This window comes from Bufo gargarizans, chromosome 5 (assembly GCF_014858855.1).
Source record: "Bufo gargarizans isolate SCDJY-AF-19 chromosome 5, ASM1485885v1, whole genome shotgun sequence".
NCBI lineage: Eukaryota > Metazoa > Chordata > Amphibia > Anura > Bufonidae > Bufo > Bufo gargarizans.
The window spans coordinates 488,294,934-488,367,022 of record NC_058084.1 but is presented as its reverse complement, the minus strand read 5'-3'; the positions used below and the strand labels follow the sequence as shown (position 1 = coordinate 488,367,022).

General features: G+C 43.7%; 1 protein-coding gene across 1 annotated transcript; it reads right to left on the bottom strand.

Annotated features, from left to right (window-relative positions):
• Window positions 1–25,141: 25,141 nt before the first annotated feature.
• Window positions 25,142–55,727, bottom strand: LOC122939570 (cytochrome P450 2W1-like). Its single transcript, XM_044295663.1, has 9 exons — window positions 55,509–55,727; window positions 53,142–53,304; window positions 45,574–45,723; window positions 45,141–45,298; window positions 44,635–44,808; window positions 40,255–40,402; window positions 32,815–32,999; window positions 28,309–28,450; window positions 25,142–26,782 (listed from the first exon to the last, which is right to left on the bottom strand). Exons 1-9 carry the CDS (start codon window positions 55,686–55,688, stop codon window positions 26,595–26,597), a joined length of 1,488 nt encoding a protein of 495 aa, XP_044151598.1. The 5' UTR covers window positions 55,689–55,727; the 3' UTR covers window positions 25,142–26,594.
• Window positions 55,728–72,089: the final 16,362 nt, after the last annotated feature.

Here is a 72,089-nt window from a genome sequence, read left to right as displayed (position 1 = left end):
TCCACTGGGCTTTTTATATTGAAGACCTAGCCTCAGGATAGGTCATCATTATCAGATCGGCGGGGGTCCTCGCCGATCAGCTGTATGAAGAGAAGGTGCGCGCAGTGTGCACCTGCTGTCTCCCATCTCTCTTCCTGCTCACTGCTGCTATGTCTATTGAAGTGAATGGGTCCAAATCTGACCTGCAAAAAATGACTGATTTTTCAAACGCAGCATGTTCTATATTCTGCGTTTTTCACGCAGCCCTGGCCCCATAGAAGTGAATGGGGCTTCCGTGAAAGGCCCCTTTCACACTGGCGAGTATTCCGCGCGGATGCGATGCGTGAGTTGAACGCATTGCACCCGCACTGAATCCGAACCCATTAATTTCTATGGGGCTGTTCACATGAGCGGTGATTTTCACGCATCACTTGTGCGTTGCGTGAAAATCGCAGCATGCTCTATTTTGTGCGTTTTTCACGTAACGCAGGCCCCATAGGAATGAATGGGGTTGCGTGAAAATCGCAAGCATCCGCAAGCAGATGCGATGCGATTTTCACGCACGGTTGCTAGGAGACGATTGGGATGGAGACCCGATCATTATTATTTTCCCTTATAAGGCTACTTTCACACTTGCGTTTGGAGCGGATCCGTCTGGTGTCTGTACAGACGGATCCGCTCCTATAATGCAAACGCTTGCATCCGTTCAGAACGGATCCGTTTGCATAACAGTTTTTTTCAGATCAGATTTTTCACTTTGTGAAAATTCAGATCCGACAGTATATTCTAACACAGAGGTGTTCCCATGGTGATGGGGACGCTTCAAGTTAGAATATACTAAAAGAACTGTGTACATGACTGCCTCCTGCTGCATGGCAGGTGCTGCCAGGCAGCAGTGGGCAAACCCCCCCCTGTTTTTAACTCATTGGTGGCCAGTGCGGCCGCCCCCCCCCCCCTCCCTCCCTGTTTTTAACTCATTGGTGGCCAGTGCGAGCGCCCCCCCCTCCCCACCCCCCTGTTTTTAACTCATTGGTGGCCAGTGCGGGCGGCCCCCCTCCCTCCCCCCCTGTTTTTAACTCATTGGTGGCCAGGGCGGCCGGCCCACCCTCCCTCCCTCTATTGTATTTATATCATTGGTGGCACAGTGTGCGGCCTCCCCTCCCCCCCCCGATCATTAGTGGGAGCGGAGAGTTCCGATCGGAGTCCCAGTTTAATCGCTGGGGCTCCGATCGGTAACCATGGCAACCAGGACGCTACTGCAGTCCTGGTTGCCATGGTTACTTAGCAATATTAGAAGCATCATACTTACCTGCTGCGCTGTCTGTGACCGGCCGGGCGCTCCTCCTACTGGTAAGTGACAGATCATTAAGCAATGCGCCACACAGACCTGTCACTTACCAGTAGGAGGAGCTCCCGGCCGGTCACAGACAGCGCAGCAGGTAAGTATGATGCTCTAATATTGCTAAGTAACCATGGCAACCAGGACTGCAGTAGCGTCCTGGTTGCCATGGTTACCGATCGGAGCCCCAGCGATTAAACTGGGACTCCGATCGGAACTCACCGCTCCCACCAATGATCGGGGGGGGGGGGGGGGGGGGGGAGGGGAGGCCGCACACTGTGCCACCATGGGGGGTCGGTTATTTTAATTAAGGGGGAGGGGGGGCCGGCCGCACTGGCCACCAATGAGTTAAAAACAGGGTGGGGAGGGAGGTGGGCCGCCCGCACTGGCCAACAATGAGTTAAAAACAGGGGGGGGAGGGAGGGGGGGCTGACCGCACTGGCCACCAATGAGTTAAAACAGGGGGGGGAGGTGGTCTGCCCCCCTGCTGCCTGGCAGCACCTGCCAGGCAGCAGGGGGCAGTCATGTACACAGTTCTTTTAGTATATTCTAACTTGAAGCGTCCCCATCACCATGGGAACGCCTCTGTGTTAGAATATACTGTCGGATCTGAGTTTCACGATCTAACTCAAATCCGATGGTATATTCTAACATAGAGGCGTTCCCATGGTGATGGGGACGCTTCAAGCTAAAATATGGTATATTAATAGGGACTCCTGACTTTACATTGAAAGTCAATGGGGGACGGATCCGTTTGCAATTGCACCATATTGTGTCAACGTCAAACGGATCTGTCCCCATTGACTTGCATTGTAAGTCTGGACGGATCCGTTTGGCTCCGCATGGCCAGGTGGACACCCAAACGCAGCAAGCTGCGTTCGGGTGTCCGCCTGCTGAGCGGAACGGAGGCCAAACGGTGCCAAACTGATGCATTCTGAGCGGATCCGCATCCACTCAGAATGCATTAGGGATAGACGGATCCGTTCGGGCCGCTTGTGAGAGATATATAATTTAACTCACCTTAATCCACTTGATCGCGCAGCCGGCATCTCTTCTGTCTTCTTTCTTTGTTGTGTGCAGGAGCAGGACCTGTGGTGACGTCACTCTGGTCATCACATGATCCATCACATGATCTTTTCATCACATGGACCATGTGATGACCGGAGTGACGTCACCACAGGTCCTGTTCCTGCACACAGCAAAGAAAGAAGACAGAAGAGATGCCGGCTGCGCGATCAAGTGGATTAAGGTGAGTTTAAAAAAAAAATGTAACCCCTCCAGCGCTATTGTACTATGCATTTTGTATTCAGAATGCTATTATTTTCCCTTATAACCATGTTATAAGGGAAAATAATACAATCTACACAACACCGATCCCAAGCCCGAACCTCAGTGAAGAAGTTCGGGTTTGGGTACCAAACATGCCGATTTTTCTCACGCGAGTGCAAAACGCATTACAATGCTTTGCACTCGCGTGGATAAATCGCGCATGTTTCCGCAACGCACCCGCACCTTTTCCCGCAACGCCCGTCTGAAAGAGGCCAAAAACAAGCTAGTGCGGATGCAATGCGTTTTTCACAGATTGTTGCTAAGAGATGTTGTTTGTAAACCTTCAGTTTTTTATCACGCGCTTGAAAAACGCATCAAAATGTATTGCACCCGTGTGGAAAAAACTGAACAACTGAACGCAATCACAGACAAAACTGACTGAACTTGCTTGCCAAATGGTGCGAGTTTCACTGAACGCATCCGGAGCCGATCCGTCACGCCCGTGTGAAAGAGGCCTTAGAATGGAAAGTCTTCCCAGGGTTTTGAAAATATTGTATAGAGACAGTATAGCATGGGCTCTAAACTTTTGTGAGGGTCTGCCGCACGAAAATCCTTGATGGCTCATCTGCAGCTAAGCAGTCATGTGTGACTCTTAATACCTATTCACATGACTGTGGGGCCCTTCCTGTGTTGTGGACCACAAACAGCGGGCCCTGGCCATGTGCACTCCGCATAGCGGTGCGGACCCTTGGACTTTGGGTCCGCAATCTGCAAGATGCAGCAAAAGATAGGACATGTTCTATCTTTCGCGGTGCAGAGGCACGAACCCAGAAGCCCATGGAATGGCTTTTTCACCGTCCTGCAGAGTGCACGCGGCCGGTGCTTGCGCGGGTCGCAACAGAGGCACGGCAGACCTACGGTCGTGGGAATGGGGCCTTAATATAACAATGTGGTATCATTGAGCTGAGAAAGGCTGAACGTGATGGACCTTTGTCTTTTTTCAACCTATGTAACAGTTTACTATTTATTATATACTGTTCCTATGTACCTTGGCTGTTCTAAACAAAAATATATTCTTGTTGTTAAAGAGGACCTTTCACTAGAATAAAACATCTTAGGGCTCTTTCACACTTGCGTTCTTTTGTTCCGGCATAGAGTTCCGTCGTCGGGGCTCTATGCCGGAAGAATCCTGATCAGTTTTATCCTAATGCATTCTGAATGGAGTGAAATCCGTTCAGGATGCATCAGGATGTCTTCAGTTCTGGACCGGAACGTTTTTGGGCCGGAGAAAATACCGCAGCATGCTGCGCTTTTTGCTCCGGCCAAAAATCCTGAACACTTGCCGCAAGGCCGGATCCGGAATTAATGCCCATTGAAAGGCATTAATCCGGATCCGGACTTAAGCTAAACGTTGTTTCGGCGCATTGCCGGATCCGACGTTTAGCTTTTTCTGAATGGTTACCATGGCTGCCGGGACGCTAAAGTCCTGTTTGCCATGGTAAAGTGTAGTGGGGAGCGGCGGAGCAGTATACTTACCGTCCGTGCGGCTCCCGGGGCGCTTCAGAGTAACGTCAGGGCGCCCCACGCGCATGGATGACGTCACTCTGGAGCGCCCTGGGAGCCGCACGGACGGTAAGTATACTGCTCCCCCGCTCCCCACTACTACTATGGCAACCAGGACTTTAATAGCGTCCTGGCTGCCATAGTAACACTGAACGCATTTTGAAGACGGATCCGTCTTCAAATGCTTTCAGTACACTTGCGTTTTTCCGGATCCGGCGTGTAATTCCGGCAAATGGAGTACACGACGGATCCGGACAACGCAAGTGTGAAAGAGGCCTTAAACTAACTATACAGACATGTAGAGCGGCGCCCAGGGATCTCCCTGCACTTACTGTTATCCCTGGGCGCTGCTCCGTTCTCCCGGTATAGGCTCCGGTATCTTCATAGTTAGGCTCCACCCAGTGGAACCTGCCGGCGTCTCCTTCTCTCATGCTGAAGCGCTGGCCAATCGCAGCGCTCAGCTCATAGCCTGAGAGAAAAAAAAACCTCTCAGGCTATGAGCTGAGCGCTGCGATTGGCCAGCGCTACAGCATGAGAGAAGGAGACGCCGGCAGGTTCCACTGGGTGGAGCCTAATTATGAAGATACCGGAGGCTATACCGGGAGAACGGAGCGGCGCCCAGGTATAACAGTAAGTGCAGGGAGATCCCTGAGCGCCGCTCTCCATGTCTGTATAGTTAGTTTAGATGTTTCTCCTGAACATAGAAGCCCAACGGCTTATGTAGGTTTAGCGTAGGACCCGCCTGACCTGAGACCACCTTGGCGCTTGGTATGTGTTTTGATCAAAATATATTGGCTAAGTGTCTCAGATATTATCATATCAGAGTGAGGACTTTGTCCATATATAGTGCTTGCATCTACTTTACTAAGTGCATTATTATCTAATTTCTGTGATTTTCTTCAATAATATGGCCAGGGACATCCGCACATTTGTGTATCATACCGTGCAGGATGTTTTTATCTTAGTTTTTTCTGTGATTTTTTTATTTTATTTTTTGGTCTATTTAGCAATTTAGTAACTTTAGCATTGTAAATATTTGCGCAGCTTACACATTAGCCAGACCTTGAGAAGGGCAGCAATAGTGTAATGCAGCGGGTGTGGACCCACTGTGTCACTAATCTGATTTTGCTTATGGCTACTCCTATAGGCATTATATATGTGGCCCCATGGTTTTCTCAAACCTATACTGGGATCTTGTCTACACTGCAGGGGAACCACCAGGCTGTTGCCTCTTGGAATAGTCTCCGTTCGGTGACACCTGACCGTGGCAGGTCAAGAGACACTGGTGCATGGCCCAAAGGGGACAGATAGAATCGTAAGCAGTGGACAAACTGAGGTGTACATGAGTGTAGCTGTCTTCTGTCTTGACATACCTATCGTCTATGGTTGAACATCTTTGGCACCCTTTTTACCTTATCAAATAAATGCATCTTCTTATTGTCTACTATTGATTGTTAAATGCATTCCAGATGTCAGCCACCCTACAGATATATGCAGGCGGGGTCATGACCGTTTAGCGCAATCGCCTAGATCACGACAGTGTGGACTACCTCACATTTCTAAAAATGAATGAGGCAGGGATGTCGGAGGAATTCAACACCTGTGATGACCACGTGTAATTGATTTTCCTCATGCCAGCCCACACACATCCGCCACCACCCAGAACAAAGAATGGTCCTTGTCTTATGTATATACAGCGGCATAAAAGGCTTTTTTCTGTAAGGTGAATGCCTAATTTTTGGGGCCTCTACTCCAGTGGCCTACATTAAAATTGTTATTCAGTGACCGCCTAATGTACCTTCAGCCACATAATCACTTGTTCTTTTCTGTCAGGTGAATGCCTAATTTTTGGGGCCTGTACTCCCGTGGCCTAAAATAAAAAAAATTCTAGGCTCCATCAGGGTACATTTTTGAAAGTTTCCCTTTAAGACACATAAAAATGGCCCCTGTTAAAAATACACATTTTTTGTGGGAATTTTTGCCATTGATCCCGCTCTGGTATGTCACTGTCCATGTTGTGGGACTATTTGTGCACTTCTAGTAAGTATTTGGTGGCTGAAAATATGACCTGAAGGGTTTTCAGGTTCGCCTGCCAAATGGGGCCCGCCGCGAACGCGCGGTTCGCAAACATTTGATCAACATCCAATATTGACCATCGGCCTTGTCCCTTGCGCACATGTATTTCTTGAGATTCTCAGATCTTTTGATGATATGATGTACTGTAGATGGTGGTATATTCAAAGTCTTTGCAATTTTACATTGAGGAACCTCTCAGATTGGTGGACCTCCCCCATTTTTTGCTTCTAAGAGTCTCTGCCTCTCAGACATGCCCTTTTTATAACCAGTCATGTCACTTAGTAGGAAATTGCTAATCCAGCTAGTTTTTATTAGTACTACTTACCCTTCCAGCTTTTTGTTGTCCCCTCCCAATTTTTTAAATGTGTTGTTGCCATCGAGTTAATTTTTTCATGAAATAGTAAAATGACTCATTTTTTCATGGAATAGTATTTTTTTATGAAATGGTAAAATGTCTCACTTTCAACATCTGAAATGTGTTCTATGATCTATTGTGAATAACATATGGGTCAAATAATTGCATTCTGTTTTTAGTTACCGGTATATTTAATTATGTTTTACACAGCATCCCAACTTTTTGGGGAAATGGTGTTGTATTATATCTAACATCATTCATCACAGAAAACATTCATGTCAGCACAATCAAAAAAGAGCAATGAAAGATTGACAAGCGATTTTTCCAGTCTGAACTCCTGAGTTTCCTTGGCCAATGCCATTGATTTAATTTTTTGCCCTGTGTTCCATATTGCTTGCCAGGTGTTTTGCTATCTACATAAGTAAAGAAATAAAAGGAGGAGAGGTTACGGTTACGACAGCCTAGTGTCAACTGAGGTAACTTTTAAAGGGGTTGTCCCATGAAAAATATTCTATAGTTTTCAAACCAGCACCTGGATCTAGATACTTTTGTAATTGCATTCAATAAAAAATGTGGCATAGCCACTGAGTTATTCAGTAAGATGGGTATCTGTGTAGCTCCACCTGCTGTTTTTTTTTTTTTTCTTATTTCTTAGTCCTGCTCACTGAGATGGTCGCACATGCTCAGTTTCATCCTTCAAATGCCTCCTGAGCTGTGATAGGGAGAGCATGGACACGCCCCCCCGAGCTGTGATAGGGAGAGCATGGACACGCCCCCTGAGCTGCAGCAGAATAGACACTCCCCCCGAGCTGTCGGCTTGTTATAAATCTAGCAGAGCAATGAATGGGGAGATCTCTGGATCCATGTGAGGTACAGGGCTGGTTCTAGCTTTGTTAGAAAGAGATTGCCATGTCCTATATGATGATTCTCATTCTCATTTTTAATCATGGAATATGCCCTTTAAGGCAAAGTTTACTTTTAAAGGGTGCTGTTGTAATGTATAAAGCTTTTATAACTAGTGTGTGGAGACTATAGACTATATCAATCAGATGTGCATCACTTTGATTTTCTGTTAGACATGCTTTATTGTACACCAGTACATATCTGTAAAACCTTTGTTGAATAGGAGCAGCACTACAGTAACTAGGCAGGTCAATATACTGTGTACACAGCTGCATAGTATCAATGCTGGAGATCTAAGCTTATCAAGAGAACAATACAACTGTCATACTGTTATCCCAATTCGGCACCTACTATTTTACTAACTGACATTTCCTCTTCACAGCAGCAGTAAACTAACAATGCATTCTCTATCTATGTATAAGTTTTATCTCTCCGTGCTGTAAGGCTGCAACGATTACTCGAATAAATTAAGTAACTCGACACAAAAAAAACCTCGATGCAAATTTTTTGCATCGAGGATTCGTTTGTATTATGTGACCACGGAGTGTGAGTGAAGCTCTTGCTATTACTCACGCTCCGCGGTCACCCGCTGTCCCGAACTGCGCTGCACTGGATCCTGACACATCATCAGGACATAGTGCACGTAAGCGCACACTATGACCTGGCGCTGTGTGACGTCAAGACGACAGTGCAGCTCGCGGAGAAGAAGAGGCTCAAAAGCTGTGGAGTGTCGGCGGCGCCCCTACAGGAGAGGTAAGTATTAAACTGGCACTGGGGACTGATGGCTGGAAGCGGAGGGCACGGAGGACTGATGTCATGGGGGGGGGGGGGGGTGATGGCACAGAGGATTGATGGCATGGGGGGAGCTGATAGTGCAGTGGCCAGGACTGGGTTGTTAATGTTCTTGACATAACTTGTATCCAAGCAGAATACAGCTTTGGTCTCTTGGTCCCAGCAGGTTTTAGCAATGATTGGCAGGAATGAATACTTCTGCTTTAAATTTGGAGCTTGCAGGATAAGTCGTCTGCTTGGTAGCTCTGTAATTGTGGCAGGAATTAATCTTCTGCACTTTTCTGTACCTTCTGCTGTATAGGGACAGACTAGCTGAGGAGGAATGGCTTCTTCTAGGTCTCTAGACTTAACTCACAGATAGATTCTTAGGGGATGCTTTCTTCCTGGAACTCTGGAGGTTGTAGTTTCTGCTTTCTTCATCCAACTGAGGATGAAGGTGCTCAGACTGGGAATATGACCAAGTCTCAGGCGAGACCAGGTCCTTGCTGACTTCCCTATGCAGGGGGTAACTAAATCTGGATCTAACTGTTTTTTCCACCTCTCTTCAGCAGGGGGCAGAATAGAACAGGATTGTTCAACTCTGAACTCCCATAACATTAAAACTATCCCTACCAATGATGCTGCCACCTGCTGGTGAATCTGGAAAATTACAAGAACAATGGTATTTAACATAAATTTATATGCACATTTGTGGAGACGTTGAGAACATAAGCAAAATCACATCAGATGACAGTGGGAAAGCTCTTAGTAGCGGGGTAGCGGCGTGTAGTAACACAACTCTGGGGTGTTACAATAGTTCAGAGGACTGATGGCATGGGGTTTGCTGATGGCACAGAGGACTGATGGCATGGGGGAGCTGATGTAAAAGAGGACTGATGACACTGGGGGGAGCTGATGGCAAGGGGGGATGATGGCGCTGAGGACTGATGGCAGGGGGGTCTGATGATGGCACGGGTGGGCTGATTAGTATTTATATCTTTATACAGAAAATGTTTCTTTTAATTTGTTTTTTCTTATTAGAGTACTCGATTAATCGTTGGATTAATCAATAGAATACTTGATTACTAAAATAATCGAGAGCTGCAGCCCTACCGTGCTGATCTCTACAGAAGGACAATATTTTTTATTTCATTTTTATTAGTAAAGTACTACCGAAATCAAAAAGAAAAACAGCCATTGATTCGGAAAAAAAAAAATCCTAGACTATTAAGTTTTTTTTAAAGTACCCCTTTCTATGGCAGAGTCTGGCTGCTGATGACGGCTGCTAGCTTGTAGTCTCTACTCTGTCTTGATGATCCACTGCGGCCCACATCTTCTCGAACCTGCTACAACTTGAGTGTAAACGACTCCTCTTGTTCCCCCCTAACCTTCGCCATCTCACTACATCACCAGGCACATATAGCGCAAAGACATGCACAGGCAGCTGAGTTGTTGCCTACTTTGGAACGCTTCTCTCTCTGCCTCTGTTATGGATTGAGCCTGTACCCTGGATCAGAAGCCTGCCTGAGGCAGCAGGTAAGAGTACTAGCCTACTCCGATTGTCACAGCTGCCAGCAAGAATCTCTAGCATGGTCCATCCTGCTCCCGCTGCTTGAATGACCATTTGCCTGCATGGTGCTGTGGGCCAGCAGAGGCTCTGATACTGGAGTCCCTGTCTAAGGCACATCTGGCACAAGGCTTCCAGTGGGAAATTTGGTGAGCATAGAAAGTACTTCTGGATAGGGATGAGTGAACCCGTGGAAGAGGGAGCAGAAGGAACCTAATATCTTTTGTGGTTTTCCAGGTGTCTACTCGACTGCAGCTTGTGCATTGCATTTAGATGCCTGGTCATGCAGGTGGTGCTCAGGTTTAGAACATTTACGCCTTGCTTCAGGCTCTGACTACTGCACAGCATGCAAATCACCCGTGTCCTGTTGTCAGCACACTGCCTAAAGAACTACCACGGCAGGAAACTCCTTTGAGCTGGCTTTGATGTGCTCTGTCCCTCAGTGCAGCTGGCAGCAGCAGGCGTACTGGTTAGGGGTCAGCCGCTGTGGTTTTGCACCCTGCTCTCTCTTGTCCTGTACGGTTGGTGCTGTCTGACCACCACCGCTTTCTCCAAACTGCATACGTCCTTCGGATGACCTTGATTCCATGTTGGGTTTAGGACCTCATCATCCTCCACATCATCTTCCACCTACTCTTCACCCCTGCCCTCCTTGCCAATCTGCACACTGCAGAAAGCCGCAGCAGTTGATGCCTGTGTTTCGTCATCATCATCAGAGACGTGCTGTGGTTGTCCTCCCACGTCCCCATCCTCAAACATAAGTGGTTGGACATCAGTGCACTCAATCTCTTCCACTTCTAGGGCAGAGCTAGGTGGATGGCCCACGAAAACCTTGCCAGCAGAGTCATCAAACAGCATAAGTGACTGCTGCATGACTTGGGGCTCAGACTGCTTGGCTGATGTGCAAGGGATTGAGGTGGAAGACAGATGCCCATGAGCTGCCGATGCCATCTTTGCACTCAGCAGAAGACCGAGTGGAAGACAATGTGACGGAACTAGAGGCACTGTCAGCCATCCAATCTAATACTGCCTCTACTTGTTCTGGCCTCACTATTCATACAGCTGTATTCAGGCCTACAAAGTGACACAGAATGTCCTGTCACCTGCATGCACCAGAGGAAGGTGTTTCATTTGGATGTGTAGCTGGCACAGATCGACAGCGTCCTCTCAATGGAGCAGGAGCTCCACCAACACCAGCAGCACCATGACCGTAGCCACTTCCATTATTTGATGCTCTCCTCATTCTTTGAGGGCACCCACAAAATTAGTAGACTGATTAACTATTCTATTTCTGTATCTCAGATGCAAAGGAGGTGTTTTGCGCCCCAAAAAATGGCTTTATGTTACCGACAGAATTAACAGACTGATTCAGTGTCGGACTGGGGTACCTAGGGACCACCAGTAAAATTTATTTTGGGGGCCCACCGTATGGATACATTCAAATATAATAAATAATCTAACAAGTTTTTTTATATGAACATAAGCTGGTTGAGGTGCTGTACATTGAATATATGTATGTAGTGTACTTAATCTAATGTGTTATGTGCCACTTGTGCAGGGGGTGGGGGACTAGGGGCCCACCTTGCTCAGGGGCCCATAGGGGATTCCCCTGTACCCCTGTGGGCCAGTCCGAGCCTGGACTGATTAACTATTGTATTTCTGAGTCAAGAATGCAAAGGAAGTGTATTGCACCCCCAAAAATGGCTATAGGTCACCCACAGAATTAATATTCCGAGTAAGTATTGTATTTCTGTGTCACTGGTGTAAAGGTGTTGTATTGCACCCACAAAATATGTCTACCGGTCACCCACAGACTAAGCAGCTACATTAAAAGCCTATCACTGTCCCTCACTGCAGCAGCGTCCTGTCCCTCCACTAGGTAGAGCAGAATGGAGGAGAAAATGTGATCTGCCAGCCAATCACAGCCATGCCAATACTAAGCATGACTGTGATGGCGTCAAAGTGCCCACAGCTTAAAAGCTTGTTGATTGGCTGTGCTGCAGCCTTTCAACAAGCTTTATTTATTATCCGAACTTGAACACGGACCTCTGCAGCAAAGTCCATGTTCAAGTTCAGGTGCCTGGACACCGTAATGTTTGGTACTTAACTAATTTTAAACCATACCTTATGAACTGCCGTTGTACATCAACCATCAAAGAATCAATTTTTAGATATTCGCCTACTTTGACTAGCCCTGTTCATGTGGTATGTTGGTTATATAGCACCGCTACAGCCAGCATCAACCACAGCATATTTCTTCCTCTCCATCTCCTTTTAATGGTTTATCCTATGAATTAATGGAAAGATTAAAATATAGTCTAACATAAAACTAGCTGTCAAAGTTATGGACCACCACACCATAAACGTAAGTCGTCCAAGGACTCCAGATGTTCGTAAACTTATGGTGACAGTGTTCTACCCAGCGGAAATTTCTTCCATTCTACAGATATATAGTATTTTATCTTTCCACATAAAAACGTGATGGGACTTTTAACCACATTAAGGGGATGAGAGCTTTGGACGCCGACACTAGATGTATGATTAGGGGTCTATGTGCAAGTGGGACCAACTGATAGCCCATACATTGGTGTACCATTTTGGGGGACAGAACAATCTTAACCTTATACCGTATGTCTTATAGATCTCACTTTCTATATCCTTCCAAAGAGATTGTATAGAAGGGCAGGTCCACCAAATATGAAGAAAAGTGCTAATCTCCATGGCATCCCCAGTAAATATTAATTGTGGCTAGACCCATGTGATAAAGTAGTTTGGGAATTGTATACCAATGTGACAGGAGTTTGTAGTGGTTCTCCTGCAATTTTTTACACCTAGAGTTACCATATAAGTGAAGCAGAATATACAGGTGAATCTCAATAAATTAGAATATCATCGAAAACTTTATATTTCAGTAATTCAGTTCAAAAAGTGATATAATCGTATATTATATTTGATTCATTACATACAGATTGATCTACTTCAAATGATTATTTATTTTAATGTTAACAATTATGGCTTACAGCTAATGAAAACCCTGATGTCAGTATCTCAGAAAACTAACATACTAAAAAGAAAAGTTCAATATTGTAGACTCATGGTGTCATGCCCTGTTCGTACGGTCTGCGGAGGTCTGTCAGATTGGCAGCACGTGTCTAATAATTTGTTTTGTTTTGGAATCGTGCTGGATCCGCCTTCCTTCATGTGCTCTGGGTGGGGTCATTGGCTTAAATTGCTTTCACTCCCAGAGGGCCGTGCGGGTTATAGAATTCAGTCTGGCCTTGGATTCAAGGAAGGAAGGATTTTCTGTTCCAGCTCAGATAAGTTTGGTTTCTGTTTTTGTTATTTGCGGTCTAGGCTGTTTGTGTGTCTTCTGCCCCTTCTCCCCTTTCATCATCTCAGGGATTCTAGGGTATTTGCAGTCCAGGCACGAGGACACATTATTCCTACCTTCAAGGTCTGAATGTGGGCTTAGCAGCGTAGGGAGAGAAGTCAGGGATTTGCTAGGAGGTGACCTTTCCCCAGCATTTCGCCTAGATACTTGTTTATTTGGTTGTCTGTGTATCTGAGATCCAGTCCGCCGTGACACATGGTGTCACACTCTAATCAGCTAATCAACACAAAACACCTGAAAAGGTTTCCTAAGCCTTTCAAAGGCCCCGCAGTCTGGTTCAGTACGCTCCACAATCAAGGGAAGACTGCTGATATCACAGTTGTCCAGAAGACAACACACAGGGTCATTGCTAAAGAAGCTGGCTATTCACAGAAAGCTGTATCCAAGCATATAAATGGAGTGGAAGGAAAAGGTGTGGTAAAAAATGTACACAAGCAACAGAGTTAACCGCAGCCTTGAAAGGATTGTCAAGAACAGGCCATTCAAGAATTTGGGGGAGATTCACAAGGAATGGACTGCAGCTGAAATCAGTGCTTCATGAGCCACCACACACAGATGTATGCAGGTCATGGGCTAAAACTGTTGTATTCCTTGTGTCAAGGCACTCATGACTAGTGTTGAGCGTGAATATTCGAATAGCGAATATTAATCGTGAATATCGCAACTTCGATAATTCGTGAATATACTGCTATATATTCGTTATATCGAATATTCGTCATTTTTTACATCTGAACAAATGATTCCTCCCTGCTTAAAATGCTTGTGGTCAATGAGTCATTGGCCCATAAGCAAGAAGCAGGGAGGAATCATGATTTTAGATGTTGAAAAAAGACGAATATTTTAAAAAACAAATATATAGCACTATAGCGAATATATTAGTTTTGAAACTTTTTTTGAATATTCGTCTTTTTTTTATTTCTCCAAACAGTACAGTTAAACCCCATTGGCATACTCCTCCCCACAAGCGTCCCCGTCAACATGGGAACGCCTGGTGGTTAGAATATACCATCGGATCTGAGTTAGATCGTGAAAACTCAAATCCGATGGTATATTCTAACACAAAGGCGTTCCCATGGTGATGGGGACGCTTGAAGTTAGAGTATACCAACAGGCGTATACATACTGGCCCCCTGCTGCCTGGCGGCACCCGACCTCTGACAGGGCACTGTGATCCACACAATTAACCCCTCAGGTGCCGCACCTGAGGGATTAATAGTGCGGATCACAGCACCCTGTCAGAGGTCAGGTGCCGCTGGGCAGCAGTGCGCCCCCCCACCCCCCCCCCCACTATTAAAATCATTCATGGGCAGTGCGCCCTAACCCCCCCTCACCAGTATTACAATCATTGGTGGCCAGTGCGGATCCCCCCCCTCCGTATTAAACATCATTGCTGGCAGTGCGCCGACAATCCCTCCCTCCCCAGTATTAATCATTGCTGGTAGTGCCCCCCCATCATTGGTGGCAGTGGCAGTTCCGATCGGAGTCCCAGCAGTGTAATGCTGGGGCTCCGATCGTTACCATGGCAACCAGGACGCTACTGAAGTCCTGGCTGCCATGGTCAGTTAGTCAGCATTGTACTTACCTGCGCTGGGGCCGCCGGGTGCTCCTTCTTCTCAAACTCACAGGTCTGTGCGGCGTATGCTTATAGCATTCAGTAGCATCCTGGTTGCCATGGTAACCGATCGGAGCCCCAGCATTACACTGTCAGAGGTCAGGTGCCGCCAGGCAGCAGGGGGCCAGTATGTATGCGCCTGTTGGAATACTGTAACTTCAAGCGTCCCCATCACCATGGGAACGCCTTTGTGTTAGAATATACCATCGGATATGAGTTTTCACGATCTAACTCAGATCCAATGGTATATTCTAACCACCAGGAGTACCCATGGTGACGGGGACGCTTGTGGGGAGGAGTATGCCAAAGGGTACTATTTGGAGGAAAAAAAAAAGACGAATATTCTAAAAAATATCAAAACTAATATATTCTCTATAGTGCTATATATTCGTTTTTTAGACTATTCGTCATGATTCCTCCCTGCTTCTTGCTTGTGGACCAATGACTTATTGACCCACAAGCATTTTAAGCAGGGAGGACTCATTTGTTCAGATGGAAAAAATGACGAATATTCTAAAAACAAATATATAGCAGTATATTCTGTAGTGCTATATACTCGTTTTTGACGAACACCTTTTTTCGCATAAAAATTCGCATTATGCGATTTTTATTACAGATTTTTCGCAATACAATGAATATCTCAAATACGAATATTCGCGAATATATGACGAATATTCTACCATATATTCGCTAAATATCACGAATTTGAATATTGCCTCTGCCGCTCATCAGTCATTACTACTCATGACCCAGACACAATGTCATAAGCGTCTTACCTGGGCTAAGGAGAAAGAGGACTGGACTGCTGCTCAGTGGTCCAAAATCCTGTTTTGCATTTTATTTGGTGATCAAGGACCCAGAGTCTGAAGAAAGAATGGAGGCACACAATCCAAGTTGCTTGAGGTCCAATTTAAAGTTTCCACAGACAATGATGGTGTGGGGATCCATGTCTTCTGCTGGTGTTGGTCCACTGTGTTATATCAAGTTCACAGCCAGTACAGCCATCTACCAGTAAATTTTAGAGCACTTCATGCTTCCTTCTGTCTACTGACAAGCGTTATGGAGATGCTAATTTCATTTTCCAGCAGAACCTAGCACCTGCCCACATTGCCAAAAGTACCATTACCTGGTTTAATAACCACTGTATCACTGTGCTTGATTGGCCAGCGAACTCAACTGACCTAAACCCCATAGAGAATCTATGAGGTATTGTCAAGAGAAAGATGAGAGACACGACCCAACAATGGAGATGAGCTGAAGGCCTCTATCATAGCAACCTGGACTTCCATAACACATCAGCTGATTGCCTCCATGCCACTCCCCATTGATTCAGTAATTCATGCAAAAGGAGCCCGGAAGAAGTATTGTGTGATATACTGTAGATGCTTTTCAGTAGACCAACAATTCTGTATTAAAAATCATTTTTTTAATTGGTTTTATATCATCTAATTTAGGAGATACTGACTTTTGGGTTGTCATTAGCTGAAATCCATAATCATCAACATTAAATGAAATAAATACTTGAAATAGATCACTCTGTGTGTAACTAATCTATAGAATATATGCGTTTAACTTTTTGAATTTAATTACTGAAAAAATTAACTTTTTGATTCTAATTTATTGAGATGCACCAGTACTTAGAATTCTGTTCCAAAATCTGAACACCCAATTCTTGTTCCCACAGGAGATCCTTTCCTATGTATTCCTTCATGTGCTCTTCCTATCTCCATGCATCTTAGCCTTGGAGGCGAGCTGGCTGATAAGCGTTAAATCTCAAAAGGAATCATTTTGGGAGTTCACTGGACACATGCAGTTAATTGATACAAATTGTTTCATGGTTTTGACTGCGAATTTAACCATTGCAACATGGATTTGATGCACACAACCGTGGAATAATTCCAGGATACACAAAAATCTTGACCCTGTTTTGAAGGATACTTGAAGCTGAACATGATCTCAGCATTAAAGCTGATGATCAAGGCGGCCAATTGTGAAGTTCCTTAACTTTGCCATGGGTTTTAAGCAGCTGCAAAGCCTGTTATTTTACACCACATATAGCAGTATATTTTTTTGTACACTCCCAAGGGGTTTGAGTGCTTATCTTTTCAAAAATTAGACAAGCATTGTTGTTAGGGTCCATTCACACGTCCGGACACCGGCATTTTGCGGACCGCACATGCCCGGCACTCTCATAGAAAATGCCTTTTCTTGTCCACAATTGCATCTACGGATGCAAATGAAATGAATGGGTTCGCACCTGTTCCGCAAAATTGCAGTATGGATGCGGACTCATTTTGCGGACGTGTGAATGGACCCTTACTCACCTGTTTCTGCCTTGATTCTTGTCCATGAATCAATTTTTTTATCCAGGTTCATGTATGATGACTACGATTAAGACTATTGAGGGCTGCAGTTATTTGGATGCCCTTTTGTGATTTTTGTGATTACTTAAAACATGCTTATACTTTCAGATGACTTTTCAGAATAAGAATAAGACTAATAACACTATCTCCAACCATTATATCTCTCGTATCTGTAATGGTTTTCCCATCTGCAGGTTCTATCTCTTATTCTCAGTTGTCTGTGAGCTGGTGGGTGAAGACTCTCTGCCATGATGGCTTCTATACAGAGTACACAGAAAATAGAAGACATTTTGCTCCCCTATCCCTATTTTTCACATGCAGAGAAGCAGAAGAATGTGGGAGACATTTTAGAGAAGTACTGAGCTGTATAGATATGAATAAAGCACTGAAGGTCATCTATAACATTAATAACTACTGAAGCATGGCTATGTAATGCTCCCTTCCCCAAAGTCCACCACTGGATGCAGGAGAAGTTTGACAAAAAGGATAAACAGCAGAGAGGCCACAGGCAGCACACGCACAGAGCACATGGTGACTGACCAGTCATACTGCTAGATTATTCAGTTAAAGCCTCAGGTCCGACTGTAGGTGTTGTTTCTTTACCTTGTTAAGTGTTTTATTTTTTAATTTGTATTCTTCCGTTACACAGTTATGCAGGTTGCAAAAAGACACCAGGTCATGAAGTTCAACCTTTCTCAACCGGCTATGCAACATTCATTTTAATTTTTGTAATGGTGAACTGATTTGTCTCTTGAATTCTCCACTGTGCCGCGTATCCTGCTGTTTTCCACGGTATCACAAATACCCTAGCTTTGCAGGTACTCTTTAAATTTGAACTTTTTAAACTGCTAAAAAAATAATTACCCACTATAAAAAAAAAATCTTTGATCTCTTATCACATTGGCCTGGAGCATCACGGACCACCACAATATCTTCTTTAGATCTGTCCACAATGTTGTGTAACTGTCAATAAATATCATGACAGAGCATGAAAAGCAATCTGATATGAGTTTGTTTTGCGTTTGTTTTTCGTTAAAGTTAGTATTGGCAGTAATACAGGAATAAAACAAATAATGTGGGACCGAACCAGAGATTTGATGTGATGGTTATCTGATACATTTCTACTGTAATCTGTTTGTGGGAGTTTGCCAGAAAAGCAGATTAAGTGATAATTAACCCTTTAGTAGACTAAAGGGTGTATTAAACAACCCAATTACACAGACGATTGCTTCCCTCCCGGCAATCGTCTGCTAGCTTGCTGAGGAGACCATTGCTTTTACATGCAGAAACATCAGGAGGAGTGATCACTCTGCCATTGCTCATCCCCATGCTCTACAGTAGTTTGCTGGCGGCAGATCGTAATCAGACAGCACGATCTGCTGCCGGCAAATAGAAACATAGAATGTGTCGGCAGATAAGAACCATTTGGCCCATCTAGTCTGCCCAATATACTGAATACTATTAATAGCCGCTGGCCCTATCTTATATGAAGGATGGCCTAATGCCTATCCCATGCATGCTTAAACTCCTTCACTGTATTTGCAGCTACCACTTCTGCAGGAAGGCTATTCCATGCATCCACTACTCTCTCAGTAAAGTAATACTTCCTGATATTACTTTTAAACATTTGCCCCTCTAATTTAAAACTATGTCCTCTTGTAGCAGTTTTTCTTCTTTTCAATATTCTCTCCTCTTTTACCTTGTTGATTCCCTTTATGTATTTAAAAGTTTCTATCATATCCCCTCGGTCTCTTCTTTCTTCCAAGCTATACATGTTAAGGTCCTTTAATCTTTCCTGGTAAGTTTTATCCTGCAATCTATGTACTAGTTTAGTAGCTCTTCTCTGAACTCTCTCCAAAGTATCAATATCCTTCTGGAGATATGGTCTCCAGTACTGCGCACAATACTCCAAATGAGGTCTCACTAGTGCTCTGTAGAGCGGCATGAGCACCTCCCTCTGTCTACTGGTAATTCCTCTCCCTATACACCCAAGCATTCTGCTAGCATTTCCTGCTGCTCTATGACATTGTCTGCCTACCTTTAAGTCTTCTGAAATAATGACCCCTAAATCCCTTGCCTCAGATACTGAGGTTAGGACTGTATCACTCATTTTATATTCTGCTCTTGGGTTTTTACGCCCCAGGTGCATTATCTTACACTTATCAACATTAAATTTTAGTTGCCAGATTTTTTACCATTCCTCTAGTTTTCCTAAATCCTTTTCCATTTGGTGCATCCCTCTAGGAACATCAACCCTGTTACAAATCTTTGTGTCATCAGCAAAAAGACACACCTTATCATCGAGGCCTTCTGCAATTTCGCTGATAAAGATATAAAACAATATTGGTCCCAGAACAGATCCCTGAGGTACCCCACTGGTAACAATACCATGGTCTGAATATACTCCATTGACTACAACCCTCTGTTGTCTGTCCCTCATCAACTGCCTAATCCGTTCAACAATATGGGAGTCCATGCTCAATGACTGCAGTTTATTGATAAGCGTTCTATGTGGGACAGTGTCAAAAGCCTTACTAAAGTCTAGATGAGCGATGTCTACTGCACCTCCGCCATCTATTGTTTTAGTCACCCAATCAAAATAATCAATGAGATTAGTTTGACATGATCTCCCTGAAGTAAACCCATGCTGTTTTTCATCTTTCAATCCATGGTATTTTAGATGTTCCACAATCCTCTCCTTAAGTATGGTTTCCATTAATTTCCCCACTATTGAGGTCAGGCTTACTGGCCTATAGTTGCCCGATTCCTCCCTACTACCTTTCTTGTGAATAGGTACATTTGCTAATTTCCAATCTTTTGGGATGACTCATGTTACCAGTGATTGGTTAAATAAATCTGTTAATTGTTTTGCTAGTTCACTGCTGAGCTCTTTTAATAGCTTTGGGTGTATCCCATCAGGCCCCTGTGACTTATTTGTATTAATTTTAGACAACTGACTAAGAACCTCTTCCTCTGTAAAGACACATGCATCAAAAGATTCATTAGTCTTCTTTCCTAACTGAAGTCCTTTTCCTTTGTAAAAACTGAACAGAAGTATTCATTGAGGCAGTCAGCTAGTTCTTTATCTTCTTATACCATATACCTTCCTTCTTTTGTTTTTAATTTTGTAATACCGTGTTTTAGTTTCCTTTTTTCATTTATGACTGGGCTAATTTCTCTTCTGCCTGTGCTTTAGAAGCTCTTATAACTTGTTTGGCCTCTCTCTGCCTAATCTTATAAATTTGCCTGTCACCCTCGTTTTTATTTTTTTATTTTTTATAATTACTTAATGCTATCTTTTTGTTTTTAATGATTTTGGCCACTTTTGCTGAGTACCACAGTGGTCTCTTCCTTTTTTTTGCTTTTACTGACAAGCCTAATGCAATTATCTGTTGCCTTTAATAGTGCCACTTTTAAGTAGTCCCATTTCTCCTGGACTCCAATGAAACTGTTCCAATCTGATAGGGGCTCGTATACCACTAATCTAATTTTAGAAAAGTACGTTTTTCTAAAATCTAAAACTTTTGTTTTTGTGTGGTGTGACTGAGTCACTGTACTTATAGTAAACCACACTGATTGGTGATCACTAGATCCCAAGCTTTCCCCTACAGTAATATCGAATACCAAATTCCCATTTGTGAATACTAAATCTAAAATGGCCTTCTTCCGCGTTGGCGCCTCAACTACTTGCTGTAGAGATAATCCCAGTAGGGAATTTAGAATATCTGTACTCCTGGCAGAACTAGCTATTTTGGTTTTCCAGTTTACATCAGGAAGATTAAAGTCTCTCATAATGATAACTTCCCCTTTCAATGTCATTTTAGATATTTCCTCAACTAGTAGATCATCTACTTCTTTGACTTGGGTAGGTGGTCTGCTCACGTTCTCCTTTGTGTCTTTGGCTGCAGTCTTGCATATTTTAGGCATAGGAGATGATTGTTCCTCACCCACTGTGCCTGAGCCATCCTCCATGTTGCTCTTGCACTCTGAAAGTTCTGCAAATGAATTATGGAGAGCCACAGACTGTGGGACATGTCTTCTATCCACAACTCTAAGTCTACCAGAACCTGCAGTAACCCACCTTCCATTTCTAGAGGGCCTCTGTGGCAGTGGCATTGCAACATTCTCAGCCTGAGTTTGTTTAACAGTTAATTTACAAATCCTGATCTTTCAGCATGCTTAAAGATCTGGATTGTCTGATGAACAAGCTTGTTCATCGTGCAATCGGTGGCAGCATTACACTGCAAGATGAACGCTAATAAGCGTTACTACGAACGCTCGTTAACGATCATTGGGCAGAAAATCTGCCAGTCTAATATACCGGTAAAGTGTGATTGTGTAACGGGGTGCCTAAGGCGCACTCGGTCTCCCATCAGCCGCAGACCTGCTGCTTAGCTTCGGGAGCGAGGATCTGTGTTTGGCCTCGTTCCCAGGGCGGCTTTGCTAGCTGGGAGGCTCCCTGCTCCTAGGTCTGCCTTGAGCGCCGAGCTGATCACTGGGTGCTCGACTGGTCGGTCTGTCGGTCATGTGACGCTGGCCACGTCACATGACCCTCACTCCCCACTATAAATACAGGCAGCCTGCTGGCCACAGGTTGCCTGTTAATTTCTAGGTTCCTGGCTATTTGTTGGACTACTGAATACTCACCTGATCCTGTTCCCTGACGATCCTTTGCCTGCTCCTCCTGTACTGCGCATCCGTCCTGGTATTGTGACCTCGGCTCCCACCTGACTACTCTTTGCGGACTCCTCTGGTACTTCTCGACTCTCCTGGTATTTGACCCCGGCTTCTCCTGACCATTCTTTGCTTAACCCTTTGTACTGCATAGCTCTCTTGGTTCTGACCCGGTCCGTTCCGTATTTTGTCTTGTCTGTCTTCCCTGCACATATCCTAAGTAAGAGACTGTCGTCCAGTTATACCCTGTCATCAGGACTCGTGAGGCAAGTAGGCAGGGCCAGTGGTGAGGGTGGAGCGCAGTGGTCACTATCCTTCCCCCTGTGTGTGTGTGGACGTGACCGTTACAGATTGTCATTTTGTCATAAAAAAAAATCTATTTTAGCATATGTTACTGCTGCTGCAGCATTATACATAAAGCAGTCTTTAGTTTCTTCACATACATCTGTTTTCATTGTGGTTTTCCCTTAGTTACGGCTGTTTTAAGCCTGACAATAGGAGGATCTTCTCAAGATGGCTCCTCTGACAGTTCTCTCTGAGGCCAAAACTGCTTTCCCCCACTTCCCATACACACTTGCTGTAGCCAGCAGCTCCCTGCCAGCCAATCAGATTGGATTACTGAGAGACACGCCTTCTCACTCTGAAGCCTAATGCAGGCATGCAGTGTGAATGACCGCTGCTCCGTATTCTGTTTATACTAAAGGGAAGACAGACAAGCCCTAGTAACGGTCTTTTAAGGGACCAGTGGAAAAATTACAGATTATGGAAATTACATAATCTGTAACAGATTATGGAATAACCTCTTTTGGCAATCATTGACAGACTAACTCATGTATACATGCCTATCTCTAATAAACTAGCAAATAAAAAAATATATAACAGTTACACTTTAAGAGTACAGTCCCATTTACCAGTAGCTGGATACAGACAAAAAGTCAAGCAGTTTGGGTTTCTAATGATGCCGCTTGATTTTTTCTTAGTAATACAATGTCGTTGTGGTTGTGGTTTTTACAGTGCATGTAGCTGCCACTACATAGGACTGTACCTTGAAGTTAGCAATAGATAGCATAATTACTCTTTTTATTACAACCAGATTATTAAGATTTTCCACTATGGGGCTATGCTGCTTATTGAAAGGACCATTCTATAATCTCCTTACTGCCGTTACATATTGTTGTTGGGCAGGGATCTGGAGGGGAAATGGACATCTAGTCCCAATATTCAGATTGCATAATGCTGATCAGTAGGGGTCTGATTTCCGGGACCCCACCAATCCCAAGAATTCGGGTCCCATGTCCCTATCCTGATGGAGTGACATGCCGAGCATACGCACTAGTACTCTATTCATTCTCTACAGGACTGCCAGAAATATCCAAGTACGCTCCCATTCTCGGGACCACTGGGATTCACAACAATCATTTAGCTTTGCACACCCTCGTGTCTGCCATTCATGATTGACTTATATCCGACAACCACTTAAAAATAATCCATCCACTGGGACTGAACCAGGATTATCATGGCGACTACATATGGGAAGTAAAGATTTACTGTATCTACAAAACAATAAAAAAATATAAAAACGCACATACAAGTAGCTTCAGCTTGATGCTTTATTGAATTAGAAGTATCCATACCATTATAGCCGTCATTTACATGACATTACTATACATCTTATCTATTTCGTCTACAGCTATAAACATTCACCTCTTAACAAATTTGTTTCTACAAATATACATGTTTTTTTTTATTAGTTTACGATCAATAGCCAGGATTGTTCTAATACAAAATCCGTAATAAAGACCCCCCTTCATTTCCCATTTCGAACACTGGTGTCTTCTTCTGTGGCAGAGCCGCCTTGGACCCCTTCAGACAACATGGCCAGGATGCAGGAGCAAACTGTGAACTTAAAGTGGCCCTGGAAAAAATACTAAAAGAGGCCCCGTTTTGTAGTCGGGTCCAGATTGATGGAAGGCAGGGCCAGCAATACCATATTGGGGCACATTATACCACCCCGACAGAGCCAAATACCACAGTCCATCACAAAACACTGCCCCAACAGCACAAAACGCATCCCCAAAAACTTCCTCTGGCCGGCTGTGAGGAGGGCCCAGGCGGCCCCCAGGGCATTGGCCAACCGGGAAATTTCCCTGTAAGTTCTATGGCCAATCCGCCCCTGCCAGGATGCATCTTCTACCTCCGTTGTTGTAAACATCTCACTGAGTACAGGGTGTCCTATTCCCACCCATGTCGACACCCATTTCCTTCAATTATGAACGCAATGATAATGGCTTAAAATAGTTTTGTTCATTTCATGATATCTTCGATCCTTCCCTAGAGAAAGCTTTGTGCAAATTGTGGGTTAGAATATTAGTGTCCGAAGCGGCATGGCATTTAAATCTGTTAAATTTATACCGACGGATGTTAGAAACACTTACCTATTAACCCTTATCATTTTAAAAATGTGTGTATTGTGGCACACTTTTTAATGAATCCATATTTTTGCATGAATTTCTTACTATATGTTATTTAGAAGTCATTTCCATTATATACTTGTCAATTATAATTTAACCTTAGACTTTTCTGGCATGGTTCATGGTTATGTGTCATTGGGTTATGTGCCCCTGTCAGAACCAGATCTGTTCACACTGATATAATGACATGTGCGGGGCACTTTCCCTGTCAAAGTCAAAACATTCATCACTTGCTGTTATGATCGTTCAAAAGACTTGAAGACGCTGTGTTGCTCAGACTCCAGCCTAGAGCAATAAGAAGAAGGCATTCTAATCTTGGAGCTACAGTATCTTCCTAATAAAGTCTAAATACCTAATATATAATGACATCATTGAACGCATGAACATTACTCCATTGGTGACAGAAATGACATTTTCATGCTTTATTTTTCCGTTTAATGTAGATCTGTATTAAAATATATAATGCATTTTAAGGTGGTAAGTCTACTTTCACACTAGCGGCATGGACCTCCGGCAGAGTGTTCCGGCAGGTGAACAGCCTGTCGGAACCGTCCTGCCGCTAGTGACCGTGTGCCCCCGGACTGACACACTGTCCCCATTGACTATAAAGGGGGCGGGGGCAGAGTTCCGGTGGAGGCACGGCAAGAGGCTGCCGGAATAAAACTACGACATGTCCGACATTTATTACAGCAGCCTCTCGCGGTGCGCTGCCGTGCCTCTGCCGGAACTCCGCCCCGCCCCCATTATAGTCAATGGGGACAGCGCAGCAGTCCGGGGGCACACGTTCACTAGCGGCAGGACGGATCCGACAGGCTGTTCACCTGACGGAACAGCCTGCCGGAGGTCATTGCCGCTAGTGTGAAAGTAGCCTAAGACATAGAGGTGCTCTTACTTTTTGTATACAAAGAAGGAGCTTCTTTTTAAAAGCAATTATTGTAAGTGTTAGTTGAGTAAGTGCCCGGTGGTGGAGCACTGAGGTCTATGTGGTCTTCACACCTACTACTGAATTGGAAGGGGAGCAAATCGAGCTTTAGATCCAAGATGCGAAGTCGATTTGTTCCTAAAGTCGATTTGTTCCTAAACTTTGTTTTAATGCTGTACGGAGACTTGTCTCCCTACAGCATTAAAATGTATCTGCTGCGGCAGGGGCAAAATTTGTTAAATCGGAAGCTTGTACCTCGGTACCGAAGCCTACTTCAGATTTCTGTTTTAAAATGTTTTTAAAGTTGTAGAATCGAAGCCTTAAGTTATTCACCAAAGTCTTCGGACTTAACGAATTTTGCCTCGCCACAGCACATAGATTTTAACGCTACAAAAAGAGGCCAATCGACAAATAGGGTCAAACACCAAATACTTGGATTCAATGGAGGTAGATAAATCTCCAACGTCATCACGTAAAACATATCATGACCATATGAGGCTCTAGTGATCACCGAAACGCGCATCGTGGCTGGAGCCATCCTGGAGGAGACAGGGCATGGGTAACTGACTTTGGCATTTAGATTTATTATGGATGTTGTCTTTAGCTGCCATGAATTACTCCCATCGTGTCTCCTTTCCAGTGATGTCGCCATTTTCCCTGCATTGTATTAACTATTTAAAAGATGTTGTTCAATAAAGTAGAAATAAAAAGTTTAGTCTCCAATTGCTATTCCTACTATGAGCGCAGCCGGTCTCCGGCGTAGTGAGTCCAATTCGCACCAAGGTCAAATTAATAATCATAAAGACATATGCATATGCCCCTGACGAAGTGAAGACGAAATCCGGGTCGGGCTGGTGACGGGAGACCTGGTTTTAATTTTTTTATGCTCATGTTTTATGCAATCTTGTAAGTACATTAAATGCTGGTTTGGTATCAAGTACTAGCAGTACTTCACTATATTTGGCCATTCTGTCCTTTCTAATATAGGAGGTGTTGACGAGTCATTGCGGAGTCCATGCTTGACATAACAGTGATTGACTATATCAAGAAAGTTGTCCATCTGCCACAATTTGGTCGGATCTGTATCTATCTGGAGCGGAGCGGTCTTTATGATTATTAATTGTTCAATAAAGTGTCTAATTAAGTATATGGGGTCTGGCAATTTTCTATAGGTACTTACATTTTAATGCTTTATGGAGACAGGTCTCCGTACAACATTAAGATGAAGTTTAGGAACTAATCGAATTCGCATCTTGGATCCTAAGCTCGGTTCGCTCCGCTCACCCCTGATCTTCAAGGCACAAATCCAAATGGAATATGTTGACAGTGTTTAATCTGCCTAGTTCCTGGGAGTTGCACAGACGTGGTAGTCCTTGGTTCTCATGGTGAAGACTACTTCTGGAGTGAGGTCCAAGTCCTCTTTACTCACTCCCGGAGGGGGTGTGAATGTGAACTTCTGCAGCAATCCAGTGATGAAAAGAAATAGCTCCATTCTGGCAAGGCTCTCTCCAGCGCAGACTCTGCGCCCTGCGTACACATAAAGTAGTCAGTATCCAGGGTTTGCAAATCATTGGTGAAAATACAACATAACTGGTTCCACCACTAGGGGAGCTGTCTGCATTCTGTGTTATTAGGGTGCATTCACATCACTGTTTAGCTTTAGGTTCTTCTGATCCATCAGAAGAAGAGAGAGAGAGAGAAAAAAAAAAGGATCCTGTAAAAAAAAAAAAAAAAAAGGATCCTGTTGCATCAGTTGTCATCCGTTTGAACCATTTCTGTCTGAGATCATTTTTTTAGAAAACAAAAAATTTACTGCATGCAGGACTTTTTTCTGTCTAAAAATTTGATCTCAGACGGAAATGGCTGAAACTGATGACAACCGATGCAACAGGATCCTGTTTTTTCCCCCCCTCTCTTCTTCTGACGGATCAAAAAATCTTCAACTCTAGTGTGAAATGTCCCTACTCCTTCGTTGTGTGCCTGCGCGGCACCGCACACCTCCTTCCAAAGCTGGGAACACCATGTCCGGTGCGGCCGCGTCACAACAGAAAGTGACAAGGGTAGAAAAATTTCACGGGTAGGGAAATTTTACAGAACACCGGCATTAAAATTGCCGCATTGACGGATCCGTTCTTCCGGTCTGCGCATGCACAGACCTTTAAATCTGTGAAAAAATAAATACCGGAGAGACGGATCCGCTATTTCAATGCATTTGTCAGACGGATCCGCATCCGTTTGCGTCTGGAACTGCCTGCCAGAATCTTCTGACGCAAGTGTGAAAGTAGCCCTAGGGTGCATTCACATCACTGTTTAGCTTTCCGTTCTTTTAATCTATCAAAAGAAGGCAGAGACAGAAAAAAACAGGATCCTGTAAATAAACGGATCCTGTTGCATCAGTTGTCATCTGTTTGAGCCATTTCCGTCTGAGATCTGCATGCAATACTTTTGTTTTCATCTAAAAAACGGATCTCAGACGGAAATGGCTCAAACAGATGACAACTGATGCAACAGGATCCATATATTTTATTTTTTTTACAGGATACTGTATTTTTTTTCTCTCTCTCTTGTTCTGACGGATCAGAAGAACGGAAAGCTAAACGGTGATGTGAATGCACCCTCACAGAGCTCAATGTGATATTATGCAGCAGGCTCCTGAGCTCCCCCTGGTGGCGGCTACAGCTACCCACAAATTATATCATTTACCTTGATGTCTATGCAAAGGATTTGGAGCTCTGTATATCGGACTGCTATAAGATATATTCAATAAAAATTTTGGACCCAAACGTGACAGTGTCATAGGCATAATCATCGATTGAATTCAACTGAACAGGACAAGTAGATAAGAAATACTTGAGACTTAGTGTTCCTTTATCTGAACAAAATCTAGGAACAAAATACTGGGTGCAAGAGCTTTCCTTGGGAACAATGGCGCTCTATCTGACTTATCATGGGAAAGCCATATCTTGTATGAATGATAACATTTTTAATCAACTGTAAAATTCTCATCAAGTTCAGTGGTACCTAATATAAGTTACTGCAGAGGATCTACTCACCTTTGGAGAATGGAAAAAATGCATCTTTCTTCAAGAACTTTCCATCAGCATCCAAGAAATGATTGGGGTTAAATTGGTTGGGGGTCTCCCACTGGGTTTCGTCACAGAGAATTGATGTGAAAAGAGGGATCACTGTAGTTCCCTAATACATAATGACAGATTTGTAACATGTTCCATAACTTTATAGATCTTCCAAATATAATAATACATCTCCAGTGGGATGTCGGCCATCGCTATAGCTTTTACCACCAAAGCTTGTGTCCTTCCCCATCTAACCCACCTCAATATTAGACATAATGACCACCATATTCAAGGTCACTCTCTTTACAAACAGGAGAAATCCAGTTCTCGGCAGTATACAGTCACCGTTTATGGTCGTCTGGATATGAATGCTGTGAGCAGAGCATGAGGTGCTTTAAAAGTCATGTGAGAGTGAAACTCTGTTCAGTGCAGGCTGCCCTAAAGAGTTCCTTCCGTATTTTATTTATGGCATTTGGAGCCTAGCCATGGAAATGTAAACTCCTCATTCCTGCCCCCTTTACTTTCCTCTCCATAAGGGCTCTTGCACACAAACGTATTTTTCTTCTGTTTCCATTCTGTTTTTTTGCAGCACCTTATACGAAACCATTAGTTTCAACGGGGCTTGAAAGAAAACGGAAATTACTCTGTGTGCATTCTGTGTCCGTATGTCTGCATGTCTGTCCCCCACCCCTTAGCACTACCCCCTCTTTAAAATAGGACCTCCACAGCAGCCCACCCCCTTAACTTTGAACTTCACAGCAGCCCGCCCCTTTAACAGTGAGTTCCACAGCATCCCACCCCCTTTACAGTGACCTCCACAGGGGTCTGCCCCTTTAACAGTGACCTCTACAGCACCCTGCCCCTTGACAGTGACCTATACAGGGGTCTGCCCCTTTAACAGTGACCTCTACAGAACCCTGCCCCTTTAACAGTGACCTCTACAGCACCCTGCCCCTTAACACTGACCTCCATAGCAGACCGTCCTTTTAACTGTAAACTCCACCGTTCCCTGCCCCTTTAACAGTGACTGCTATAGTACCCTGCTGCCTTAACAGTGACCTCCACAGCAGCTGCCCCTGTAATAGTGGCCTCCGCAGTCCCCTGCTCCCATCCACAGCGAACGCCCCTTTAACAGTGACCTCCACAGCAGCTGCCCCTTTAATATTAATCTCCACAATCCCCCGCTCTCTTAACAGTAACCTCCACAGCGCTCGCCCCTTTAACAGTAACCTCCACAGCACCCGCCCCTTTAACAGTGACCTCCACAGCGGCCCGCCCTTTATTTGTGACCTCTACAGTACCCCCATCTCATTAACAGTGATTTCCATAATAAGGCTACACTAGCGTTTTTGCTGGATCCAGCAGGGTTCAGCCAAAACACTTCCATTACTGATAATACAACCTTCTGCATCCGGTTGAATTATCTTTAACATAGCCAAAACGGATCCGTCATGAACTCCATTGAAAGTCAGTGGGGGACGGATCCATTTTCTATTGTGTCAGAGAAAACGGATCCGTCCCCATTGACTTGCATTTTAGGTCATGACGGATCCGTTTTGCTCTGCATTCCAGGACGGAAAGCAAACCTCAGCATGCTGTAGCAAAATAGAAGCTGAGCTGTTATTGGTTGCTATATGCAACCTGATGAATTTCTAGTCTAACTGCCACAACAGCCAGCAGACAATGGCTCCTGTAGTTTGGCGGTTAGGTTACTAAGCGTATTTTTTGGCAACTAATTGGAAAGCACGGGGTGAATAGAACATGTATTAACATTGGTTATCAAACCACAATGATAACTAATGTTAACATATGTCTTATTGTGTTACCTTACTGCATACACACAAGTATTAAACCCACATGTGATTTTGAAACAGGTGGCTTGATGCTGGAGGGATGATTTTGTTCTTACCTCCCACCCCCACTTCCTGTAGGAGTGCAGTGTTTGGGGGATCTTTAAATTTTCTCATTTGTAAAAAGGTGAGCTGGATATGTAACGTTTTGGCAGATGAGGTTGAACACTGACAAATGTAAGGTTATGCACACTGGAAGGAATAATGCAAGTCACCCGTACATACTAAATGGTAAAACACTGGGTAACACTGACATGGAAAAGGACTTAGGCATTTTAGTGGACAGCAAACTAAACTGTAGAAACCAGTGTCAGGCAGCTGCTGCCAAGGCCAATAAGATAATGGGTTGTGTTGAGCAAATCGAAGTTGCCGAAGTAGGATTCTATTCGAATTTCAGGAAAAATGCGACATATGTAAAAAAATTCGACATATCTGGGCATAACTACTGTGAGGGGGCGCATATCTTGGCATCGCTACTCTGAGGGGGCACATATATGGCATAACTACTGTGAGGGTGGCACATATCTGGGCATAATCTGTGAAGGGGGCACAATGTGGGCATAACTACTGTGTGGCGACATAAATGGAAATAATTACAATGTGGGGGCATTTAGGGACTGGGTGGTATTAGTTGTATAGTTATGCTTTAGGTCGATTTAGAGGGGTGGCTGTGGTGTGCTTTGCCCGTCGTAAGTAGTGTCCCTATTCCTTTTTTTCAAAACTTGGGAGGTACGCTGCCCTGTCTCCTCCATTTTACTGTGTACTTAATGCATGGAGAGACGTGACAGGCTCTAGGGACAGTGATTAGGAAATACTTTATTTGCAAGATATTACTATTCAGCAGTTCAGGGACAGACTATTCATAGTGTAGGGATATAATAGGGAGACTTCATCCGCACTATAGTGAAAATGCAGGGGCCAATAGAACAGTGTACAGCCTGGGTAATAGGAGCTATTCTATTACACTTGCTGCACTAATTGGGGTTAAAAAGCTTTTTAATACTACAGATTTTAGGTTGTTCACATTCTTTTATACATAAGCATATCCGTTACTCTTTTTTTCTGTAATTGGGTTGAAATTGCTGTCTGATACTACTGATTTTGGGGTGAACAGGTTCTATAGCAATCTATATGAATCAGCAGACGGTGTAAAAGAAGAGAGCTCCTTCACTCTATAATACAATTTTGGGCCACTGCCCGGTTAAATCCTGTTCTGCCCAGCAGGGTTAGAGAACCATTACAGATCCCGCCTGCCTCAGTCTTTGTATTTCTGAAGTGTTTAGTGTGGTTATAGCACCATCTAGCGGTGTTAAGTTGTATTACACTTTGTGTTTCCTGTTACAAATAGGGCAATTACATAGACAGCCAAACATTGTGCTCCTTCTTTATACATCTTTGCAGTGTCTGAAATAGTTTTTGTATTCTTCTCCCTATTAGGTGATGTAAATGTCACAGAACTAATACCTACAACATTTTTGAGGGGGGACCCCTCCTTTTATCCTCTTCTAGTGTATCTTATTTTATTGTATTGTATTTAGGGGTGTGTTTATGTATTAATGATTTTAAATATACTAATAAATTTGTTACATTTTGACCTTCTGCGTGACCTCAGATTTAGAGTGCCGGTCTCTGTAGTAATACTTTTTGTACAATTTTTCTGACTGGGTGGATCAGATACGACTTAGAGCACCTTACTCCAGTCACTAAACAGGTGAGCCACTACACATTTTTTGCTAATAGTATTAGTCCACATGAAATCTGTATAGTCACCATGCGGTGTTTATAATATGGCCATCAGTTCAATATAAAACACTGCAGGGTGGATTCTTAATGTTACTTGCAGAGTAAATGTGATGCTACCACAAGGTGGCACGTAGTAAGTCCTGTATCTCAGCCCGCTCGGAATATCTTCAAATTGAACACATATAGCCACATGTAGCCACAAGTAAGTTCCATCAATTAAGTTCCATCAATTATCTCCGTATGTTCAACAACTTTAGTTCTGGTCAATGATAAATTATGCTTAGTCCGGGTTAATAATACAGTATCGCTGCTCTGTTCAATGCACTAATCAGAATCCCCCAATACTGCCGACCAGACAGGGAGAAATAATCTCAGCATATATTTTGCAATACTCCCACTGCTGAGTCCATTTGGCAGGCTGACCGATGTTTGACAGTGGCGTCCCACTGTACACGGATGCACTGGCCTCTCTGGGCGGACGCCGGGACAGGTAAGTGGCCAGTGAATACTTCAGGAACAGATTGCAGCACAACGGCTAGTTGCGCTGCTATTTGCGACTTCTACTTACTCACACTAGGTCTAGAAAAGTGGGCATGGGGTGGGCAAGGAATGGGCCGACAGGCCTGTCTTATTTACCTTCTTCTAGGCCTCTTTCAGGCAGGCAGAGGATCCACCGAAGTCATGAAGAGGCCAGCGTCTCTTCATATTTTTGGTGGAACCACCGCCAACTTAGAGGTTTATTAAGATCATCGTCTAGAACGCCAGTCTTAATAAATGTGCCCCTATGTTACGCACAGTTTCGACCCAAAAAGTCAATAATTGCTTATGATCTAGGTCACTAGAACACGTTTTTATGACATTTTGAAGAATTTACTGCCAGAGAAAAAATTACCTTTGGTATAAAATAGTCTTTGAAATGGACGTCTGTGGCTGTGGTATGTGGAAAATACTGTAAGATGTTGGCAACGCGCTGAACTTCATGGGCTAAAGCCAAGCAGTACGGAAGGACTTTCTGGTCATCCCATCTAGGAGGACGCTCAAGACCTATCACATTTTCTATTTCATCTTGGGCTTTTTCTGAAATAAATACAAAATGAAATATTATTTTCATCCACTGACTTATCCTGAAATATCCATGTAAAGCAGAAAATATCCCGCTGGAAAATGATGGGATGTTTGACCTGCTCTGGTCATTAGTGATGATCACATAGGTGCACAGCTTATACCAGTTACAATATGATTATTAAAGCTGTTTTGCTCCTTCCCGACATTCGCTATCTATGCATACAGGGGTCCCTCAAGTTACAATATTAATTGGTTCCAGACGACCATTGTATGTTGAAACCATTGTAACTTGAGTAATCGGTTTCAAAGCCCCAAAATGTCATCGAAGATAAGAGAAAATTAAGAATCAAGAAAAATAAGCAGATAACTAGGACAAGTCCTTACATATAACAGTCAAGAAAAGCTGCTAACTAACAACTAATCCAGCTATTGTACTAGAGAAGTGGCCTTGACTGGTTGGATCTGAGACATTGTATGTTGAGTCTAGTTTCTACTTACGATGGGTCAGAAAAGACCATTGTATGTTAAAAATATTGTATCCTGAGGCCATTGTATCTTGAGGGATCACTGTATTATGTTGCTATAATTAACAAGTTATAGTTGGTACACCTTTCTGAATAAGAGTTTCAATAGGGTACAGGGCGAAACTAGTACAACATGTATCAAACAACAAGAACCAAGTGGGTATTGTGGGGTGTCGGCACAATGTCTGCTGGATCTGAAACCAGGTCACTGTAATGATAAAATATAGAAAATAGCCACATAAGCAGGGATGGTAACTGTCCCTGTTATGGCTCTAGTCAGGGGTCCTGTATTGGCCCTAAAAGTCCTAATCATAAAGCACCCGGACTGAAAAGGGCAACCCTGTCCAGAACCTGACCCTAAATTGTCCTATTACTTCATCCCATTGACTTTGTCTGGGAAGGTGCTCCATGGTTAGTTTTTTTTTAGGGCAGCACAGTACCCCCGACTAGGTCCTTAACAGGAACAGTTACCATCCCTGCTTATGAGGCTATTGTCTACATAGTGCCAACACCCCACGATGCCCAGGATGTGGTAGGACCACCTGGTTCTTTTTGTTTGTTTCAGGGTGGTGTACTGGTACTACTATGTACCCTACTGAAACGTTTTAACATTTTTATAACAGTATTAAAACATAAACTATCTAAATTTGATATCACTGTTATCATACTGACCCACAGAATAAGGTAATGTGTCATTTTTACCCCACAGTGAATACTAGAGCGTATTGACTTCGGATGGTACAGAGATTTGTGCTATAGTTTTACGGGTTACATTTTTACTGTATTCACTGTATGGTACATCTGAAGTTGATTCTCTTTGTTCTAATACTGTACAGAGACCCCTCTCTGTAACTTCGGCTCATCGGAGCCCATACATTCTAATACTAATAGGGATCTCTGTACAGTATTAGAACAAAGTTTTTAGCGAATCGACTTCGGATGTACCATACAGTAAAAAATTTAACCAGTAAAACTATAGCACAAATCTCTAGCATTTAAAGGGTAACTGTCATATTTTTTTATTTGCTAGTTTATTAGAGCTAGGCATGTATACCTGAGTTAGTTTGTCCATGATTGTCAAAAGATCTGTAATTACCTTATAATAACAGCTTTCATTAATGTCCCCTGTCCCTTTCCACTGGTCTCTTAATAGACTGTTGCTATGGCTTGTCTGTCTTCCCTTTAGTGTAAACAGAAGACAGAGGGCCGGTCCTTCACACTGCATGCCTGCATTAGGCTTCAGAGTGAGGAGGCGTGTCTCTCAGTAACCAGATCCGATTGGCTGGTAGGAAGCTGTTGGCTTAAACAAGTGTGAATGTGAAGTGAGGGAAGGCAGTTTTGGTCTCAGAGAACTGGCAGAGGAGACATCTTTTTATTTTTTGCAAACAATTTTTATTAGAAGAAAAACAAACAGTTATTACCATACAAAAATTAATCAACAACATTATTACTTTCCCTCTTTTCCCCACATTTAAACCTTATCCCCCTCCCTTACCCCTCCCCCTCCTCCCCGTTGCAATGCATCTCCTATCCCCTCCATCAACAAGACGGAGAAGGGATACCGATGAGGTAAAAGGCAGGGAAGCTTAAGACTTCCAATTCCCCCATACCCTATTCCATTTCTCCTCAGTGTTCCTTTACTTCTATAAAATATTTTCATATCTCCTGATCTTATTAATCAAATTTAAGTAGATATGGTAGGTGTTTTTCGTGAAAACCAGGTCCTTGTAATCAAGAGTCTGACCAGAAACATTAATTCAATTAACAAAATCTTTTTATACTTATAACAATTTATCAGGGAAAGATCGCCAAGTATCCAACATTGTTCAGTGAACGGAATCGCTACTTTCAATTTTTGGGTAATGTAGTTATTAATTGCCCTCGAATATTCTTATAATTCCCTACAGGACCAAAACATATGTAAGTAATCAGGTCCAGGTGAGACACTGGTCTTAAATTAGCTAATATATTTCCCCACTCACCTAATTGAATCGTTAAACAATCCACTCCGCAGGCCCTTTGTCCAGGGGAGCATATAGTGTTAAATAGCGCATCCAACAACAATTTATACAATTGAGAAATCTTGACCTTCTGCCCCAGATTTCCCATCAGATCATTCAAAGGGGTAGAGGTGTCTACCTCAAACAAAAAATGTCCCTGTAGACTGGAAAGTGCAGAACGTAACTGAAAGTACCTAAACCACGAAAAATTCTCAATATGTGTCCTTTGTGCGAGTTCCAAGAATAGGAGTACGACCCCATTTCCCACCACCTGTGCAACATATAAGATATTGTTTTTTTTGCCAATACTTATCCCCATCTAAATTATATAATTCCTGTAAACCATGATTATTCCAAAGGGGTGTACAATAAAGAAATCCCTTTATTCCAAACCACCCTTTAACCCCTTCCTGACCAGCGCCATAATAGTACGGTGCAGTGGGACTAGACTTGACGCCTAGCGCCATCTATTACGGCCCGCTGATCGGGCGGGTGCAGGAGCTGCGCCAGCCCGATCAGCTGCAGGGTAACAGCTGTTCCCGATGCCGGCGCATTAACCCTTTCTACGCCAAGGTCAGCGCTGACCGCGACATAGAAGGGGTTTAATGCGGGTGAGGGAGCCCATCGGGGGGAAACCGATGGGTGAGAAGGCAGCCCGATGCCGTGCAGAGGCTGCCCAATGCCTTGCACGGCATCGGGACCTGCCTTCTACAGGTGCCCAGGAGATCCAGCCTCAGGCTGCGTCTCCTAGGCAACCTGTTAGTGTATGACTCAGTGTCATACACTAACAGGCAATGCATTACAATACAGATGTATTGTAATGCATTACAGAGGGGATCAGACCCCCAAAAGTTAAAGCCAGAAATAAAGTTCAAAAAAAGTAAAAAAACAGTGTTTTTGATTAAAAAAAATAAAGTTTCAAGTAAAAAAAAAAAAAAAACGCCCCTTTTCCCCTGATTTTATAATAAAAAATTAAAAAAAAATTAAAAAGCACACATATTAGGTATCCCCGCATCTGTAATGACTGGCTCTATAAATATATCACATGATCCACCCTGTCCGATAAACACCACAAAAAAAAAAACTGTGTCAAAAAAGCCATTTTTGTCACCTTACATCACAAAAAGTGCAAGACCAAGCAATCAAAAGGGCATATGTCCCACAAAATTATACCAATAAAACCGCCACCTCATCCCGCAAAAAATGAGCCCCTACATAAGAAAATCGCTCAAAAAACAAACAAACTATAAAAGTCTCCATTTATTAATGAGGGGCATTCCTGCCATTGATCCATGAAGGTTAGTAGACAATTGAGTACATATAAAGAAAAGGGAGGAGGAATATATATAAAAGCCAAAATAATTATTCTTCCAAGAAGCTTTCCAAATAAAAAAACTAATTTCCCCTGCTTATCAATAGAGGATGCCTCATAGACAAAATCAATCCCTCTATGAATTAAAACTAAAACTCCTCTGGAATAAGTGGTAAAAGCGGAGTGATAAGTCTGCACAGCCCATCCCCTACCGAATCACAAGGCCATCTCCTCGGTGAAATGAGTCTCCACCAGACAAACAATCGCTGGTAGATGTCTGTAAGCCAAATTAAGAACCGCCTGTCTTTTTATCTTATCACCAAGACCCTGTACATTCCAAGTAAGGATTCTAACTGTCATCGGATCTGCCAACAAACTCCCATTGTAGAAGAATAGTCACTGTCCCAGCCATCCACCCGCCCGTCCTAGGAGACACATCGCAATCCCAACCCACCCCAGAAACTCCCCCCCGCCCCTTCCCCAATCCAATTGATTCGCCACATTCTGCAACAGATCTCTCAACTATGACCAACCCTCCCCCTCTCACTGCTGCCCTACTCCACCATTATATACAAAATAGAATAGGACTTAACCAGATATTATTCTGATCAAGCCAGTCCATAGCAAGATCCGAGTTATCAAAAAAGTGGATTTCGTCCTCAAAAATAATACAAAGTTTAGCTGGATATACAAATGAGTACTTGATATCTTTTTCTTGTAAACGCTTTTTGACCGCAGTAAAGGAGCACCTCCTTTCTTGGATCTCTTTAGAAAAGTCCGGAAAAAAAGCCAGTCTTTTCCCATTATATATGATAGGAGGACATTCCCTGGCCCTTCTTAATATCATATCTCTGTCCCGTGAGGTCAGTATCTTCGCCAAAAGTGTCCAGTGCCTCCCGGGGATTGGTTTTCCTCCGGGGACCCGGTGAGCTCTTTCCACTAGAAACAGTGGGGAGAAATTATCTTTCCTAAACTTCTCCAGAATCATCATTTGTAGGAATTGAGTAGGATTTCTATCCTCCGCACCCCCTGGTAAGCCCCAAATTCTCACGTTGCATCTCCTTGACCGGTCCCTTAGATCCACCACTTTTTTTTCTAAGGGAATTCAGATCCATCTTTAAAGTAGAGATCTCAGTTTTTGAGGTTTTATATTAATTCTGTAAAACAGCCAAAGAGCCCTCCACATTATTAACTCTGTCTTGAATCTTAGAGACATCCTCCCTTATCAGAACTACATCTGTCTGAATTGATCCAAGCTGCATTGAAATGTCCTGTATTAGTTCCCGATTTTGCTTTGCTGCCAGCAGTATTTCTTTTAACAAGGAAGAATAAACTTTAGATAATTCTCGTTCCTCTACCGTCACTGTCCCCTAAGGTGGAGAGAGTTCCTTAGTTACTTCCTCTTCCATGCCTGCAGAATTATTGTTTCCACTGGAACTGTTATCCTGCAGCGCTTTTTGCCCTGCTCATGTATTAGTCTTTGGAGACTTCAGAAATTGATACATTTTTGCCACTTCAAGGGACCTCAGTGCTAATTTCCCCCCAGAAGAATCTGTGGAACGCCCGTTTTGCTTGGGGCCCATTCTTCTCTCTTTTTCATCTGTTGGCACCAGTCTATTATGTGCGCTCAGCATTTATTGGATCTTAGTATATCCTTTGTAACTAAGTGAGCTGTCCATTGCTCTTCAAAGGACAGGAAGTCCTAACATATTATCAGGCCTAGTAGCCAGTACAAAAACTTCAGGATTTCAGGATTTTTTAAATATAGACAGTAACATGGAAAGTTAATGAGAATTAAGGAAATGAAAATACGTAAATATTACTTTATTATAAATATATTCCCAAATACCTTTCATTAGTTATAATGGCTCGTTTTGTCTAGGGAGCAATAATTAGAGGAAACAAAATGGCGGCTGTCCTATTAGTACATACAAAACCTGTCCTAATCACACAGCAGGGCAAGTTACTTCACAACACTGAGGTAAAGAGCGGCCTCATCCTCCTCTCTAACTTGTCAGGGATTATGATCCTGAATACAGATGAGCTGAATCAGCTGAATCTCTGTAGGAATGGAGTTCACGAGGAGACATGAAGTACAGAGAGGATGGACAGGACAGACTGTGGTAATGTGGGGCTGTGATAATGGAGACTGCAGACAAGTGCTACTGCTCATGAACTCCATTCCTACAGAGATTCAGCTGATGACCATATTAAACTGTATTCAGGACCGTAATCCCTAACAAGCAGAGCAGAGAGGAGGATGAGGCAGCTCTTTACCTCAGTGTTCTGAAGTAACTTGTCCTTGTCCTTTGTAGTCTTGTCACCATTTACACCTAGACCCTCAGTGTCATGGGGTAGCGTCACGTGTATCAAGATAGAGCGGAGGTGCACCCCCTGAGCTGCCACCCGGTCCCCTGTCCCTGCCTATTTGGTGACGGGGCGCAACTGGGCGACAGTCCCTGACCTGCGTAAGTGCAAGAGAGAGATAGAGACAACAGGGAAGCGGACAGCCAATGAGAGGTAGCGGACATAGAGGTAGAACAAGCAAGGTACCACCAAAAACGGAAGAGCGAGGCGGGTCAACTAGTCAAGGTCAGTCCAGGAGGTCACATCTGTACAAGGGAGGAGGCAGAGACAAATACGAGAGCAAGCCGAGGTCAAAATCCGGGAGGTCATGGAAATAAGTGCATAACCCCTTTAACTGAGTGGGCTGTAGCTTAGAAAATCCCATGCTCCTAAGCATCCCAGCTATATTATATGTATTTTAAATTTGGCGACAAAAAATTTCATTTGGCTCCTAAATTTTTCAGGTTAGGAGCCAATGGCTTCTTGATATCTTTTTTTTAGTCTGGAGCACTGCCCAGACAGAACAAGCCATTATAACTAATGTAAGGTATTTGGGAATATATTTATAATGAAGTATTATTTAAGTATTTTCATTTTCTTAATTCCCGGAGAACCCCTTTAAAACAAAAATCACCAACAAGTCTGAAAAATATAGATATGCTATGGACACCTTCAGGGCATTTTTATGATTGCATTTTGGGCAATTTTTTTTATTTTTTTATTGTTCTTTAATAAAATGTTCAGCCATTAGAGATACAAGGGTTTAAAAAAATCAGTCTTTTAGACTTTTTGTAGAGTATCACTTTACAATCCAGTCAGCTCTTGGCTTACTTGAAGCCTTATCTCAGATCCTCTGACCCAACAAACACTCATTTAAGCCATAGAGGTCATGATTTTTTAACCCTTATATCTCAAAAACAGCTGAACGTTTTTAATAAACACCAATTGAAAAATAGATTTTTATTAGCCGGAAATTAGTAAAATGCATCATAAGAAACTTGCCCCCAAGGTGTCTATAGCCTTTAACATAAAAATATGATTTAAACAATAGTTAATTTTCTGATGACGCATTTGCTTTAACTCACTCTGTATATGAGGATTTTTCATCATGAGCAGAATGCACCACTGTATTGTAGTGGACGTGGTCTCTGTCCCACCAAGCATGATATCAAATGCAGAAGCCAACAAGTTCTTTTCTGTAAAGATTTTCCCTTTCCCATCTGTTTCTTTTTCCTAAAAGACAAAAAATAGAAGTAACAAACATATAATAGTAGACACAAATCTACATGACATCTAGAGACCATTAAACCGGCAATTAGTGACCACCAATGCACCTTTTTAAAAAGGTCTCTTGGGGGCCTTAGGCTGGGTCACTGTGTTTTTAAAGGGGTTGCCTGGGCTTTTAATATTGATGACCTATCCTCAGGATAGGTCATCAATATCAGATCGGCATGGGTCCAACACCTGGCACCCCCATCGATCATCTGTATGAGGAGACGGCACACGTAGCATGCACATACCGTCTCCCTTCTATCTTCCTGTCCGCTGCTGTCTATGGCAAAGAGATCAAACTGTCACATTTACCCCATTATGATACCAATAAAAACTAGTCCCTCACAAAATTAAAAGGATTTTCCAGTATTTTTTTTTTATGATGACCCATTCTCTGGACTCCCGCCTATCAGCTGTTTTGAGAAGCTTCTTGCAGCTTACCAAGAAGAACACTGTATAGCATGGATGTCAAACTCATGGCCCTCCAGATGTTGCAAAACTACAACTCCCATCATTCCCTGATAGCTGTAGTATGCCCAGGCATGATGGGAGTTGTAGTTTTGCAACAGCTGGAGGGCCACGAGTTTGACATCCCTGCTGTATAGTGACTGTGCTTGGTATCGCGCTCAGCCCCATTGAATGGGGCTGAGCTGCTCATAGGCCACGTAAAACATGAATGTGCCATCACTCAGCCTAGCTGCCGCCTCAGACAGCTGATCGTGGGGGCCCCAGGTGCTAGAACCCCACCGAATAGATAGGTCATCAGTAAGAAAATCTTGGAAAACCTAGTTTAATCTTCACAAAGATCCATCAACTGAAAAATTAAAATGTTATGGCTCTTATAATATGGCGACATAAGAAAAAAAAAAAAGTTTTCTTTAAAAAAGCATTTTTTTATTGTGCAAAATTAGTAAACCTTTAAAAAATATTAATTTGGTTAAATTAAAGTTATAGTATTTAACTTGCAAGGTGTACGCCTTTAAAAAATAAAAATAAACAATTACAGTATTTCAGTTTTTTTCCTCATCCGGCCTCCTCCACAAAAAATAAAAAAATAAAAAACAGATCAAAAAGTCATTTGTACGCCAAATTTGTATTAATAAACTCATCCTGCAAAAACACAAGCTAGCATACAGAAAAGTAAAATCTGACAGAAAAGTAAAAATAATATGGGCTGTTGAATGTGGCAACACAATATTTTAAGTGTGTTTATTGTGCAAAACTAGAAAAACTGAAAAAGAAAGCTATACAATTTTGGTATACAATTGAACTGACACAGAATAAAGTTATGTTATACTGCATGGTGAACGACAGAATAAAAAAATAAAAAACACTGCACTAAAAAATGGTTCCATTGAAATACAACTTGGCCCTCAGATGCTATGTGGACAGAAAAATGAAAAAGTTATGGGTAGTGTTGAGTGAACCCGAACTGTAAAGTTCGAGTCCGTACCGAACTTTGCAAAATCGGGTACCCGGACCCGAACCCGAACCCAAACTTTGCCGAAAAAGTTTGGGTTTGAGTTTGGGTATTTAATAAATCTTTTGAAAGGCTGCAGGGCAGCCAATCAACAAGCTTTTGCGCTGTGGGCACTTAGTTATGGCATGGCTGTGATTGGCCAGTGCATCATGTGACCCAGCCTCTATATAAGCTAGATCAGGTGTAGCACCGCCCATCAGCTCTGAGTAGTGCAGGGACAGGGAGCAGGCAGCTGAAGTGAGGGAAAATGTTAAGAATTTGGCTATTTGTTTTGTGGGTGACCTAAAATGATTTTCTTGTGGGTGCAATACACCAGCTTTGTACCCCTGACACAGAAATATAATAATTAATCTGGCTGTTAATTCAGCACAGCCAGGGGGAAACGACAGCAGGCTGTTTTGAAACTCATCTGTTTGGGGTGGGGGGAACCCCACACCACGCAGTAGCTGTGGACGGGCATGGAACAACAGACCAATGAGTGGTTGGTGCCGCTGAGCCTCAAACCTGGCCTGGTGGTGTGCGATAACGGGAGAAATCTCGTAGCAGCTCTGGGGCTAGCCGGTTTGACGAACATCACTTGCCTGGTGCTTGTGCGGATTTTGTTGGTGCAGAGGTTCCTGAAAAACTACCCAGATATATCAGAGCTGCTGCAGAAAGTTCGGGCTGTCTGTCCCACAGCTTGTTGTTTGCCTCTGGGCAGTCTGGCACACATGAGAGACTAAATGCTGCAGTGCCTGCACAACGACCACCGAGTTGCCCACATTTTAACCAGTGCTAATTACTGGGTGGCCATCCTACTGGCTCCCCACTATAAGGACAACGTGCTGTCCATAATTCCATCAATAGAGTGTGATCGGAAGATGCGCGAGTACAAGCGCACACTGGTAGACGTGCTGCTGATGGCATTCACACCTGACAGTGGGGCTCAGTGGAAGCACAAGGCGAAGGCAGAGGAGGAAGAAGTCGCCAACGCAGCTGGGGCACCTCCAGCACCTCAGAAGAAAGGGTTAGCATAGCCGAAATGTGGAAAAGCTTTGTCAGCACGCCGCAACAACCAGCACCACCAGCTGATATGGAACGTCTTAGCAGGAGGCAGCATTTCAGCAACATGGTGGAGCAGTACTTGTGCACACACCTACACGTACTGACTGATGGGTCTGCCCCCTTCAACTTCTGGGTCTCCAAATAGGGCACATGGCCTGAGATTGCCCTTTATGTCTTGGAGGTGCTGGCCTGCCCTGCTGCAAGTGTATTGTCCGAACGTGTGTTTAGCACGGCAGGGGGCGTTATCACAGACATGCGCAGCCGCCTGTCCACAGCCAATGTGGACAAGCTCACGTTCATTAAAATGAACCAGACATGGATCCCTCAGGACTTGTCCGTACTTTGTGCTGAGTTGACAAGTATAATGGACGCACCCAGCCTTTGTTAGACTCCAGCGCACTTTCTCTTTGCATTCTCTTTTCTATTTCCCAATGTTTTGGGGTCTTCCCAAATTTATAAAAAATAAAAATAGAAAAATGACAAAAGCAGTGTTGGCTACCTCTTCCTCCACCGCCGCTTCCACCTGCACCGCCACGTCCACCGCCTCTTCAACCTTCTACTCCATTTTGACCTCCGCCTCCTAGTTCAAGATTATAATTTTTTATTTGTTTGCAGGGCAACTGTCCTTCTCTTATCCCCATTTTGCTTCGTTTTGTGTCCCTCTAGCACTTACGGCCCCCTACGACTATTTTCCAGCCATTTTAGTGCACCAAAGTTCAGGTCCCCATTGACTTCAACGGGGTTCGGGTTCGAGTTCAGGTCAAGTTCGGGTCCCGAACCCGAATTTTGACCCGAAGTTCGGCCAAACCCGGCGAACCCGAACATCCACGGGTCCGCTCATCCCTAGTTATGGTTCTTGAAATGCAAAAGAAAAATGTTTGGTAATTACGGCCCAAAATAGATTAGTCAGGGGTTAACTGAGCTCCTACAAATAGAATGTTTAAAGGGAACCTGTCACCGGGATTTTGTGTACAGAGCTGAGGACATGGGTTGCTAGATGGCCACTAGCACATCCGCAATACCCAGTCCCCATAGCTCTGTGTGCTTTTATCGTGTCAAAAAAACTATTTGATACATATGCAAATTAACCTGAGATGAGTCCTGTACGTGAGATGAGTCAGGGACAGGACTCATCTCAGGTTAATTTGCATATGTATCAAATCGTTTTTTTGACACAATAAAAGCACACAGAGCTATGGGGACTGGGTATTGCGGATGTGCTAGCGGCCATCTAGCAACCCATGTCCTCAGCTCCATACACAAAATCCCGGTGACCGTTTCCCTTTAATGTGCAGAGATTTCAGTCTCTCCATAGTGTTGATCACACCTAGGATTGTTGGCTGTTGTAGATATCATTATTGCAAACATATATTTTCCACTGTCACTCAATCTAGCAACCTTGCAAAAAAATAAAAAATAAAGAAATCTGACAGAGCAGTTTTTTTTTTTTGCAATGGTTATAAAATTATTTGCAACTGTTTTTCTATAGGGAAACATTGATGATGCTGCAGACACATTAGTAAAACTAAATTTAACATATTTGTCAAAAATAACAAGATGTGGGCATTACATGGGTAATTTTATCATGAGGGTATTGAATTCTTGTGCCATTTAATGTTTTCTTAAAGCTTTAATTATGTCACTACACAGCTAATTAAACAGTTTTTACCCTTTCATCTTTCTGCAGGAAAGCTTCTATGTATGTCCTGAAAGATTCTTCATATTTAGCTTCTTTTGCTTCCTTGAAAAGAACCTTCAACATTTCATTTAGTTTATTAATCCTGTCCATCACAAGAGCGGGTTCTTTAAAGAAATATTTCAGCTTTGGGAAGATATTGTAGTACTGAAAGAGGAAAACATACAATAAATTTAATATATGATATATCACAAAATAACAATGATAGGTGGACCTTGATATTTTAAATCCTTTTTGTCATGTCAAGTACATAGAGACATATCATAAAGCTACTATACTGTGTGTATGACTTAGGGTGATCCCAATCTGCCATAATGCCTTGTAATTATCCCAAAATTATGTATACTGAATACTGTATTTGCACTTGTGCATCCCTCTCTTGCCAACAGCATGTCATGGCCTTTGATGTGTTCTTGCCTTTATCTGGATATAAATGATTCATTAACTATTATCATTGATACTTTAAAGATACACTTTACCTTTGCACCCGGTGTACCAGTGTTGACAACAATATCATCCATGAGGGATATGATCCTCTGAAACGTTGGGTTGTGATAGTCAAACCGTCTCCCAAATAGCATCCTAAAAGTTATGTTAGGGGCAGCCAGATATAACACTTTCTTGTGAAAGGGTTTACCTAGAATGTAACATAAAAAAAGCATCACTCACTGTCCTGGTCCTAGACTAGAAAAAGTTCAAGTTAAAGCTCAGTCCTACCCAGGACCTATGGTCATGTATGGTCAGTATCTAGCAGGAACGATCTGCAACTGTTCTGTGTTTAAAACCACACCTGAGTTTGGCTTAAAGCCACTGACAGAACACTGACTCTGTGAATAAGGCATAAGACTGGTAGTATTGCATTCCAGTACAAAACTTGCATCAGTTACAAATACAGAAGTATCTCACACTCACCATTATAAGACTGAATTTCCGCATTCAGAAACTGTAGCTCCTCAATAATTCTGCCTTCAATGGGTTTCTTCCCCATCCCAAGATCTCTTAATATGGAAAGTGTAAATCTTCGGGTTACCTTCCATATCTCATCATTACTGAAGATAACTCCTAGAAGAGAAAACCAAATACTGCTCCTAGAAGTCACGTATACTGCAAAGTGCAAAAGTATATTGACATCATATCTCTGTAAGCACGTGATAATTATAGGCCATATCTCACAGCAACCACTAGATGGGGCTAGCTTCACCCTCTATAATAAGGAGAGGAGTGAGTCAGCAAACTTAGTCAGTGAGTGAGTGTAATCCAGTTTAAACCAGTTCAGTCAGGGATAGCGCAGTGTTAGAGAAAGCACAAAGATGTGAAGCTGACACCCTAGCCACCCCTGTACCCATGTACCAGCCAGAGGGAGGTCTGAAGTAGGGTTGATCGCGAATATTCTAATCGTGAATTTTTATTGTGAATATTGGCTCTTCGAGAATTTGCGAAGATCTAGAATATAGTGCTATATCTTCGTAATTGCGAATATTCAAATATTTTTTTTCATCAGTACCCTCACTACTTCTTGCTTGTGGGCCAATGAGAAGGCTACAATATATTTGTTTGAGCTTAGCAACATCCCTAGCAACCAATAGGAAAGTTCCCTACCCCTTACTATATAAGAACCTCCCCAGCAGCCATTTTCTGCTGTTATTTGCAGTTCTGAGAGAGAGAGAGAGAGAGAGAGCAGTGTCATTGCTGTGCTCTGTGCTTTGCTGAGTCATCTAGATCCTTATTCAATTACATTAGATAGTTAGTTAGCTCATGTATACAGTACAGACCAAAAGTTTGGACACACCTTCTCATTCAAAGAGTTTTCTTTATTTTCTCGACTATGAAAATTGTAGATTCACACTGAAGGCATCAAAACTAAGAATTAACACACGTGGAATTATATACATAACAAAAAAGCGTGAAACAACTGAAAATATGTCATATTCTAGGTTCTTCAAAGTAGCCACCTTTTGCTTTGATTACTGCTTTGCACACTCTTGGCATTCTCTTGATGAGCTTCAAGAGGTAGTCACCTGAAATGGTTTTCACTTCACAGGTGTGCCCTGTCAGGTTTAATAAGTGGGATTTCTTGCCTTACAAATGGGGTTGGGACCATCAGTTGCGTTGTGGAGAAGTCAGGTGGATACACAGCTGATAGTCCGACTGAATAGACTGAATAGTTAGAATTTGTATTATGGCAAGAAAAAAGCAGCTAAGTAAAGAAAAATGAGTGGCCATCATTACTTTAAGAAATGAAGGTCAGTCAGTCCGAAAAAATTGGGAAAACTTTGAAAGTGTCCCCAAGTGCAGTCACAAAAAACATCAAGCACTACAAAGAAACTGGCTCACATGCAGACCGCCCCAGGAAAGGAAGACCAAGAGTCACCTCTGCTGCGGAGGATAAGTTCATCCGAGTCACCAGCCTCAGAAATCTCAGGTTAACAGCAGCTCAGATTAGAGACCAGGTCAATGCCACACAGAGTTCTAGCAGCACATCTCTAGAACAACTGTTAAGAGGAGACTGTGTGAATCAGGCCCTCATGGTAGAATATCTGCTAGGAAACCACTGCTAAGGACAGGCAACAAGCAGAAGAGACTTGTTTGGGCTAAAGAACACAAGGAATGGACATTAGACCAGTGGAAATCTGTGCTTTGGTCTGATGAGTCCAAATTTGAGATCTTTGGTTCCAACCAACGTGTCTTTGTGCGACGCAGAAAAGGGGAACGGATGGACTCTATATGCCTGGTTCCCACCGTGAAGCATGGAGGAGAAGGTGTGATGGTGTGGGGGTGCTTTGCTGGTGACACTGTTGCGGATTTATTCAAAATTGAAGGAATACTGAACCAGCATGGCTACCACAGCATCTTGCAGCGGCATGCTATTCCATCCGGTTTGCGTTTAGTTGGACCATCATTTATTTTTCAACAGGACAATGACCCCAAACACACCTCCAGGCTGTGTAAGGGCGATTTGACCATGAAGGAGAGTAATGGGGTGCTGCGCCAGATGACCTGGCCTCCACAGTCACCGGACCTGAACCCAATCGAGATGGTTTGGGGTGAGCTGGACTGCAGAGTGAAGGCAAAAGGGCCAACAAGTGCTAAGCATCTCTGGGAACTCCTTCAAGACTGTTGGAAAACCATTTCAGGTGACTACCATTTCAAGAGAATGCCAAGAGTGTGCAAAGCAGTAATCAAAGCAAAAGGTGGCTACTTTGAAGAACCTAGAATATGACATATTTTCAGTTGTTTCACACTTTTTTGTTATGTATATAATTCCACATGTGTTAATTCATAGTTTTGATGCCTTCAGTGTAAATCTACAATTTTCATATGAAAATAAAGAAAACTCTGAATGAGAAGGTGTGTCCAAACTTTTGGTCTGTACTGTATATATATATATATATATATATATATATATATATATATAAATATATATATAATACAGATAGTTAGTGGGAGATAGTGTAGGTTAGATAGTGATATACTGATAGGTTCCAGTGCAGGGTGTTAGGTAGTGTGATAGGAATTACTGTATGTGCATTTTCTCCAGTCTCAGGAAACTCCTAGCAGCTTGAAAAATGTAGCAAAAGTGAGCCACGCCTGTATTGCACACGCAATACGCGCATATTACATTGCCAATTTTTGCAGTCAAGAAAATAATGACTGGAAATCATGAGTTCTAGAATTTTTGAATTTATGGCGAATATTAGGCCACAAATTTGCTAAATATCGCAAAACAAATATTGCCTATGCTGCTCATCACTAGTCTGAAGGAGAAAGGAACAACTACCAGAAGCAGGCCAGATGTAACAGAGAAGTGTAGTGAAAGTCTGGTAGAGGTAACTTGTCTAAAAGGACTTATGGACTCTATGGCCTCCATGTTCAGGAGAAGCTTCCGGTGTCCAAACACACCAAATACAGTTTTTCCCACTTGTATGTACCTCCACATCCGAAGATGGATACTGTGGAAGTGTCCTGTGAGTACAGCAACCTGTTCAAAGAATGGAGCAGAGGAGTCTGCCTGCCATAAGTTTGATCCACCCTGATGGTTGCTAGAAGTAAATTATCCATCTTGTGCCTGAATGCTTGTGTGTACAAGTCAATTAGTAAAGTGCAGGATAAGGAACATTGCCTAAAACATCTAGAAAGACCGTGGTTGGACCTTTGGTTAGCTGTGCAGCTGTGAGACCTGTACCATCTGAGGAGACTGCATTTATGTGAAACATCAGCCGGTCCATAACAAGTAAGACCTGTCTTCAACTGTCTGCATCTGAGGCTTCAGTAAATAGTTGTTTGCTGTTAACCTGGACTCATTCAGGAGATTTATAATTCCCTGTGCACCAGAAAAATGGTGTTAAAAAGCCACAGGTGAGAATTGTTGCATCTCCCCTCGCCACTTTTCTAAAAAAAAGGGCATGGCAGGGTTGCGGAAGAGGGCCTGGCCAGGTGCTGCAACAAATCTATCCTTATTTACGCCAGTTTTCTGGCATAAATGAATCCAGAAATCTACAGCAGCTCTGAGCGGTTTTCAGTTTAGGCACCTGGAGGATGATGCACCTAATTTATGATGAGACCTGCTCCTCGTCATAAATTAGGCTTATCCTCCGACAGTGCAGGGGATATCAAGACAGACATAGAAAGTGCCAGTCTTGCTAAATCTCCCCCATTATTTCCATCCTACATTTGCACCTCAAGGTGTTGGCGTCACGACACCTGGACCCTGCTTTGCATCTTAAAATATCAACATGAAAGGGAACCTCAACTGCAACCCCAGAACCGGAGCGTGCCCTGATGGGAAGAACCGGTGCACCATTCCCGTGACTGCATGCCGGCACAGGGAGCTTCAACTACTACACCTATCCGGCCACCTACACTCACGCATGCCCCTGCAGCCTGTACGATGCAGTAGCCTATATTTCCTGCTTCACAGCCTGCATGCCTTTGGCTTCCTCATACAGCAATCAGGCCTTAATATTAGCCATAGTCCCTTCATTGCAACTGATATTAAATGCTACTCAGCCATAGTCCCTTCCAGCAGTGACACTGAACCTCTGAGGCCTAACACTACATGTAACTCTTACACTCTGCAGTTGCTCCCTCCTTCCCTCTCACTCTTGTTAGACGTATATATGGGGAACTGTAACTGTGTTGTAAGGGAATTCAGAGTGAGTGTACAGTTCAGAAGGTGGAAGGGGGGGGGGGAAATAAGTCTGATAAATGGAGAAAGATGGATTTACTCTCATAAGATATATTACATAGTTTCTTATCTTCACCATTCATTTATTCAAAGTTGTACATAATCGGAAATATACTTTAATATCCAGTGCTGTAAACAGGTGCTGTCCTGTAGCAAAAAAATGGGGCCCTAGTGCTGGTTTATGCCGTCATCTCTAATTGACAGATGAATGACCAGTGAGGCCTATGTAAATATTTGATTATTCATGGGACAGGGCTGTAAAGAGCAGCATCATGGCACACTGCCTCCGCAGCATTCTTCTCTAATGCCGGAGCTTACATCTATGGGCTTCCTCTGTCTCTTACAAATTACAAATTGGTGTGGTATTAAAAAGCAGGAAGTGCTCAACCCCATATGCAGTGGTGCATCTATACTGGGGGGGCAGATCCTGCACTTGTGGCCCGTTGCTAATGACAATCCCCAGCAAAAATGCATACAATGGAGGATGCCTGCAGCGGACCACAAGTACCACAATGGACATCCTACACAGGATAGGAATTGTGTGGATGTGATAAGCAGTCAAAATAACATAACAAAAACAGAGACAGGTGCACTATGCGGTCTTACTAACCCTCATACTGATGTAAAATTGAGAATTAGCCAACATATCCTGCTTGGAGGACATGTCTGAGCCCGAGCACCACGCCAAGGTTTCTCAAGTAGCTCGGGAACCTAACGCTAAACCTACCTGGGCCGTGTGGGCAATACCAGGAGCCAGTGGGCGAATTACAGGTGCGCAAGGTCCGACTCAAAGCAATCTCCCAGTAACCTCCAGCATGTGACCATGCATACAATGGGAGGAGGCAGAGAGCTCTGAGCCCCACCCAAGACTGGCTGATATAGCCCGGGCCTCACATGTGCACCAGAATGCTGCCTGTGGATGGAAATAAAGGCACATTCAGACTAGGAGTTTCTACACCTCCAAAAATTCAGAATACAAATTACAAATTGGTGTGGTATTAAAAAGCAGGAAGTGCTCAACCCCATATGCAGTGGTGCATCTATACTGGGGGGGCAGATCCTGCACTTGTGGCCCGTTGCTAATGACAATCCCCAGCAAAAATGCATACAATGGAGGATGCCTGCAGCGGACCACAAGTACCACAATGGACATCCTACACAGGATAGGAATTGTGTGGATGTGATAAGCAGTCAAAATAACATAACAAAAACAGAGACAGGTGCACTATGCGGTCTTACTAACCCTCATACTGATGTAAAATTGAGAATTAGCCAACATATCCTGCTTGGAGGACATGTCTGAGCCCGAGCACCACGCCAAGGTTTCTCAAGTAGCTCGGGAACCTAACGCTAAACCTACCTGGGCCGTGTGGGCAATACCAGGAGCCAGTGGGCGAATTACAGGTGCGCAAGGTCTGACTCAAAGCAATCTCCCAGTAACCTCCAGCATGTGACCATGCATACAATGGGAGGAGGCAGAGAGCTCTGAGCCCCACCCAAGACTGGCTGATATAGCCCGGGCCTCACATGTGCACCAGAATGCTGCCTGTGGATGGAAATAAAGGCACATTCAGACTAGGAGTTTCTACACCTCCAAAAATTCAGAATACAAATTACAAATTGGTGTGGTATTAAAAAGCAGGAAGTGCTCAACCCCATATGCAGTGGTGCATCTATACTGGGGGGGCAGATCCTGCACTTGTGGCCCGTTGCTAATGACAATCCCCAGCAAAAATGCATACAATGGAGGATGCCTGCAGCGGACCACAAGTACCACAATGGACATCCTACACAGGATAGGAATTGTGTGGATGTGATAAGCAGTCAAAATAACATAACAAAAACAGAGACAGGTGCACTATGCGGTCTTACTAACCCTCATACTGATGTAAAATTGAGAATTAGCCAACATATCCTGCTTGGAGGACATGTCTGAGCCCGAGCACCACGCCAAGGTTTCTCAAGTAGCTCGGGAACCTAACGCTAAACCTACCTGGGCCGTGTGGGCAATACCAGGAGCCAGTGGGCGAATTACAGGTGCGCAAGGTCCGACTCAAAGCAATCTCCCAGTAACCTCCAGCATGTGACCATGCATACAATGGGAGGAGGCAGAGAGCTCTGAGCCCCACCCAAGACTGGCTGATATAGCCCGGGCCTCACATGTGCACCAGAATGCTGCCTGTGGATGGAAATAAAGGCACATTCAGACTAGGAGTTTCTACACCTCCAAAAATTCAGAATACAAATTACAAATTGGTGTGGTATTAAAAAGCAGGAAGTGCTCAACCCCATATGCAGTGGTGCATCTATACTGGGGGGGCAGATCCTGCACTTGTGGCCCGTTGCTAATGACAATCCCCAGCAAAAATGCATACAATGGAGGATGCCTGCAGCGGACCACAAGTACCACAATGGACATCCTACACAGGATAGGAATTGTGTGGATGTGATAAGCAGTCAAAATAACATAACAAAAACAGAGACAGGTGCACTATGCGGTCTTACTAACCCTCATACTGATGTAAAATTGAGAATTAGCCAACATATCCTGCTTGGAGGACATGTCTGAGCCCGAGCACCACGCCAAGGTTTCTCAAGTAGCTCGGGAACCTAACGCTAAACCTACCTGGGCCGTGTGGGCAATACCAGGAGCCAGTGGGCGAATTACAGGTGCGCAAGGTCCGACTCAAAGCAATCTCCCAGTAACCTCCAGCATGTGACCATGCATACAATGGGAGGAGGCAGAGAGCTCTGAGCCCCACCCAAGACTGGCTGATATAGCCCGGGCCTCACATGTGCACCAGAATGCTGCCTGTGGATGGAAATAAAGGCACATTCAGACTAGGAGTTTCTACACCTCCAAAAATTCAGAATACAAATTACAAATTGGTGTGGTATTAAAAAGCAGGAAGTGCTCAACCCCATATGCAGTGGTGCATCTATACTGGGGGGGCAGATCCTGCACTTGTGGCCCGTTGCTAATGACAATCCCCAGCAAAAATGCATACAATGGAGGATGCCTGCAGCGGACCACAAGTACCACAATGGACATCCTACACAGGATAGGAATTGTGTGGATGTGATAAGCAGTCAAAATAACATAACAAAAACAGAGACAGGTGCACTATGCGGTCTTACTAACCCTCATACTGATGTAAAATTGAGAATTAGCCAACATATCCTGCTTGGAGGACATGTCTGAGCCCGAGCACCACGCCAAGGTTTCTCAAGTAGCTTCCTCTGTCTCTTAAAGTAATAATTTCAGGCTTGAATGACTTAATGGGATTATAATTACCATGATTGTTCTGAAAGTCGTCAGAAATGGGGATCACAGCACGATTGCCAAAATCATGGCTGGCCCCGACCAGAGCATCTTTATTGGCTTCATACCCAACCAGAACCACTGCTTTCGAAGAGCCAAAATGGAAGGTGAAGATTGGACCATATTTTTTTGCTATCTGAAAAACAATATTGAAGGTGTTTGTCAGGTTTTTTATTTTTTTATTTCCTCCCATTCCTCCCTAGCCAGCAGTACTTGTAAAAGAATGCATACTTACCTACTCAAGCCGCTCCATTTTGTCTTTGTGGCTCTCTCCCCTCTACTTCCGATCCCTGTCTGTCAGCTCCACATGGAGGGGGTCATGTGCGCCACTGCAGCCAAACACTGCCAAACACCAGACCCAGAAATGACACACTGATTGGTGACATGTAGAGATGAGCGAAGTTATGAAAAATTTGATTCGGCTACTTTACCAAATTTCATGAAGAAATTCCCCCATGACAAATTACTTTGTCATGAAGTGCATTTCTTTGTATGTAGCGGGTGCAATGACTAGGAACGGCGATTGCGCTGCTCCCTGTCATTGAACCCCTCAGATGCTGCTTTCATCGTTGATCCCAGCATCTGAGATTAACATTGAGGACTTTCAGGGGTTAATCTGGTAAAGAAAAAAAAAATACTCACCTTATCCATTTGATCACGTTGAAGACACCGCGCAAAATCTCATGTGGTGACGTGATGATGTCATCACGCCGGTGTGGTGACATCATAGGTCAGCGCGCGCAAGATTTCTTGTAGTATCTTCAATCAAGGTGGCCGTGACGGCCTCTTCATACACAAATAGTACATAGTAGATAGTACACTAAGTCAAAGTTAGACTTTCCTTCAGGACTCATGCACACGGCCATAGTTTTGGTACACAAAAAACACGGAACGGATGCAAACCCATTCATCTCAATGGGGCCGCAAAAGATGTGGACAGCACACATCCAAGCAAATTGCAATCTTACCATGAGGTCCTTGAACTCATGTTAATTATGATGAATGAGGTCCTTGAACTCATGTTAATTATGATGAACAGATTTATAATTATGAACAGATTATGTTGAGTCACCAGTATTTAATGCTGTTGATTTCTTGCACAAGTCATTTTAATGAAGAAAGTCAGTTTGATGACTAGCAAAACATCTTTAAGAGAAAATAGAACAGGGTTGTAAACCAGTAAGGGTCCAGTCACACGTCCGTGTGTGTTTTGCGGATCCGCAAAACACGGACATCGGCGATGTGCGTTCCGCATTTTGTTGACCGCACATTGCTGGCACCTAATAGAAAATGCCTATTCTTGTCCGCAATTGCGGATAAGAATAGGACATGTTCTATTTTTTTCGGGAACGGAATTGCGCACCCGGAAGTGCGGGTCCGCAATCCCTGATCCGGGCAGCACATCATGCTGCCCCATAAAAATAAATGGGTCCGCAATTCCATTCCGCAAAACGCGGAACGAAATTGCGGACGTGTGACTGGACCCTAAACGTCATAAACAAAGTAAGGCTACTTTCACATCTGTGTTTTCCCTCCCAGTTTTAAGATCCGGCAGAGGATCTCAAAACCGGAGGAAAACGCTTCCGTTCATTGTCAATGGGGACAAGACGGAAGAAACCGGAACGGTGTGCAGTTTTTGCTGCGTTCCCATGCCAGACACAAAACCGCTGCAAGCAGCATTTTTGTGTGCAGCATGGGAAACTGAACAAAAACCATGTAAGTCAATGCTGCTGGATCCGTTTTTTTCCAAACACCAAAAATAAAACGGATCCGACACTAAAACCATCGTTCATTTTTTTATATAATTCAACCGGATCCTCTCTGAACGGATGCAGCCGCTTGTATTATTCAAACGGATGGTTTTGCTGTGGTTTTGAGATCCCATGCCGGATCTCAAAACTGGACAGCAAAAACGCCTATGTGAAAGTAGCCTTAATGACATTACCTCTTTAGGGCTTTTCTAATTATTTTTACCCTGCAATAATGTTTTTTTCCCTTAAGTAGTTGTCCAGGATTTTACTACTGATGGTCTATCCTCAGCATAGGCTATCAATATCTGATCGGTGATGCCTCACCCCTACCGATCAGCTGTTTTGGGGCACCTCCAGCATGGGAAGTCATTGCCGAAGCTACACAGCCCTGTCCATTGGCTAGTGGACGGAGCTGGTTACTGAGGCACCGTTCTTATTCACTTCATTAAAAAATCCCGGAAAACCCTGCTGTATTTCATCCATTTGCACCTGATATTATTGTTTTGCTTATATCTGAAAATATAATACCATATCAGATCAGAGATGTAGACAAACTGAGACATTGGTCATCAAAACTAAAGTACTTTACCTCCATAAAAGATAAGTCTTGTCTCACTATATCCAGTAAATGCATGTTACCAATAATGGGCAATGGGGTCGGTCCTGGTGGAAATTTATAAATCTTTCTTTTTGAAAAGCCTATTAGAATCCTTACGATCATCATGACGACTGTGCATAGAAGGAAAAGGGTCACTGATTCTGAAGCCATGGTGGATCTCCGAATGTAGCCGTAAACATTTGGTCTTTAGCAGAGTTACCTTCTATATATACTGTCCTTCCAGAGCTGAACTCCACCCTGTGCAAAAATCATTTTTTTATGTGTTCTTTTCTTCCAATAGTTGAGTTGAAACAAAGAGACTCCATTGGTTGGCAAAAACACAGACACCTGGTAAATGAATACAATGGGCATATCCAGGGCAATGATCAAATGACACACTACTAAAATGCATTTGTTGAATTTTGTACATGGTTTCTGTAAGAATGAAATCTAATGTTGCATCCCATCATTATATTTTATGGGATCAGTATGGGGCGAAATATTAAGTGCATTGAAAAGTAACTTATGACAACTCAGAAATTCCTTTCAAAGTGAAAAAAACTGAGCTCCAATAAAGGAATGTCTTTGAGCAAGAAGGTCATGGGCCCAGATGTGAAGATTCCTTGTAGCCACAGTACAATGCTCACCAGCAATAGCCAATTCATACCTTTTTAGCAGCTTTGCTGGGTCTAGTTGGAGTAAAATATCAACAGAACGATCACAAAGACATATGTTTTGATCGCTCTTCCTCACCAAAAATATATACAGTACAGACCAAAAGTTTGGACACACCTTCTCATTCAAAGAGTTTTCTTTATTTTCATGACTATGAAAATTGTAGATTCACACTGAAGGCATCAAAACTATGAATTAACACATGTGGAATTATATACATAACAAAAAAGTGTGAAACAACTGAAAATATGTCATATTCTAGGTTCTTCAAAGTAGCCACCTTTTGCTTTGATTACTGCTTTGCACACTCTTGGCATTCTCTTGATGAGCTTCAAGAGGTAGTCACCTGAAATGGTTTTCACTTCACAGGTGTGCCCTGTCAGGTTTAATAAGTGGGATTTCTTGCCTTATAAATGGGGTTGGGACCATCAGTTGCGTTGTGGAGAAGTCAGGTGGATACACAGCTGATAGTCCTACTGAATAGACTGTTAGAATTTGTATTATGGCAAGAAAAAAGCAGCTAAGTAAAGAAAAACGAGTGGCCATCATTACTTTAAGAAATGAAGGTCAGTCAGTCTGAAAAATTGGGAAAACTTTGAAAGTGTCCCCAAGTGCAGTCACAAAAACCATCAAGCGCTACAAAGAAACTGGCTCACATGCGGACCGCCCCAGGAAAGGAAGACCAAGAGTCACCTCTGCTGCGGAGGATAAGTTCATCCGAGTCACCAGCCTCAGAAATCGCAGGTTAACAGCAGCTCAGATTAGAGACCATGTCAATGCCACACAGAGTTCTAGCAGCAGACACATCTCTAGAACAACTGTTAAGAGGAGACTGTGTGAATCAGGCCTTCATGATAGAATATCTGCTAGGAAACCACTGCTAAGGACAGGCAACAAGCAGAAGAGACTTGTTTGGGCTAAAGAACACAAGGAATGGACATTAGACCAGTGGAAATCTGTGCTTTGGTCTGATGAGTCCAAATTTGAGATCTTTGGTTCCAACCACAGTGTATTTGTGCGACGCAGAAAAGGTGAACGGATGGACTCTACATACCTGGTTCCCACCGTGAAGCATGGAGGAGGAGGTGTGATGGTGTGGGGGTGCTTTGCTGGTGACACTGTTGGGGATTTATTCAAAATTGAAGGCATACTGAACCAGCATGGCTACCACAGCATCTTGCAGCGGCATGCTATTACATCCGGTTTGCGTTTAGTTGGACCATCATTTATTTTTCAACAGGACAATGACCCCAAACACACCTCCAGGCTGTGTAAGGGCTATTTGACCATGAAGGAGAGTGATGGGGTGCTGCGCCAGATGACCTGGCCTCCACAGTCACCGGACCTGAACCCAATCGAGATGGTTTGGGGTGAGCTGGACCGCAGAGTGAAGGCAAAAGGGCCAACAAGTGCTAAGCATCTCTGGGAACTCCTTCAAGACTGTTGGAAGACCATTTCAAGTGACTACCTCTTGAAGCTCATCAAGAGAATGCCAAGAGTGTGCAAAGCAGTAATCAAAGCAAAAGATGGCTACTTTGAAGAAATTTTCAGTTGTTTCACACTTTTTTGTTATGTATATAATTCCACATGTGTTAATTCATAGTTTTGATGCCTTCAGTGTGAATCTACAATTTTCATAGTCATGAAAATAAAGAAAACTCTTTGAATGAGAAGGTGTGTCCTAACTTTTGGTCTGTACTGTACATTGGAGTCCGCTTGCCAATGGCAACTGGAACATCTAAGATGTCTCACAGAGAGAGGGGGCTTTCACATCACACTGTGCTCTTTGTACAGTTCTGCGGTGTCAGCCAGTGCATGAACAGCTATCTTTAACCTATTTGGGCTGTGTGTCCTGATATGGATCCTACTTTCAGGCTCGGACTGGCCCACAGGGGTACAGGTGAATCCCTCCGGTGGGCCCCTTAGCAAGGTGGGCCCCTATTCTCCCACCCCCTGCACAAGTGGCACATAACACAGTAGACTTACTGCACTACATACATATATTTAATGTACAGCACCTCAACCGGCCTATGTTCATAAAAAAAAAAAAAAAGGAACTCCGCAGTTTGTTATTAAAGACACGATCAGAGCTGAGATGACTTCTAGGTATAGAGGAAAGATAGACAGTGTCCTCTTCTCCCCAGGACCTACCTTCTCAAAGTTGCTGCAGGGACCCCCCCTAGTCAATCATCTTGTAGCATCTTGCTGCTGTGTGAGCATGCGCACTTCCCTCAACGAAGCCGCTGCCAGGAGTCCACATGGACGTATCAGGCTGAGCCTAGTGCGCAGGCGTGGAGATCTGGCAGAGGGACGGGGAGGATTGCGGAGGTGGCGCTGAACTGTATAAGGCGGCACTGAAGACAGGGAAGGCGGCGCTGGGCATCGGACGGACACCCTGTATTAACGGACCTCCCCTTGGGCACCTTAAGTAAGTGATTGACAGGTTATAAAAACCTGCTTTTTGGGCCAATAGAGCCACAGTGAGGTTTAATAAGGCCAGCTTAGGATTCTTCTTATTAGTCTGGACATGAGCATATGTTTAGGTTAGAAGGGTTAAATCTGATGACAGAACCCCTTTAAAGCAGGGGTGAACTGGGAACTTGAAGTGGCCCTGGAAATATACTAAAAGTGGCCCCGTTTTGTAGTCTGGTACAAATTGATGGAAGTCAGGGCCAGCAGTACCGTATTGTCGCACATTATACCACCCCAACAAAGCCAAATACCACAGTTCATCACAAAATACTGCCCCCATGAGCCCAAAATAAATCCCGAAAAACTCTCACTGGCCAGACGTGAGGAGGGCCCAGGCGACCCCCTGGGCATTGGCCCACCAGGAAATTTCCCTGTGAGGTCTATGGCCAATCCGCCCCTGGTTTAAAGGGATTTCCCAGTAAAATAAATTTTTAACAAGTTCTTGCAGCATGGCCCCTGAAACCGAAGAGTTATACTTACCTGCTCCCGACGCAGTTTTTACTTGGCAGTGCATGGCCATGGTCACAAGATGCACCTCTCCAGCCAATCACTGGCTTCAGAGGTGATGTGGCCACAAGCAGCGTGTCACTGCTGAAGTCAGTCTTTGACTGGAGAGGTGTATGTGATTATGGCCATGCACTGCCAGGTGTAAAAGTGCAGGAACCGGAAGATGGAGGCAGCGGGGGCCAGGGCGGCATGAAGCAGGTAAGTATGAATCTTCTGTTTCAGGGGCCTGCTGTAGGAACTTGTTTATAAATCAGTGATTTCCTTCACTGCAGAGGATGGCACTCCATGGTTATTACCACCTCCTGCCAGTTACAGGCGTCATGCAATAACCAGTAAGCACTTTCTCTTACTAGTGGGGAAAGTGCTTATTGGTTAACAATTTAATAATCAGGCCTGAAAAGACACTTTTATTTAGCGCACGTAGTGGTTCGAACGGTTGTAACTTTTTTATGTGTTGGGCCTACCAAAATAATTTTTGCAACAATTTGTCACTGGACATATAGGGCCTTATAATTATTTTTTTTTACTTTTATTTGGGGGAAACTGTATTTTTTTTTCAAACTATAGCTCCTTATTCTTTAAATATGCAAACTGACGTCAAAATAAATTATTATAATTAGTTACCTATTTTGTGTCGGTCGTTTTGTTATATAATATGTATAGTTTCACGTGAATGGGGCGATAATGGCAACGGTCTTTGGTTGGTGTGGGTGTTTTTCCTTTTATGTATTTTATTATTTTTTATCTTTATTAACTTAATTTTTAATATATTTCTGCTACAGATAATATCCCCCAAGAGGTCATAAAAAGACCTTTGGGAGACACTGATACTTTTTGTGAATTTTTCACTCTTTCCTTTTTATTTATTACTTTTATTTGTATTTTAATAATATTTTATTGTATTTTTTTAATAATTGGTTAATTACTTATTGTTTAAATATTTTTTTGCCACATAATAGCTCCCCCAAGAGGTCATAAAAAGACTGTTGGGGGACAATGAACACTCTACTATTTTGCACTTTTTATTTATTTATTCATTTTTTATTTGTATTTTATAATTTTTTAAATTTCTTTAATTGTTAATTTTCTATTTTGTTTTTCAATATATTTTTGCCACATAACGTGTCCCCCAAGGGATCATAAAAAGACTGTTATGGGGCAGTTGACACTCTTTTATTTAGCAATTTTTCGTTCTATTTTTTTCTTTTATTTGTATATTTTTTTTATAATTTTCAATTTTTTTGCCACATCATATTTATTTTTTATTTTATTTGTGATTTATTGTATTTTTTTAAATAATTTTTTACTTATTTTTGAGTATATTTTTTCCACATAATTTGTCTCCAAGGGGTCACTGAAAGACCTTTGGGGACACAGACTTTTTTTTGCACTATTTTCACTGTAACTGGGCATCCAAAGGAGCCCCAGTTACAAGGGAAACCAGCCTGCTGTGGGGGCAGAGCTGAGCAGGGTCTCCCCACCCTGCAGCTCTTTGCTCCTCTGCCCCTAAGCCAGGTCTACCCTGCATAGCGCTCACCTGTGTGAGGAGAAGGCAGAAGCGCTGATACACTGCTTCTGCCTTCTCCCCGGCTCCCCCGCTGTCTCTGACAGCCGGAGACCCGTCCTGCTCCTGCTACAGTGCAGGGGCAGGAGCTGTAATTATCCATGGCACGGCGCTGCGGGCAGAAACACAGCTGTAAGTGAGTATGACATGCAGATGACAGGCGTCGCTCTTAGAATCACTGCACGCTTCACTTATTTGGGAAGTCACGAGGCCAAAACTGACCAAATAACTTAAGTATGTGCAGTCGTCAGGCGCATTACTTGGGGTCCCTTAAAGCACATGTTTGTCGTGACGCCAGTTGCAGTGAAGCAACAAGGGCACAGGAGCCCTTTTAGTGATATGGTAGATGGTACCCAGGTGTAGGAATGTGTCACGGAAAGGTGTACAGGAAACAAGACAATGCAAAATGAATATATGACTCATTGGATCCAAAGCTAAGGAACAAAAGGGAGACCCCTGCATAAGACCTGGCACTCTCCCTGACTGCTCAGCCTATGCGAACACCCCAATGGTGGATGATCGCATATCCTCGTACCTCGACTATATGACACCTGAACACCCTACAATAGTGAGGGGACACGACCACCGGCTCCCTACACTAGACACGGAGGGAGTCAGGGTCACCTGGGATCCAGCAAACAGAAAATCACAAATGAATGTACAGCACTTATCTTGTAGAAGACTGGGAAATAGGATCAGCATGCACACACACTCCAGGAAGTTGTATAAACCGCACACTACTGCATTATGGGGAGGAATTTAAAGGGATGCAATCAGTCCAACTACAAGACAGCTGAGAGAGGCTAACGAGATGAGGAACTGAAAACTAAAACAAAGAAAGCTCAAGGAGGAGGTTCTGAAAGGCATCTGTCAGAGCTTCTCAGATGTCTGGTTGTGACAGTACCCCTCCCTCTACGAGTGGACTTCGGACACTCAGAGCCCACCTTCTCAGGATGGGACCTATGGAAAGCCCTGATGAGACGAGTGGCCTTAATGTCCGTCACTGGGACCCACATCCTCTCCTCAGGACCATAACCCTCCCAATGAACGAGGTACTGGAGAGAACCGCGGACAACACTAGAATCCACAATCCTAGAGACCTGAAATTCAAGATTCCCATCAACTATAATCGGAGGAGGAGGCAAAGGCGAGGATACAATGGGTTGAACATAAGGTTTTAATAAGGACTTATGAAAAACATTATGGATCTTCCAAGTCTGAGGAAGATCAAGACGGTAGGCAACAGGATTGACGACAGACAGGATTTTGTAAGGCCCAATAAACTTAGGACCCAACTTCCAGGAGGGAACCTTCAATTTAATATTCTTGGTAGACAACCACACCAGATCACCAACATTCAGGTCCGGACCAGGCACACGTCTCTTATCTGCCACACGCTTATATCTCTCACTCATGCTCTTTAGATTATCCTGAATCTTTTGCCAAATAGATGACAAAGACGAGGAGAATCTGTCCTCATCAGGTAAACCAGAAGACCCCTCTCCTGAGAAAGTCCCAAACTGCGGATGAAACCCATATGCACCAAAAAATTGCGACTTATCAGAGGACTCCTGACGACGGTTATTTAAAGCAAACTCAGCAAGGGACAAAAAAGAACACCAATCCTCTGATTTTTCCATTAAATGATAAAAAATGCTGTTCACGAAATGCTGAAAAACGGCTGGGGCATTCATCAAACCAAAAGGCATAACCAAATTCTCAAAATGGCCCTCAGGGGTATTGAAGGCCGTCTTCCATTCGTCTCCTTCTCTGACCCTGACCAGGTTGTATGCCCCTCTTAGATCTAATTTGGAAAAGACTTTAGCCCCAACAATCTGGTCAAACAGGTCCGGGATCAGAGGAAGTGGATAAGGGTCACGAATAGTGATACTGTTCAGCTCCCTGAAATCCAGACAAGGTCTTAAAGGGACTCTGTCACCACTTTCTAACCCCCACTTTTAAAACTATAGTTCTGTCCATGGAGCCCCTGTGATTTCAATGGTGTTGTTATATGCGAAATCCGCAGGCTCGTTTTGATAAAAAAAGCTTTTAACTAACCTGTCAGTCATGAGGATAAGGTGCCCAGGGCGTTTCTCCCGGTCTGAACATGCCGCCAGCCGCCGCCGCCGTTGGTGCCCAGCTCCTCCTCTGCCTTGAATTTGCGCCGCCTGAATGTCAAGAAATACGCCTCCGGCTCTCCCTCAGTCCCCCCTCCTTCTTTTCTAAGATCCCGCGCGTGCGGCAGTGTTCGCGTTATCGGGAGGTTGAGCGAAGTGCGCATGCGCATGCGCACTTCGCTCAATGAGGCTGAATCGTAAAGTCTGCACGGGCGCATCAGGCACAGGCCTGTGCGCACGCGCGAAATTTTGGAAAAGGAGGGGGGACTGAGGGAGAGCCGGAGGCGTATTTCTTCACATTCAGGCGGCGCAAATTCAAGGCAGAGGAGGAGCTGGGCACCAACGGCGGCGGCGGCGGCGGCATGTTCAGACCGGGAGAAACGCCCTGGGCACCTTATCCTCATGACTGACAGGTTAGTTAAAAGCTTTTTTTTATCAAAACGAGCCTGCGGATTTCGCATATAACAACACCATTGAAATCACAGGGGCTCCATGGACAGAACTATAGTTTTAAAAGTGGGCGTTAGAAAGTGGTGACAGAGTCCCTTTAAAGAACCATCTTTTTTCTTAACAAAGAAAAAACCAGCGGCAACAGGTGACTTCGAGGGTCGTATGTGTCCTTTTCTCAGACTCAGAGATATAAGCACGCATAGCGACCCTTTCAGGTTGGGAAAGATTGTATAAACGAGATTTAGGCAGCTTGGCGTCTGGGATGAGATTAATAGGGCAATCGTACTCCCTGTGCGGGGGCAAATCCTGAACTCCACTCTCAGAGAAGACATCCGAAAATTCAGAGAGAAAAGGTGGTACAGTCTTAGTAGAAACCTCAGAAATAGATGTCGTGAGGCAATTCTCTCTGCAAAAGTCACTCCAACCATTTATTTGCCTCGCTTGCCAATCAATGGTGGGGTTATGTTTAGTGAGCCAGGGTAGCCCGAACACAAGAGGAGTAGGTAATCCGCTAAGGACGAAACATGACACATCCTCAACATGAGCATCTCTCACAATTAAACGAATATTGTGAACTATGCCCTTTAATGTTTTCTGAGAAAGTGGAGCGGAATCAATAGCAAAAACAGGAATATCCTTTCCCAAAGTGCACACCTGGAAACCATGAGTTATCACAAAATGATTATCAATGAGATTGACAGCTGCTCCACTATCTACAAAAATCTCACAAAAAATGTTCTTGCTCTCTAGCGCCACCCTGGCAGGCAGGACAAAACGGGAACTACAAGCAAACGGAAAACCTTCAATTTCCGCCTCAACCCTGCCAATAGTAACAGATGGAACATTTTTAAAAGATTTTTTCCTTTTTGTTTCTTTATTACTCCCAGAAAACTGCCTGAATCTCCTAGAGGGACAAACATTTACCAAATGATTTATACCTCCACAACAAAAACAAACCTTCCCATGCGGACTGAATCCTCTATTGTCAGAGGCAATCAACCCCAGCTGCATGGGCTCTTGCTCAAAAGGGGCTGACAGCGACTGAGACCCCTGCGCACAGAATGAGACCGCTGCACCGTCCTGGGACTGAGTATGACAGGAAGGAGAGATCTCTCCTCTCTCTCTAAGACGCCTGTCAATACGAATGGCCTGAGACATAGCAGAGTCCAAGGAGATAGGCCTCTCATGAAAGGCAAATGCATCTTTCAATCCCTCTGAAAGACCATGGCAAAATTGACTTCGGAGTGCAGCATCATTTCAACCAGTATCAGCTGCCCACCTCCGAAATTCTGAGCAGTATATCTCTGCGGATTGTTTACCCTGGCATAACAGACGTAGTCTAGACTCAGCCAAAGCAACACGATCCGGATCATCATATATCTGACCCAGGGCTAAAAAGAATTCATCCACTGAACGGAGGGGCCGTGCCCCCACCGGCAGCAAAAAGGCCCACGACTGAGCGTTACCCCTGAGCAGCGATATAATGATCCCCACCCTCCGTTCCTCATCACCAGAGGAATGGGGAAGAAGGCGAAAATGGAGTTTGTAAGCCTCTCTGAAACGCACAAAATTCTCACTACCCCCGGAGAACGTATCCGGGAGCGAGATCTTAGGCTCCGAACAAACTCCATGAACGCAAGCTGAACCGGTCACTAGAAACTGAAAAAGAGTCTTACGGAGATCAGCTACCTCCAATGAAAGACCCTGGAAGCGTTCAGTCAAAAGTGAAACCGGATCCATGCTTGAGACGGTTTGGGCAGTTTAAAATGTCACGGAAAGGTGTACAGGAAACAAGACAATGCAAAATGAATATATGACTCACTGGATCCAAAGCTAAGGAACAAAAGGGAGACCTCTGCATAAGACCTGGCACTCTCCCTGACTGCTCAGCCTATGCGAACACCCCAATGGTGGATGATCGCATATCCTCGTACCTCGACTATATGACACCTGAACACCCTACAATAGTGAGGGGACACGACCACCGGCTCCCTACACTAGACACGGAGGGAGTCAGGGTCACCTGGGATCCAGCAAACAGAAAATCACAAATGAATGTACAGCACTTATCTTGTAGAAGACTGGGAAATAGGATCAGCATGCACACACACTCCAGGAAGTTGTATAAACCGCACACTACTGCATTATGGGGAGGAATTTAAAGGGATGCAATCAGTCCAACTACAAGACAGCTGAGAGAGGCTAACGAGATGAGGAACTGAAAACCAAAACAAAGAAAGCTCAAGGAGGAGGTTCTGAAAGGCATCTGTCAGAGCTTCTCAGATGTCTGGTTGTGACAGAATGCCAGAGTGGTATAGGGTAGCCTATAATGTCCCTTATTGTTTTGCGCACGTGTCATGGTTCTCCTACCTGGATATGCTGGAACCCCAAGCTAAACATTCCCCTAGAAAGGGGTAAGCTAAACCATCCCCTAGAAGGGGCTAAGCTAAACTGAACTCCACCCTTCCTGCAGCAAGTGGGATACACCCACCACAGCTCAGAGGGGGTGTTAAAATGGAATAGAAAGCTTCATTCTATTAAAGATAGCTCTACCATTTATGCTGCCATCTACTGGTGAACCAGGCACATTACATTTGAACAGTTACATAAGAAGATTATGAATACACATTCTGCAGGACATGGAAATAAATACACAGATGACATGACTCTAGCCCATTAGAGATAGTAGTGAGGCTCAAAAGTGGTAATGCCACTCTGGGGCGTTACATATAATGTTGATGTTAGCGCCAAGAAGAAGCGCACTTCTTTTACACCGTCGTCAGCTGATTCCACATAGATGTTTAAAGGACCTGTTCTATTAAACGCTTATACAAAACGGGTATATCATCAAAATATAAATATCTTTATTAAATACAAATTACATATATAAAAGAGAGAACATGATACATCAGATAAAAAATGGACTACACCTGAGGGGGTATAACAACGTGTGCATATAAAGGGAAATGAAAAAAGAAAAAGGGAGAGACAGAGACAAAAAATAAGTCATCTGGCCCAATGCTGCGCATACATCAGTGTCCACAGTTGATATATATATATATATATATATATATATATACACGTACATATAACACCCAGCGGGTATAAAGTGCAAGTGCATATAATAAATTAAATCTCCATATCAACAAGTAGTCACCAAAAGCGCAGCAAAGTGCAAATGCATAATATCAACTAGATCTCCATATCCGCTCATGGCACAGTAACAGGGCTACCATAATAGCCAAAATATGTATACATAAAACATTATTTAAGGGCCAGCACTAGAATAGTATATATCAAGTCTGTAAACAATTACAACACTTTAACCTCACAGTAATACATAATATAAACGCATACCCATTGTATATGGAATATCCACCTCAGGAGAGCCACGTACCCCGACGCACGTTTCAGCGATGCCTTCCTCTGGTGTAGTCCATTTTTTTAATCTGATGTATTATATTCTCTCTTTTATATATGTAATTTGTATTCAATTGCTGTGCATTTTTAATACATATACATTATTATCTAATGACATTATAACAAAAATGAATGCTCATCTCATTGCCTTTAAGAATAAAATCAGCCTGAACCAAAGTTCTATTATGTGGCTGAGGAAGCCAAGATGAGTTCATGGCAAGTTCAGTTTATATAAAAATAATGATGAACATGAACGGACATTGTATTTAAAAGTTATTGCTATTTCTCCTCTCCTTCTTTCCCTCTTTCTTTTTTTAATGTCTTGACTGTTTTGCTTATGTTTTATTTAATAGATATATAAGTTGTTCCTCAAAAGGAGGTATAAGTAAACTTGGATCACGGAAGTTAGCCTTCCGCTCATTTTTACAACATGTATAGTTTTACGCTCATGTTGTCAAATACTTACTTAACGGAACAGTTACTTCCAATCTTGTTTCTTCTTGTAACCCAATTGCTTAAACTTATTTCTTTATCTATAACAATATGTTTGGATCCTGCGAGATCCTATGATTACGTTTTTCTTCATATTTTGAATACACTATTCAAGAAAGTCATGCTTGAAAACCAATAAAGCAAAGTAAACATAAAAGTTTTTGCTAAAGATATGGGTTTATCTATGGGGAGTAAACCAGCTTCCTCAGACATGTCTGTCTGAAGGGAACAAGGTTGTTTTATGGATAAGCCATGACGTGATAAGAATTCATATCCTTGAGGCACACCTGTTGTGTGAGGTTCAATTTATATATTCATAATTATATTATATATATCTCTGTATGGTATATTTAGTTTACAACATATTTAACCAATGATTCATATTATGTGTTGTCTATGTGTAACAATGTATCGATTTATATATATGTTATACCATGTATTTATGATTTAGAATGTATTGTAGAAGGTACAGAAACATTGAAGTACGTTTATGTTAATTGGATTTCTGAGAAGAGTAAATGTTATTTCAAAACAATAGCTATTCATGGATGTAGATAAGTGAAATGTACAAGTTCCGATGCCAAGCATCAAAGCCGTTATATAATTTTTTTATCAAATTAATATATATTTAAAAAAGATAGGAGAAGACAGACAACTCCAAGTCCAGGATATAGGTAATTAAAAGTGTCAGGAAAAGACCTTCCTCAATGATGTATATTAAAAAGGTCAAGAAGGTCATGTGAACATATTTATTAGATATTTAGTTTTAAATGCTTAAAAGTTGTGATGTTCATCTGCAGTACCAAAGTGCCATCTGGAGGCAGATGGACAATATTATATTATTTTATCATTTGTTTTGCCATATTAGGAGTTACTATGACATCATGATATTATTGGCATGCGAATACACCCAACTTACCTGATTGGAAATACCTAATCTAAAGGGAATGATTCTTAGATAAGGGGGGGGGGGATAATTACTCGTGTGCAGAGCATTGGAGGAGATCCATAGATCCATTGACCCATCCATCGATTCATTCAATCAAAAAGAAAACTTTACCAGAAGAAACTTGGATTATTTTTTTGGATTACTAGAAAAGTTCTTGAGAACTGGTCCCATCTGAACTCTGTCTACCTTTGTAACGTATATTTTGTTTACTACTCGTGATATTAATAAGATATTTCCCTCGGTATATAGCCAAGAGTTCCCATACTGTGGGAATATATAGTGTTAGATGCCTCCATAATGCTGATTATTCTCTTAGCAAAGATGCTGTGGCGAAACCAACCTCGCCACTGGGTTTTGGAGAGGCCTGTTTAAAAGCCTCTTGCCTCAGGATTATGGCCCATACTAACTTTTAAACCCCTGAACCTATTCAAGTGAATTTTGGATAGGTTTGTCCCCAAGTTATACTGGTTAAATTGATGTAAGTTATATGTATGGACAATGTAAACTCACAAAGTTGTAACAATTTATAATAAGTGTAACTTGTCAGCTTGGGAGATAGTTGAGTGGATAGACAGAGGGGAGGAATATGCTGGATGTGTCTCTATTGTCCCATTGTGTGTTTAAATGGTGATGTCTGTCCTGTTGTCTCCACATGTGTATTGGCGATTTCCCTTTGTCCTAAGAGATAATTGGATTGCTCCTCGGTTGTCTCCAGGACAGAGAGGAAGAAACCATGATGCATTGTGGGGATGTGTTGTATCTGTCCTGTGTTGCAGTCTCCCTTCTGGTCCCCTAGGGGCGTGAACGATTGGTTGCTGTACCTACATTGTATGTGTTGTAATATACTGATTAGTTGTATTTCAAAACCCTGTGGGCAGTACTATGTTTGTGGTTTGTGAATAAAAGAGGCTGTACTTGAAGTACAGTCAGTTCCTGTTTTTACCCTCAAGGTGAAGTGTCGTCTCATTCTTGGGGGAGGACTTATGGTATGCTGTTCCAGTTTGACTGCTAGGAGCGTAAACCTATTCGTATGGTTTCCTATTCCACTGTCTACAGCATTCATATGTTTGAAGAGGATTTATCTGCTTCTTTGGTTCGGTGAGGGTGGTGTCTGCCAGAGTGCTTGGAGACCTCAAGAAACGCTAGGAGCATCCAGCAACGGAGGTACTCAGTCGGGGTGCCAGGTGATCCGTTACAGATGCATATTGTTAATGGAAGATCTGACATTATTTGAAAAGAGGACTAAGCCCTTGGAAAGTTATTTTCCATAGTTTGATTGCCGAGCTGAGTATTTTATCATATCAATATCATATATTTTTTATTGGTCATAGGAAAAGAGTCAAGGGATAACAGTTATTTTCCTGTATAATCCGTGTTTTATTGTTATATTCTGTGACAAATTAATTGAATATTTGCATGTCTTCTGTACCTACTCCTGCTTTTGGTTACCAAATCACAAGCCAGTTCTGATGGCACCATACAGGCCTTACAGCTGCCACACAGACAGGATCCGTTTTGCGTCTTGTCATTTTTCCTTCCTTCTGACAGATCAGAAGAAGGGTCAAATAAATGATGATGTCAGCCAGGCCAAAAGGCAAAATAGTGGCCCAGTCATGAAGTGGGGAGGGTGGGAACAGCATGAGAAGTCCACAGAGTGGCCCTATGACATAGTGGTGAGGAGGAAGCATGAGGAGACCACAGAGTGGCCCAATGACAGAGTGTGGAGGTGGCGGCAGCAGCAACAGGAGGAAGCCACAGGGTGGCACAATGACAGTGTGGAGGTGGCAGCAGCAGCATCAGGAGGCCACAGAGTGGCAATGTGACATAATGCTAAGATAGCAGCAGCATCAGGAGGCCACAGAGTGGCACAATGACAGTGTGGAGGTGGCAGAAGCATCTGGAGGTCACAGAGTGGCACAATGATAGAGTGTGGAGGTGGCGGCAGAAGCAGCACTAGTAGGAGGCCACAGAGTGGCACAATGACAGTGTGGAGGTGACAGCAGCATCAGGAGGCCACAGAGTGGCACAATGACAGAGTATAGAAGTGGTGGCAGCATCAGGAGGAGGCCATAGGGTGGCACAATGACAGTGTGGAGGTAGCAGCAGCAGCATGAGGAGACCACAGAGTGGCACAATGACAGAGTGTGGAGGTGGCAGTAGCATCATCAGGAGGAGGCCACAGGGTGGCACAATGAAAGTGTGAAGTTGGCTGCAGCAGCATCAGGAGGCCACAGAGTGGCACAATGATAGAGTGTGGAGGTGGCAGCAGGAGCATTATAAGGAGGCCACAGGGTGGCACAATGACAGTGTCGAGGTGGCAGTAGCATCAGAAGGCCACAGAGTGGCACAAAGAGAGGGTCTGGAGGCTGCAGCAGCAGCAGCAGTATCATGAGGAGGCCACAGGGTGGCACAATGACAGTGTGGAGATGGCAGCAGCAGCATGAGGAGACCACAGAGTGGCAAAATGACAGAGTGTGGAGGTGGCAGCAGCAGCATCAGGAGAAGGCCACAGGGTGGTACAATGACAGTGTGGAGGTGGCAGCAGCAGCATAAGGAGACCACAGAGTGGCACAATGAAAGAGTGTGGAGGTGGCGGCAGCAGCAACAGCATCAGGAGGCCACAGGTGGCACAATGAAAGAGTGTGGAGTTGGCAGCAGCATCATCAGGAGGCCACAGAGTAGCACAATGACAGAGTGTGGAGGTGGCAACAGCAGCATCAGGAGGAGGCACAATGACAATGTGGAAGTGGCAGCAGCAGCATCAGGAGGCCACAGGGTGGCACAATGACAGTGTGGAGGTGGCAGAAGCATCAGGAGGAGGCCACAGGGTGGCACAATGACAGAGTGTGGACATGGCAGCATCATCATCAGGAGGCCACAGAGTAGCACATTGACAGAGTGTGGAGGTGGTGGCAGCAGCATCAGGAGGAGGCCACAGGGTGGCACAATGACAGTGTGGAGGTGGCGGCAGCAGCAGCATCAGGAGGAGGCCACAGTGTGGCATAATGACAGTGTGGAGGTGGCAGCAGCATCATGAGGCCACATAATGGCACAATGACAGAGTGTGGAGGTGGCAGAAGCATCATCTGGAGGCCACAGAGTAGCACAGTGACAGAGTGTGGAGGTGGCGGCAGCAGCATTAGGAGGAGGCCACAGGGTGGCACAATGACAGTGTGGATGTGGCAGCAGCATCAGGAGGCCACAGAGTGGCACAATGACAATGCGTGGAGGTGGCGGCAGCAGCATCAGCATCAGGACGAGGCCACAGTGTTGCACAATGACAGTGTGGTGGCAGCAGCATCAGGAGGCCACAGAGTGGCACAATGACAGAGTGTGGAGGTGACAGCAGCATCATCAGGAGGCCACAGAGTGGCACAATGACAAAGTGTGCAGGTGGCAGCAGCAGCATCAGGAGGAGGCCACAGGGTGGCACAATGACAATGTGGAGGTGGCAGCAGCAGCATCAGGAGGCCACAGAGTGGCAAGGTAACATAGTGTTGAGATAGCAGCCGCATCAGGAGACCACAGAGTGGCAAGGTGACATAGTGTGGAGGTGGCAACAGCATCAGGAGACCACAGAGTGGCAAGATGACATAGTGTGGAGGTGGCAGCAGCATCAGGAGACCACAAAGTGACCCAGTGACAGAGTAGGGAGGTGGGTGGCAACACCAGCTGAAGATGGTGGGTGAAAGAAGGAGCACTTGGCATAAGATGTGTGGCATCAGGCGGGTGGCAGCATCAGAATAGTAGCTGAGGCAGGGAGCCAAAAGAAACCAGTCTCTTTTGTCAAAGTGTTGGTGTGGCACCATGGATGATCTAGTCTGATGTATCAGGCATTGGTGGGTTTAAATCCTGGCTGATCCATGCCTGATTCATCTTAACAAAGGTCAGTCTCTCTACATTTTGGGTGTACAGACGAGCTATTC

Bases quoted from the DNA above. Each gene is read 5' to 3' on its own strand.
- LOC122939570 (XM_044295663.1), bottom strand. From the start codon at position 55,688: ATGGCTTCAGAATCAGTGACCCTTTTCCTTCTATGCACAGTCGTCATG. The intron at 40,403-44,634 runs GTAAAAACTGTT...TTTGTCTTTTAG, and splicing joins TCCTGCAGAAAGATGAAAGG to GAAAAAGAAACAGATGGGAA. The intron at 26,783-28,308 runs GTGAGTAGATCC...ATGTGTACGCAG, and splicing joins ATTTTTTCCATTCTCCAAAG to GGCGCAGAGTCTGCGCTGGA.